This window comes from Oncorhynchus gorbuscha, linkage group LG06 (genome assembly GCF_021184085.1).
Source record: "Oncorhynchus gorbuscha isolate QuinsamMale2020 ecotype Even-year linkage group LG06, OgorEven_v1.0, whole genome shotgun sequence".
NCBI classification, from domain to species: Eukaryota; Metazoa; Chordata; class Actinopteri; order Salmoniformes; family Salmonidae; genus Oncorhynchus; species Oncorhynchus gorbuscha.
In genome coordinates, this window is record NC_060178.1 from 16,329,249 (window position 1) to 16,401,337 (window position 72,089).

General features: G+C 41.9%; 1 protein-coding gene across 1 annotated transcript; it reads right to left on the reverse strand.

The window, feature by feature from the left end:
* Positions 1-997: 997 nt before the first annotated feature.
* On the reverse strand, positions 998-28,653 carry drd4a (dopamine receptor D4a). The gene is made up of 4 exons (XM_046352472.1): positions 27,764-28,653; positions 24,282-24,394; positions 22,953-23,632; positions 998-1,853 (listed from the first exon to the last, which is right to left on the reverse strand). The coding sequence occupies exons 1-4, from the start codon at positions 28,220-28,222 to the stop codon at positions 1,642-1,644; spliced, it is 1,464 nt and encodes a 487-aa protein (XP_046208428.1). The 5' UTR covers positions 28,223-28,653; the 3' UTR covers positions 998-1,641.
* Between the last annotated feature and the right edge of the window lie 43,436 nt (positions 28,654-72,089).

A 72,089-nucleotide genomic window follows, 5' to 3' on the forward strand; every position in this document is an offset into this window, starting at 1 on the left:
CTTTGTGATTGTAATGAGAGATGACACACTCAGGTCTACTTAAAAGCTTGGGAGTGAGACACCCACTTCCTTCTCTGTCCACCCACCTCCACAATTTCCCCTCCATAATCACATTTTACAGCAGTCCTATCCAAAGATTGTTCTTCTCTGCTTTCTCTCCATTCTCCTAGTTGAGATAGACTTAAAATATATATATGCTATTTAGCAGACGCTTTTATCCAAAGCGACTTACAGTCATGTGTGCATACATTCTACGTATGGGTGGTCCCGGGGATCGAACCTACTACCCTGGCGTTACAAGCGCCATGCTCTACCAACTGAGCTACAGAATAAAATACGCATCAGCTGTCTTGGAGGAGAGTGAAGAAGAATGTCATAGTGTAAGCGAGACCTTTTCATGAAGAGTTGTGTGAAAAACAAAGTTTATGGAAGGACTGACATTAAACCTTTCAACTCACAGCTGTTATGTGTTCATAGATATACAGGTCACTCTTCTGGTCACTCTTTTGAATGCCCTCAATTGGAGTTGACTTTTATGTTAGCACATCAACACTAGTTTACCCTACCCTGATTTTGAAATGGAACTAATGTTTTTGGCCCCTGTCTTCACCTGCTGTTGTTGCTAGGCTAACCTCTGTCATCCACCTGTGGCTAATGGACCAATCATCCTGAGGGGGAAGAAGTGTGTGGATTTAAATTACTCTCTCAATACCTGTCACACTGCAAGCAGATGGTGTCTGAAATTGCTCCATCATATTTAATCCTCCCTCCCAAAGCTTTCTCCTTGGGTTGGAACCATGACTCTATTTTTTTGTTATTTTCGTGTCTTGGGTACATGATTTGAGCTGCTAGGCAACACAGAGGAAACTTTCTTTGTTCTTTTGCCCTTTCAGTTGACCGCTTCTCAGTTTGTCAAAGCCTCAATATCCGTACAGGCGTGAGGGATATTTTTTAAAGAGGTTTCCTTTTGTTGTGACGATCTTTATCAGACTAAGTCGGGAGTCATCTCAGGATTTGCAGTATTGTCGTGGTTGTGTGGAGAATTATATATATTCTTTTGATGAGAGGTAGGTGTGACGCAGTGGTGGCGTGGAGTATGTTTTTAACCCTGGTCCTCAATGTTCAGAAGACAGAAGTCCTCATTTTAAGTGAAAAAACATTTAATCTTAAAGATTCATTTTGTACACATTCAGTTACCTCTAATAACCTCAGAAATGGCTTCTATTTCTGAATATCTTTTTTAGTTGAAGGGATTCAATGCTATTCCTCATCACAAAGATTTCCACAATAAACATTGAAACGGCATATGGCCAGCTGACAAACAAACATTTCTGTCACAGTAAGATAAATCACAAGCTTAAATCAACAGAAAACAACATTATGTACAAAAATAAAATCCCAATTGGGAGAAAAATATGTAATGGCAAGATATACTGTACAACAAAGCTCAGATTTGATATTGTCACATCTATACAATGGTATCGTTTGTGCTTTCTTGTCCATTTATTGGCGGTGGTGGCTTACCCTGGCCCCAGATATGTTTGTGCTGTGTTGCCAACTCACATTGCCATAGGAGTTGACCATAAGAGTTTGCGAGACGGCACAAACAGATCTGGAACCAGGCTAGCTGTGCCGTCTTGTCTACCGGTATGTACAGCAGCTGTGGATGAATTTCTTGAAGTAGTTCCTGAACTCTGTGTTGAAGACCGTGTAGATGATGGGGTTGACGGCGCTGTTGACGTAGCCTAGCCAGGTGACAATACTCATCAGGGCGGGGGGGATGAAGCAGGTGGCACACAGGGCCCGCATGGTGTGGACCACAAAGAACGGGGTCCAGCAGAACAGGAAGACACCTGGGATGGAATAGACACACACATACACAGAGGTAGTCAGGCACATACACAAGCGCACAAACGCAGGAAGGTACATGGGAACAAGCATAGGAAAACATGCACACAGGTACGCACAGGCACGCACAGGCAGAACGGCACGAATGGGCACAGACACACACACAAAGAGGGAGGTTTAGATTTCCTAAACCACAGGGATCGCAGTAAAATTACACCTCTAAGACTTCTCTCATTTATGAAAGGATTGTATGTCAGGCTAACATAGGCTTGAAACTGTATTGCTACGCTTGTGTTCCCAATGGCACCCTTTCCCCTTTTAAAGTGCTCTACTTTTTGATCAGGGCCCAAAGAGCTTTGGTCTAAAGTAGTGCACTTTATAGGGAACAGGGTGCCATTTGGAACGCATCCCACATTTAATAAAACTGGAATTGCTCAATATATGATGAGTCTTACTTTGAGGACATGAATGAGCGGCCAATTGGAAAAGATATAGCTAGCAATAATGATCAAGTCAAACACAATCAAAATCAAAGACTGAGCCCAGAACTACTGTAAGCCGCCCCCCTCTTAAAGCCCCATCCAGATGAATGTATTTCAGATTGAAGTAGCCTGAAGAGGCACTGCTGAATAGATTCTACACATCACTGAGAGCTCAATTACATATACATCATGAAGTGTGATCATATCCCCATGGTGTAATATAGATGTAAATTTTTTTAAAGTGCAAAAAAAAAATGTTAAAGTGTAATTTCCTATCAGCGCGACGCGACTATGGTAATAAAACGGAACTGATCTGGATTGTAAGTAGGAAAATTACATTTTCAATCAAACACTGGCCCATACATAAACCAATTGCTCATACAGGAGCAAAGTATATTGGGTGAATACTTCAGATATAAGCAGAACCTTGCCAGATCAAATGATGTTTGTACGTAAAGAAGTATGCCTGCAGAAAAATGAGAAGGGTGTATACAGGTGTAGGGTATATATAAGATAAACTGCTACAAATGCTCCTCCACCACCGTTCGAACTATACCAGTCAGCCAGCTTCCCTGCCTAGCCCCCGCTCGGCTGAATAATTCAGAAATGCTGATGAGATTTCTATTAATAATCTAGAATGGGGGTTAGGATGAGTGATGGATCAGAAACAAACTGTTCCATCCTGCATGGGGAGGTCTGGGTTCCATCCCAAATGGCACCCTATTCCCTATATAGTGCACTACTGATCATAGCCATATGGGCCCTGTTTAAATGTAGTGCACTTTATAGGGAATAGGGTGTCATTTGGGATATATCCCTGCTCTGAGCACCAACTCTCTCTGGAAGCTGGGCTTTCCTTTCTCCGACTCATTCACTTACTGTGGAGGGAGGGCTTTGGTTGAACAACTGAATGTGAGGCAGAAATAGCATTTGATTTTTTTCCATCGGTTCAGCATTCCTCAGAGAAGCTCTGAACTGTGAATAAAGTCTCCTAGTCATCTAATGTAGGTCCCTCAGGAGCATGAATAAGAGTCTTATCCAATGTAATGTAGAGTTCCTTCCCACCAGAAATCTACCTTGGTTTGTGTTTGAACCATTGAATTATATTAGAGATATCCATCACTCCTACCATTCCCCTCTGGCTGGGCCAAGGAGAGACCCTTGTTTTTTTCCACACACAATACCCCATAATGACAAAGTGAAAACATGTTTTTAGACATTTTTGCAAATGTAATGAACATGCAAAAGTTTACATACACTTAGGTTGGAGTCATTACAACTCATTTTTCAACTACTCCACAAATTTCTTGTTAACAAAATATTGTTTTGGCAAATTGGTTAGGACATCTACTTTGTGCACGACACAAGTAATTTTTCCAACAATTGTTTAGAGACAGATTATTTCACTGTATCACAATTCCAGTGGGTCAGAAGTTGACATACAGTAAGTTGACTGTGACTTTAAACAGCTTGGAAAATCCCAGAAAATGATGTCATGGCTTTAGAAGCTTCTGATAGGCTAATTTACATAATTTGTGTCAATTGGAGGCGTAACTGTGGATGTATTTCAAGGCCTAACTCAGCGCCTCTTTGCTTGACATCATGGGAAATCTAAAGAAATCAAGACCTCAGAGAAAAAAAACGCCTGAATGTACCATGTTCATCTGTACAAACAATAGTACAGAAGTATAAACACCATGGGACCACGCAGCCATCATACCGCTCAGGAGGGAGACGCGTTCTGTCTCCTAGAGATTAACGTACTTTGTTGCGAAAAGTGAAAATCAATCCCAGAACAACAGCAAAGGACCGTGTGAAGATGCTGGAGGAAACGGGTAGAAAAGTATCTATATCAACAGTAAAACAAGTCCTATATCGACATAACCTGAAAGGCTGCTCAGCAAGGAAGAAGCCCCTGCTCCAATGAAAGGCTGCTCAGCAAGGAAGAAGCCACTGCTCCAAAACTGCCATAAAAAAGCTACAGTTTGCAACTGCACATGGGAACAAAGATTGTACTTTTTGGAGAAATGTCCTCTGGCCTGATGAAACAAAAACAGAACTGTTTGGCCATAATGACCATCGTTATTATGTTTGAAGGAAAAATGGGGAGGCTTACAAGCCGAAGAACACCATCCCAACTGTGAAGCACGGGGGTGGCATCATCATGTTGTGGGGGTGCTTTGCTGCAGGAGGGACCAGTGTGCTTCACAAAACAGATGGCATCATGAGGTAGGAAAATTATGAGGATATATTGAAGCAACATCTCAAGACATCAGTCAGGAAGTTAAAGCTTGGTCGCAAATGTGTCTTCCAAATGGACAATAATCCCAAGCATACTTCCAAAGTTGTGGCAAAATGGCTTAAGGACAACAAAGTCAAGGTATTGGAGTGGCCATAACAAAGCCCTGACCTCAATCCTATAGAAAATGTGTGGGCAGAACTGAAAAAGCATGTGCGAGCAAGGAGGCCTACAAACCTGACTCAGTTACACCAGCTCTGTCAGGGAGAATGGGTCAAAATTGATCCAACTTATTGTGGGAAGCTTGTGGAAGGCTACCCAAAACTTTTGACACAAGTTAAACATTCTAAAGGCAATGCTACTAAATACTCATTGATTGTATGTAAACTTCTGACCCACTTGGAACGCAATGAAAGAAATGAAAGCTAAATAAATAATTATCTCTCCTATTATTCTGACATTTCACATTCTTAAAATAAAGTGGTGATCCTAACTGACTTTGGACAGGGAATTTTTACGAAGATTAAATGTCAGGAATTGTGGAAAAACTCAATTTAAATGTATTTGGCTAAGGTGTATGTATACTTCCGACTTCAACTGTATATACAGTACCAGTTAAAAGTTTGGACACACCTACTCATTCAAGGATTTTACTTTATTTTTACTAAGTAAAGCTGTTTGAGAGAATGCCAAGAATGTGCAAAGCTGTCATCTCTGCAAAGAGTGGCTACTTTGAAGAATCTCAATTATCAAATATTTGTTTATTTGTTTAACACTTTTTGGGTTACTACCTGGTTCCATATGTGTTATGTTGATGTCTTCACTACTATTCTACAATGTAGAAAATAGTACAAATCAAGAGTAACCTTTTGAATGAGTAGGTGTATCCAAACTTTTGTGTGTGTGTGTGTGTGTGTGTGTGTGTGTGTGTGTGTGTGTGTGTGTGTGTGTGTGTGTGTGTGTGTGTGTGTGTGTGTGTGTGTGTGTGTGTGTGTGTGTGTGTGTGTGTGTGTGTGTTGTAATTCTTTTTTTTTTTTTTTTTGCTCAGATAACTTGGGGGACCAAATAAAACCACTTGTGAAATCCGTCCCGTAGGCTACCAGTTGGGAAACCTGTCATAGGGCGTCTTATTATAAACCCCCAGGGCCAGGATTAGGAAAGCGTTATCTAATGGAATAATGTGTTTCTGGGTTTCTGAGTCAGTTCTGACCAGACCGCTCCAACACTCCTGCTATTTGGAGTTGTTGCAGATCCATTCTCACCTCCTACTATTAAATAAAGAAAAGGATGGAAGGCTTGAGTGAGGCTGGTTGGAATGGTGTCTTCTCTCCAAGAGTCCCCTATTTTCAGACACCACCTGACTTTGAGGCATCTATTAGTCTTTTCCCCACATAACTATTATTAACTAACTATTTATTTACAATGTAGGCTACTACTGCAGTGTAAGTTACTATTTCTGTTAGTATCCTGATTCAGATAAGATCAACCGTTATTTCAAATCTATTTCATTGACTTGTGGGGGCACCGGTTAGTCGAGGTAGTATGTACATGTAGGTAGAGTTATTAAAGTGACTATGCATAGATAACAACAGAGAATAGCAGCGGTATAAAAGAGGGGGTTGGGGGGGGGCACTGCAAATAGTCTGGGTAGCCATTTGACTAGATGTTCAGGAGTCTTATGTCTTGGGGGTAGAAGCTGTTTAGAAGCCTCTTGGACCTAGACTTGGTGCTCCGGTACGGCTTGCCGTGTGGTAGCAGAGAGAACAGTCTATGACTAGGGTGGCTGGAGTCTTTGACAATTTTTAAGGCCTTACTCTGACACCGCCAGGTATAGAGGTCCTGGATGGCAGGAATCTTGACCCCAGTGATCTACTGGGCCGTTCCCATTACCATCTATAGTGCCTTGCGGTCGGAGACCGAGCAGTTGCCATACCAGGCAGTGATGCGACCAGTCATGATGCTCTCTATGGTGCAGCTGTAGAACCTTTTGAGGATCTGAGGACCCATGCCAAATCTTTTCAGTCTCCTGAGGGGGAATATATTTTCTTGTTCCCTCTTCACATTGACTCTTGAACACAGGGTTTGAAATACTCCCTGAATGCTCCCTCAAATTCCATACTATAGGCCACGCTTCAGTTCTGACATGCCTTTTCAATGAATTCACCAACTCCATTAAAACCTCTTGCTTCTACCTGGCACGCAGGCGTCCCATCTAGAGCTCTGGAAATGCAAATGCGCTACGCTAAATGCTAATAGTATTAGTTAAAACTCAGACGTTCATTAAAATACACATGCAGGGTATTAAATTAAAGCTACACTCGTTGTGAATCCAGGCAACAAGTCAGATTTTTAAAATGCTTTTCGGCGAAAGCATGAGAAGCTATTATCTGATAGCATGTAACACCACAAAAGACCCGCAGGGGACGTAAACAAAATAATTAGCATATTCGGCGCTACACAAACCGCACAATAAAATATAAAACATTCATTACCTTTGACCATCTTCTTTGTTGGCACTCCTAGATGTCCCATAATCACTATTGGGTCTTTTTTTCGATTAAATCGGTCCATATATAGCCTAGATATCGTTCTATGTAGACTGTGTGATACATGAAAAAAAAAGACTTTTGTATTTTTGAAATACTTTTGTAATGCAACTTTAGGTATTAGTAAACGTTAATAAGCGATCAAATTAATCACGAGACGAAGTGTTTTCTATAGGGATCCATCTTGAAATACTGTCCATCTATTTCTCAACCAAAATATCCGGTCGGAGACCGGAAGAAATGGGCTGTCTCTTGTTCGTTTGACCAAGAAACAAATCCTAGGCAAATGACAAGACTGTTGACATCGTGTGGAAGCTGTAGGTACTGCAACCTCAGCCATATTTAATGTCTTTCGCCCATAACAATGGGTTGAAGCGGCGGATGGATATATTTTTCCACCTTCAGTGATCAGATTTTCCTGCACTTTTCAATGAAACGCACGTTATGTTAAAGCCACAGCCGTGATTTAACCAGTTTTATAAACGTCTGAGTGTTTTCTATCCAGACATACTAATCATATGCATATACTATATTCCTGGCATGAGTAGCAGGGCGCTGAAATGTTGCGAGATTTTTAACAGAATGTTCGAAAAAGTAGGGGGTAAGCTTAACAGGTTAATCTACATCATCCCTGGATAGATAGACTCACAGATAGCACAAGGACACAAGACTAATTGACGGTGACGGAGTTTCTCTCTTTCTCCCCGCTCCTTCCCCTCTCCCCTTATCTTTCTCCCCCTTTTCTCTCTGTCCTAGTAGACTCATTTAGCTGTGTGTGTGTGTGTGTGTGTGTGTGTGTGTGTGTGTGTGTGTGTGTGTGTGTGTGTGTGTGTGTGTGTGTGTGTGTGTGTGTGTGTGTGTGTGTGTGTGTGTGTGTGTGTGTGTGTGTGTGTGTGTGCTCCTTTAGTGTGTGACTTTCCAGTGTGGATGATTGTGGCCTGGGTATTGAAAGGATCATCCAGAACAATTTCCTGCCATGCCCTCTGCCCGTACCCTCCAATAGGCAGACAACCAGAATATGTGTGTGTGCATCTACTGCGAAAGACTACAGGATTGTCTCTCTGGCTTAAAGCAGGCACAAAACTTCTCAAGGGGGAAAACTGCATTAAAGAATGTGTGCAATGCTAGAAGGGCCCTTGCTCCGGATAATTGTCCTTTACATTTGGTAATACATTTGGTAACACCTTGTCTTTTTGTAGCGTAGAATCTTGTTTGTTTTCTCAGCTTTAGCATTAAATGTTGACACATCCATTAACTGAAATTTATTGAAAAGGAAATACAGAAATATCATAAATATTCACACCCCTGAGTAAATACTTTGTAGATGCACCTACGGCAGCGATTACATCTAACTCTTTCTGAGTCCGTCTCTAAGAACTTTCCTCATCTGGATGGTGCAACATTTACCCATTTATTGTTTTCTAAATTCTTCAAGAACTGTGAAATTGGTTGTTGTTCATTGCTAGACAACCATTTTCAGGTCGTGCCATAGATTTTCAAGTATATTTAAGTCAAAACGGTAACTCGGCCACTCAGGAACATTCACTGTCTTCTTGGTCAGCAACTCCAGTGTAGATTTGGCCTTGTGTTTTAGGTTATTGTCCTGCTGAAAGGTGAATTAATCTCCGTCTGGTGGAAAACATATTGAACCAGGTTTTCCTATAGGATTTTGCCTGTGCTTAACTCCATTCTGTTTATTTTTTATCCTGAAAAACTCCCCAGTCCTTAACGATTACAAGCATACCTATAACATGATGCAGCTACCACTATGGGTGTGAATACTTTCTGAAGGCACTGTGTATTTTAGTGAGCATATTTAGCAGTTTTAACCCCTACAGCGTGAATGATTGTTCTAGGTCTCACAGGAGGTTGGTGGCATCTTAATTGGGGGGGACTGGCTCGTGGTAATAGCTAGAGAGGAATAAGTGGATAAGTATCAAAGACATGGTTTCTATATGTTTGATGCAATTCCTCACCATAACCTTCACTCCAGATCAAAACTCCTGGAACTGAGACAGACCAGATACAACTTCAATTAGTACTGAGGTGTGAAGTGAGAGGTGTCAAAGCCTTGGTAGGCTACACCCCCAAATCCAGAGGCCTTGAAGCCCCCTCCCGCTGTTCACAGACCATCCACTGACATTTTCTACAAGAAATCTGCCTCCAGAAATAAAAGCTTCTCCCAAGTGGGTGTGTCACCTACTCCCGTTGTCTGCTGCACTGCTGCTTGGATTCCACCTGGCGATCTGTTCACCGTCTGCTGTGGCCTGTCTCCCCCTGTCTGGTATAGGTACCCCCACCACACTCCTCCCTCTCTCCCGAGCTTTCGCTCTCCTTCAGCACACAGACACTGTTGGGGCGAGTGACTCTGAACTTACAAATGACTAGTTATATATTTTTTCTTGTGCATTTTGCTATGTGCCTCATGACTCCTGCATGCTTTGTTGACTATGAACCTTCTTGTTTATCCAACCGTGGGACAGACTATGTTTGTTCCCACACTCGGGACTCTGACTCTATTGGTTACACAGACTTTTCTAACCACCTCTTGCCGGCTTTGTATTCATGTTAACTGATGAAATTGCTGTATAATATGATCTTGTTGCCATTTAATGCACATTCAAATGTCATGAATCAACACTGCAGAGCTCCCTGTCCTCTGCCGTGTCTTGATTGTATTACTGTTGATGATATCTAGAAATGTGCATGTACACTCTGGCCCATCTACTGTTGCTATCCCCAATTCTGACGGCTCTGATATCTGTTTCACTGATTTCTGCTCTCGTAAAAGCCTGAGTTGTCTCCACGTTAACACTAGAAACTTATTACCTAAAATGGATCAATTGAAAGTGTGGGTTCACAGCTCCAATCCAGATGTTTTGGTCATTACTGAGACGTGCTTACGGAAGAGTGTTTTGAACACTGCTGTTAACCTTTCTGGTTATAACCTTTTTTGGCAAGACAGATCTTCTAAAGGTGGGGGAGTGACAATCTTTACCAAGGATCACCTTCAGAGCGCGGTTGTCTCCACCAAGTCTGTCCCCAAACAATTTGATTTGCTGGTTTTAAGCATTAAACTCCCTCTTTTTACCCTGCCCTGCTACAAAGTTGGCTGGCGGTCACTGAGTTTTACCCTGCTGGCGGTCACTGAGTCCGAGGTGCAAAAGTAGCACCTTAAACAGATGGTTTAGATCCTTTCGTCTTTAAGGTTGCGGCCCCTATAATCGGCAAGCCTATCTGTGACCTTTTCGACCTGTCTCTCCTCTCTGGGGAGGTTCCCATTGCTTTGAAGGCAGCCACGGTTAATCCTTTATTTAAACGGGGAGATCAATCTGATCCTAAATGCTAATAGGCCTAATTCTATTTTGCCCTATTTATCAAAAGTGTTGGAAAAACATTATTGATGTCTATAGTATTCTTTGGTAAGTAATCTGGGTTCCTCTCAAGGGAAATGTCACCATTGCCCTTGATTCTAAGCAATCTTGCACTGCTATTTTAAAGTTTTGATACGGTAGACCATTTCATTCTTGTAGGCCCCTCCCCGGATTTTGTGTTAAACGCTCTACTACAAAGCGTTCTTAGTGTCCAACAAGCTTTCTCTGCCCTTTACTGACTTGCCTAGTTAAGTAAAGGTTACACACATATACACACACCACACTGACCAAAAAGTCATTTTGTTGCCATTTACGTATGTCCCCATTATCCCCCATTATCAGTAAAACATAATCAAAACCTATTTCTTTCACTTACTTGCTGTGCTGTTTTGTTGTTCATTTGTTCAGTAGTTTCCTTCTCAACCAGGATTTCATCATACATGTCAAGCAGTGAAGTTTCAGCTTTGCACATCGGCGTTATCTTCACCGATAGATTGTGCATCCCTAAGTACTACCGCTGAGGGTTTAGAGCTTGAGGTAGTCACCTCATACAAGTACTTGGGAGTATGGGTAGACGGTACACTGTCCTTCTCTCAGAAGATATCAAAACTGCAGGCTAAAGTTAAATCTAGACTTTGTGTCCTCTATCGTAATCGCTCCTCTTTCACCCCAGCTGCCAAACTAACCCTGATCCAGATGACCATCCTACCCATGCTAGATTAAGGAGACGTAATTTATAGATCGGCAGGTATGGGTTCTCGAGCGGCTAGATGTTCTTTACCATTCAGCCATCAGATTTGCCACCAATGCTCCTTATAGGACACATTACGGCACTCTATACTCTTCTGTAAACGGGTAAACTCTGTATACCTGTCGCAAGACCCACTGGTTGATGCTTATTTATAAAAACGCTCTTATGCCTCACTCCCCCTATCTGAGATACAGTGGGGCAAAAAAGTATTTAGTCAGCCACCAATTGTGCAAGTTCTCCCACTTAAAAAGATGAGAGGCCTGTAATTTTCATCATAGGTACACTTCAACTATGACAGACATGAGGGCAAAAAATCCAGAAAATCACATTGTAGGATTTTTAATGAATTTATTTGCAAATTATAGTGGAAAATAAATATTTGGTCAATAACAAAAGTTTATCTCAATACTTTGTTATATACCCTCTGTTGGCAATGACAGAGGTCAAACGTTTTCTTTAAGTCTTCACAAGGTTTTCACACACTGTTGCTGGTATTTTGGCCCATTCCTCCATGCAGATCTTCTCTAGAGCAGTGATGTTTTGGGGCTGTTGCTGGGCAACACAGACTTTCAACTCCCTCCAAAGATTTTCTATGGAGATGAGATCTGGAGACTGGCTAGGCCACTCCAGGACCTTGAAATGCTTCTTACGAAGCCACTCCTTCGTTTCCCGGGCGGTGTGTTTGGGATCATTGTCATGCTGAAAGACCCAGCCACGTTTCATCTTCAATGCCCTTGCTAATGGAAGGAGGTTTTCACTCAAAATCTCATGATACATTGACCCATTCATTCTTTCCTTTACACGGATCAGTCGTCCTGGTCCCTTTGCAGAAAAACAGCCCCAAAGCATGATGTTTCCACCCCCATGCTTCACAGTAGGTATGGTGTTCTTTGGATGCAACTCAGCATTCTTTGCCCTCCATACACGACGAGCTAAGTTTTTACCGAAAAGTTATATTTTGGTTTCATCTGACCATATGACATTCTCCCAATCTTCTTCTGGATCATCCAAATGCTCTCTCGCAAACTTCAGACGGGCCTGGACATGTACTGGCTTAAGCAGGGGGACACATCTGGCACTGCAGGATTTGAGTTCCTGGCGGCGTAGTGTGTTACTGATGGTAGGCTTTGTTACTTTGGTCCCAGCTCTCTACAGGTCATTCACTAGGTCCCCCCGTGTGGTTCTGGGATTTTTGCTCAACGTTATTGTGATAATTTTGACCCCACGGGGTGAGATCTTGAGTGGAGCCCCAGATCGAGGGAGATTATTAGTGATCTTGTATGACTTCCATTTCCTAATAATTGCTCCCACAGTTGATTTCTTCAAACCAAGCTGCTTACCTATTGCAGATTCAGTCTTCCCAGCCTGGTGCAGGTCTACAATTTTGTTTCTGGTGTCCTTTGACAGCTCTTTGGTTTTGGCCATAGTGGAGTTTGGAGTGTGACTGTTTGAGGTTGTGGACAGGTGTCTTTTATACAGATAACAAGTTCAAACAGGTGCCATTAATACAGGTAATGAGTGGAGGACTGAGGAGCCTCTTAAAGAAGAAGTTACAGGTCTGTGAGTGCCAGAAATCTTGCTTGTTTGTAGATGACCAAATACTTGTTTTCCACCATAATTTGCAAATAAATTCATTAAAAAATCTACAATGTGTGTTTCTGGATTTTTTTTCTCATTTTGTCTGTCATAGTTAAAGTGTACCTATGATGACAATTACAGGCCTCTCTCATCTTTTTTAAGTGGGAGAACTTGCACAATTGGTGGCTGACTAAATACTTTTTTGCCCCACTGTATATACTGCAGCCCTCATCCTCCACATACAACACCTGTTCTGCCAGTCACATTCTGTTAAAGGTCCCAAAGGCACACACATCCCTTGGTCGCTCGTCTTTTCAGTTCACTGCAGCTAACGACTGGAACAAGCTGCAACAAACACTTAAACTGGACAGTTTTATCTCAATCTCTTCAAAGCCTCAATCATGGACACTTACTGACAGTTGTGGCTGCTTTGCGTGATGTTTTGTATTGCCCTTTCTGCTGTTGTCTGTGTCTAATAATGTTTGTACCCTGTTTTGTGCTGCTACCACGTTGTTGTCATGTTGTTGCTACCATGCTGTGTTGTCATGTGTTACTGCCATGCAATGTTGTTGTCTTAGGTCTCTTATGTAGTGTTTTCTCTCTTGTCATCTTGTGTGTGTTGTCCTATATTTTCATTGAATACATTTTTTATTTTTAATCCCCATCCCTGTCCCCGCAGGAGGCCTTTTGCCTTTTGGTAAAATAACTCACTTGCCTAGTTAAATAAAGGTTTAAAAGAAATCCATTCGCTCTGTTTCAGGCATTATTATGAGCCATCCTCCCCTCCGCAGCATCCACTGATAGTTGTAGAATACATGAACATTCCAACATGGCCTACAGTCAGCTTGGATTCTCGTTGACAGTTTTTACACAGGAAGCACAATTCTGATATTTTTTCACCACTAATTGGTATTTTGACCAATTAGATCAGCTCTAAAAAAGATCTGATGTGAAAAGATCTGAGGTGATTGGGACAAAATAAAAATCAGAGTTGTCCACAGTAGTCCACAATGGGGCAAATCTTCCAAGACTCCATACTCCATGATCACTGTCGATGATCATTCATCTGTGTTTACTCAGCTGTGTTTCCAGGTCCATGCAGCCAGTCAGAAGGCTGAGCCCTCTACACAACAATATGCTGAGGCTGTAGGGATAACTCCCTCTCTAGGTCTTAAGACCTCAGGCAAACCTTACATAATGATTGGATTGAGAGTTAAGGTAATTCGCCAATGTTGGCTAGGGTATCATAATGACTCATTAGGCCCAATAATGACCCTGTTTATCCTTTTTCCTTAACAAGGTCTTTACACGTAAGAAAGACAACTGTTTAGAGAGTAAAAACATTGAAAGGACCACACAAGACTTTAGGCCAGAGGTGAGGTTTTAGAAAGCTTTGTATAGCTAGAGTGGTATGTTAGTTCTCGTGTTGATGACTCAGACCACTCAGTGCACAGAAGATGGACCCTCAAAAATATTTACGACGAATTTCTTGCGGTTGTTGTGTGGCTGGGTTGTTGAGAGAAATACCATGTGGAACTCCAGTTCAATGCTGTAAGATCTGTCACTATGTTGTTGATGAAACCTGTTTTTTTGCTATTTCATGCTTGAAGCCAGCGTTCAACTTGTGCTTGTATTCTTTGTATGACACATCGTTTCCTATACGAAAATAATTACATTTAAAATATATATTTTGATACATATTTTAGGATGAATGTGAAATATTTAAAATTGGCAAAATAATGTATTTTTTTAAAACAATTTTTTACATACATTCAAACATATTACGGAATGTACTTTAAATGTATATGCATTGAGTTTACCAAACATTAGGAACACCTTCCTAATATTGAGCCTCAATTCATCAGGGCATGGATTCTACACGGTGTCAGAAGCATTCCCCAGAGATGCTGGCCCATGTTGACTCCAATGCTTCCAATAGTTTTTCAAGTTGGCTGGATGACCTTTTGGTGGTGGACCATTGTTGATACACTGTTGAGCATGAAAACCCCAGCAGTGCTACAGTTCTTGAAACAAACCTGGCACGTACTACCATACCCTGTTCAATGGCACGTAAAATACTTGTTCTTGCCTATTCACCCTCTGATTGGCACACATACACACAGTCCATGTCTCTTTACACGTGAAATGAATAATGGATCAGAAAAGAAAGGGCATATAATCTTAATGTGTTGTAGACTCAATGTATGTTGAATGCATTGGGAATGTATTTTAAAATAGATTTTTACATGTAGAAGCTTAACCTTAAAGCACAGAGCACAACATAACACATTAACTGGCATGACAATCCGGGTCATGGGAGGCCAAAAAGCTCTACAAGAAAGCCACAAACCCTAACAAACAACGCCTCCAAGTCTTCTTAAAAGGCTGCCAGCGCTACAATATATTTTGTCAAGATGCATTTTTATTGTACTTGACACATACCAGAGGATACCAAAAACACTAACATGAATTTAAATGCATCTAAATTACTAAAACAATTGTAGTGACCACATTGAGAATTCAATAAATATGAATTTTCTATATGAATAAAGACTTGCTAAAGTGCCTAAATTCTGCATTTTGACATGTCCCTCCGTGCAGTCTGTGACTTCTTGGAAGGTTTTAACCCACTAACCCCCCAAAATAATCAGTCATTCAGTACATTTACATGCACACAAATAATTCGATATTAAACGGATTATGGCAGTGGGCAGATTATGCAAAAGTCATGTTAACACCTTACTCTGGTCAAAATCGAAGTAAACATACACCGATTAAAACACTTGATTTTTCTGAGCAATCTTTCAAGTTATTACGATATGTAAACACCTTAATCGGCGTTCCAGCGGTGTATTTGATCTGCATGTGCGAGCATCAGCCGAGCGAGCCTCCTGCTTTAGCGCGAGTAAAGTGAGTTCGGAACAACAATGTCTGCATCGTAAAAGTAGTTTTCACATAAAACTTTATATGTCCAAACTCAGAATCAAATATGCTTCCCAAAAATAACATGTTCACTGTGGTAGAACGTTTATTTTCATTGACGATTCTCTGCATGTATCAGAGTGCCATCAGGCAGCCTGATTTCAGATGTGTCCATGTAAACAGGATTATTATGGGATTCGTTCTTATTGCAAAGCATGTAAACGTTTTAATAAAATTATTATAGTAATCAAACTATCCAATCTGACTGTGCAGAACCATACTCATTGTAAAGCCCTAGTTATTAAAGTCAACTGTTACGTGAACTGAACTCTCGTTTTAATATGGTGAATACTAGGCGAAAAGGGTCCATATCAAGGGATATCTATCTTTATCTACTGTATATATTTCCGGATATCTAACATTTGATTAGATATAAGTAGTAGACATGTTCCAGAAACGCATGTCATGAATTTCATATACGGAACTAGGATATTCTCCATAAATGGACAGTTTCTACATGCATCCAATCCGGACCTCAGAACTCTCCCTGCTGTCGTATGAGTCCAGTGAGATATCTGGGGTGTGAGCGTGCCCCCGTTTACATATTTGTAGAACACCTTTTCTGAGTCAAGATCAGTAGCGGTGCGTGGGTAAAATCACCGGGGAAGCCAATACAGGAAACAAAAAGCCATATTACAACCTATGGGTTGTGATAATTCCGTTTGCTCTATAATTAGTTAATATGCCTTGACACGTGATGTATAGTGAACTAACCTTCCACGGAGTATTATTTTCCAGAGAAGGCATAGAGCCACAAGTTGATTATCTCTTTTATACCATGGCTATAATTTAACACATTTGCCGCTAGAAATGTGTTCAACATCCACTGAAGCTGCTAGGAAGTTTACTAGATCGCGACAGAAGTTGCCTTGGTAACCATACAAACTGATTTGCTAGTTTAGCAAACCAAACCTAGCTTGCTATTATGAATATCCAATTCAACCATGCCAATAATGTTTTCAATTTGACTTTTGCTTTCAAAAGCAGCTGCCTCACCTGACTCACCATCCCTCCTCTCTACCTCCACTGAGAAAAGGGGCCAGAAACTCCAGACGCACTGCATTATGTATGCCTCAAGCACCAATTCATGTTGTTACTCCTATGACCAAAGAAAGTGAAATATTCAATAACGCAAGCTTGTCGGACAACTTTGCTATACTCATTCATTACAGCTTTAGTGCTGGTTGTAGTGTGAGTGTTGAACAAAGTGTTGACAGTGCTGAATAACTTAACTTAAACATGAACTTACTCATAAAAACAGCAGCTCTTTGCTATATTTGTTGAGTCTCTCTAGTCATGGTTTTAAATGTTTTTCAATCTCACAGTATCAACTTTACTGTGTATTCAAGGGTATCTTTTTAGAGTCAATGGCTCAAGGAAACTGTGCAGACACAGTGATCTGAGCTATCTGATTGGCCAGCGGTAGGCCTATAGGTGCACTTGATTTGCACTTTGGGCCTGCCGAGTAGGCGGAGTTCTATGTTTGGTGATTGACTAGGAATGCCTTGAAGATCGGCCAGTCGATCAGGATCAACTGGTTGGTAACCACTGTTGTAGAATATTCTAACTCCTCTTTGTTATGTTACAGCCTTATTCTAAAATGGATGAAATAAAAATGATTCCTCATACATTTTTCACATAATGACAATTCGAAAATAGTGATTTCGACATTTTTGGAAATGTATAACATTTTTAAATTAGACATACCTTATTTACATAACTATTCAGACCCTTTGCTATGAGACTCAAAACAGAGCTCAGGTGCATCTTGTATCCATTGATCTTCCTTGAGATGTTTCTACAACTTGATTTCGACTCCACCTGTGGTAAATTCAATTGATTGGACATGATTTGGAAAGGCACACACCTGTCTATATAAGGTCCCACCGTTAACAATGCATGTCACAGCAAAAACCAAAGCATGAGGTCGAAGTAATTGTCTTTAGAGCTCTGAGATGGGATTGTGTCGAGGCACAGATCTGGGGAAGGGTACCAAAGAAATTTTGCAACATTGAAGGTCCCCAAGAAAACAGTGGTCTCCATTCTTAAATGGAAGAAGTTTGGAACTCCCAACTCTCTTCCCAGAGCTGGCTGCCCGGCCAAACTGAGCAATTGGGGTAGGAGGTGACCAGGAACCCGATGGTTACTCTGACAGAGCTCCAGAGTTCCTCTGTGGAGATGGGAGAACCTTCCTGAACGACCATCTCTGCAGCACTCCACCAATCAGGATTTTATAGTAAAGTTGCCAGATGGAAGCCACTCGTCAGTAAAAGGCTCAAGACAGCCCACTTGGAGTTTGCCAAAAGGCACCTAAAGGACTTTCAGACCATTAGAAACAAGATTCTCTAGTCTGTTGAAAACAAGATTGAACTATTTGGCCTGAATGCCAAGTGTCACGTCTGGAAGAAACCTGAGGCCATCCATGCGGTGAAGCATGGTGGTGGCAGCATCATGCTGTGGGGAGGTCTTTCAGCGGCAGGGTCTGGGAAACTGGTCAGGATCGAGGGAATGATGAACGGAGCAAAGTACAGTGAGATCCTTGACAAAAACCTGCTCCAGACACGACAACAACACTAAGCACACAGCCAAGACAATGCAGGAGTGGCTTCGAGACAAGTCTCTGAATGTCCTTGAGTGACCCAGCCAGAGGCCGGACTTGAACCCGATCGAACATCACTGGAGAGACCTGAAAACCTGACAGAGAAGAATGGGAGAAACTCCCCAAATACAGGTGTGCCAAGCTTGTAGCATCATACCCAAGAAGACTCGAGGCTGTAATTGCTGACAAAGTTGCATCAACTAAGTACTGAGTAAAGGGTCTGAATACTTATGTAAATGTGATATTTCAGTTTTTTTTTATACATTTGGGAAAAATAAAATAAAAACAGTTTTTGCTTTGTTATAATGGGGTAATGTTTTTAGATTGATGAGGAAAAACACAATATAATAAGGCTGTAACGTAACAATGTGGAAAAAGTCAAGGAGTCTGAATAGTTTCCGAATGCACTGTATCGAATGCACTGCATCTAAGCCTTTATAGTTAGGCATGAATGAATCCACATATTAAAAAATATATATCATATCCGTTGTCATTACCTGATAATTAATGTATCCGTATTTAAAAAAGAAAAAACAATTTCAGTAGATATCGTTACATGATATGTAATATTCATCCTCTTATGACTGATCGAAAATGGGCTAAATCCGACTCATGAAAGGTCAAGTGGCCAAATTATTTGACCTGTTCAGGCACTGAAAATCATCATGCTTCTTCACTTGAAGGTGACATATCTGAGCATACACTTGCACCATATTCAGTAGTAAGCTATACAAGGCACGGAAAGGAAACATTATCATATTTAAATGGCTATTTCCAAAGAATATCTCTGCTATTTCTTTATTTTTATTTTTATGCAGCATAGCAAATATAGAGCTCCAATCACAACAGCAATCACAACAGGTTTTCTGTGAAAATGCAAACGTAAGCCAATCTTTGCTAAACATTTATTTGATTTAATAGAAAATAAAAGTTGCACACCCTCAACACTCCTGCTTGCCCTGTTTCTTATGGACGATGGATGTGATGGGTGCAAATTGGGTCATCAGTGGCAGTCCCTTGCAGTCCAGACCCAACATGGTGGTAGTGCTGGTCTATGATCCACTCCAAACTGTAAATGCATAAATCATGAATCAAAATTGAGTCAATATTGCAAAAAACATTTTTTTTCACAAAACCATACCACAAGGTAGGTACTCTACCTCCTTCATTCATGATGACAAAACTAACTGGAACAAGCTAGCTAGCTATCTTATATTAATCTGTAATGCAAAATATGCCTAAATGTTTTAAAACATTAGCTATCACCTTGAGTCTTGATAGGGGGTGAAAAGGTTTTCGTTATTTGTTAGCTAACTAGTCTACCAGGTAGCTTGTACCCCCACATCTAGCCTCAAGGTATTTTATTAGGATCCTAATTAGCTGTTGCAAAAGCAGCAACTACTCTTTCTGGGGTCCACACAAAATATGAAACATGACATAATACAGAACATTAATAGACAAGAACAGCTCAAGGACAGAACTACAGTTGCTAAGATAAATAAAACATCTGAAATTAGATACTCACTTTAGCGTTAACTTCTTGGAGGTATTTTCTGAACAACTTCAAATTTCTTTGTTTCTCCAGTTTTCAGTTCGACCACACACCATTGACACACTCATTTGTGCCGCCCAAATAAAAAAAATGATACTTGGAACTGCACAGCAGAAAATACATGATTCTTGTTGCTAGGTTACCAGTTACAGTGCTTTAGCTTGCGGTTTGCTTGTGCCTTTATCTAGAGGGAATAGAAAAAGTATAGTGTCTGAAAGAATGATATGGATTTAATATTTGTCAAATTATTGAGCATGTCCTCAACTCAAATAAGCATCCAAAATTGTCCTTATTTAGCATATCAAGATCCTGATATGGACCTCAGTCAAGAGCATGTGGCTTGTACCGTATGTGCTGAGAACATACACTATGTAGGCCTACTGTCAGTATTTGTCATCAGGACTATATTGACATTTTATTTTCTATCTCAGGATATCTAATGACTCAATATCCAGAGGAAATCCAAAATTCAGAAATGCATCAAACCGTCTTTATTTTCAGCATATCAAAAAAGCATATCAAGATCAGGATATGGACCTCAGCCAAGAGGAGCATATCTGGAAACAATATAGCTTAATATCTTGAATGTGCTGAGAAAACACAGATATGCGATGTGTACAGTCAGTATTTGTCAACATGAAGAGAGAAAAATAGATGTCTCATATCTCAGGATATAGTCCATATCTGGCCATAGAAGTTGTCCATGTGTGATATTCGGGGTAATAGACTCTTTTCTTTCAAAAGAAACATTGGACATATAATAGTCAAATCATAATGTAAAAGCTGGTAAGCTGGTTCTACTCTTTTTGGGCATTTTCTTGTGTTTTGTGGTGAAAAACTGAGTGGGTGGAGCATAACATGTCAACCCTGTTACCCATAGATAGACACGCTACAAATGTTTTAACAGTAAACCATTTTTGTGAAACTTGCATTCAATTGGCCCTCCCTGTTGCACACAACAAGCTTCCATTCCCTGTGTCATGGCTGATTTAACTATACTGAGCAAAAATGTAAACGCAACATGCAACAATTTCAACGCTTTTAACTGAGTTACAGTTCATATAAGAAAATCAAGTCAATTGAAATAAATAAATGAAGCCCTAATCTATGGATTTCCCATGACTGGGAAGGAGTGCAGCCATGGGTGCACCCACTGGGGGTCCAAGCCCAGCCAATCAGAATGAGTTTTCCTCACAAAAGGGCTTTATTACAGACAGAAATCTTCCTAAGTTTCATCAGCTGTCCGGCTGGCTGGTCTCAGACGATCTCGCAGGTGAAGAACCCGGATGTGGAGGTCCTGGGCTGGCGTGGTAACACGTGGTTGTAAGGCCGGTTGGACGTACTACCAAATTCTCTGAAACAACGTTGGAGGCGGCTTATGGTAGAGAAATGAACATTCAATTCTCTGCCAACAGCTCTGGTGGACATTCCTGCAGTCAGCTTGCCAATTGCACCTCAAAACTGTGTCCAGGCACTCTGCATCTCGAACCACCCAGTTTATAATTATATAACTGCCAATGTTTTGGCTTGGTGGCCCTAAAAATATCTCCATTGATCACTACATAAAGAGTAATTTAATAAGCCGAATTTGGAACCACTTTGTCTACCCTGTAGACTAGATGTCATAGCCATGCATTTCTGGAATATTGTCAGGCTTTACCTGCATTTGAGCAACGCAGTTGATGATGGCATGGATTTTGAGAGTGGAAGCACAGCCTATCCATCCATGATGCACAGTGCTCATGGAAGGAGAGATGTGCCTTTTGCTCCGGTGAATCCCGTAAAACAGTGATTTGTTTTTCATTTAAGTTGATTAACAGCCAAAATGATTATGTAGAAAGATTCCCCGGCTATGGGTTTATGGTGAGAACATACTTTTCTCAAATGCAATGGAATTCCGTCCGCTATTTCTGGAGAAGTGCATATTTGATTTGTAAGATGGTACCATGATGTTTATAAAACATTATATTTGTGAGTATAATGGTGAGTGGAAATTCTCCTTTTCTCTTTATATTGGATCTTTATCCAGCTCCTATGAAAAATGTGTACAGTATATGTGTGGAAAACTCTCCATAGTCTTAAATTGCCTTGTCTGTATTATACACCCATGGTGAGCAATTATTGTGCCTGGAACTGTATTTAGACATAGACTATTTAAAACAAGTAGTTTTTTCGTTTTTAGTAGAATTTGATTATAATTATACACTGGTTTCTGAAGGCCTTATCAATAGCCTAGTGAGTTGAATCTTCCTTTTTGACTATGTTTGGCATTTTCATGCCTAGACTGCTATAGCCAATGTTTAACAATTTAGTTCCATATTGAAGCAATGCAATTTGAACAATGTGGACTGAAAACATATTCAACATATTTAGCAAATATGGGACAGGGTATTTAACGAATTGGGCTATAACGGACTAACATTCAAAATGGAGTTGATGACAATGCAATTCATAAAAGACCTCAAATACACAACTTGAAGCAACCACATCTAGCCATGGAGTACGTTCTGATTGGCCAGTGAGGGGCCAAGTCATGACACATCCACTTGTTTATTCATCAAAACCCAGCCCTTTCACACCACCACTAGCTACTGCGACAATAATTACAGTTGTGAAAATAGCTAAAATATTTCTGACACACGCCCGAACCTATAACGCTACGGTCAGTGCCAAGATTTTACATTGCATTAGGTTTATTAGAATAGAACCCTACATTTTGCATTTAAATCAGAAATGTCTATTTAGCTTTTTTAATACGCAGCGTTAATGGAAATTCAAGAGAACTGCCTGACTCTGAACTTGGGTTTGGGTCGAGGGAGTGTTTTCTGTGAGTGCTGGCTTTTTAACAAAGACAGGCACCTTCTTTCTGTAGCATTGACACTGCAACAGTTGCACAGTTACACGAACAGTTGCATCAGTGCCCTGGCCAATACTGTTACCACAATAGAGGCTCCGCAAAGTGCAACCAAACAGATAAGAGAACAAAAAGAATTCCACTCACCCACAACGACAGGAAGCACTTTCATGGCCTTCCTCTCTCGGCAATTAATCTTGGCCCTCTTCTTCTTGTGAGAGTCGGGTGTGGGGTGGAGGTTATGCTTAATGTTACAGTAGGCCACCACAGTGGGCACAGGGCCGTCCTTGTATTCTGGAGTGGTGGAGGAGTTATAGGGAAAGTCTGGAGTGTCTGGTGAAGAGTTGTTATAGGGGCCGTCTGGAGACTCTAGGGGGTAAGGGTCCAGCTCCTCCAGGTTAATATCCTTTAGTTCCCGCTTCATGTCTGTCAGCTCATCCCGCTTGATAACAGGGGGCGGAGGAGGCAGGGAGGCCAGTGGGGGCAAGGAGGCAGCGGCCTCCTGGAACTTCCTACAGGCCTGGATGCTGCTCCTCAGCTTGGCCTTGCGCGCCTCCTCCCACCTCCTCAAGCCCCGGAACATCCCGCAGTAGAGGAGGAGCATGATGGGGCAAGGGATGAAGAAGGAGCAGACAGAGGAATACACCACGTAGTTGTCATCTTCTAGCTTACACTCTGTTGGGTCCCGCTGGGGGACGTTTTGGATGCCGAACATGACGGGCGAGGCCACCGCCAAGGCCAGGATCCACGTGGCGGAGAGCAGGAAGATCTGTCTCTGGTCCACGTGCTTACGGTTGTAGTTAAGTGGGATGGAGACAGCGATGAACCTGAATGAATCACATCAACCAGAGAAGAGATTGAGAGGAGTTGTATCTAAACTCTGTGTAGAAGAGAAATATTTACGAATGAAGTAAATTAATGATTTACTTAGATCTGTCATTCTAGTACATCACATTTGACAGAAATGCAGGAAATGTATGTTGGTGTACGTGTTGGATTCTCATTTATTTCAGATTTCCATTTGTTGGAAAGCTAAAAATGTTTTCTTGGCTATAGGCAACATGGAGGCAACAAATACTTGAACAGGCCCTATACATCTTCATTTCAGTGAGAGACTTTGCAACAGTGAGCAAAGATAAGGATAATCATATCAGGTCAACTAGCTAATGATTCCATGCCAATTCTGGCAGTTGATCAACATGGATACATATTTTATCCTGAGGTTTCTGTTTTTTTCCCTTTTTTTTCTGTCTGCCTAATTTGTGCTTTCTGTTAAGAGTGAGTGCTTTTAGGGAGAAGGGGGACAAGAGATGACAGGTCATTGCTGGATGCATGGTCATTTTTCCTAATAAGATGAATTGACTCATGCTTGTAATGCAATGCTGTTTCTGTCATAAAGTGATACTTGACCTCAGAGCTTCGACCACCACCTGAGAAATCGGACAGAATGTTAACAGAGAGTTAAAGGCTGATCACCTGTCGATGCTGATGGCACAGAGGTTGAATATGGAGGCTGTACACAACATCACGTCCATGGTCATCAGGCTATCGCAGATGTGCATGTTCAGTGACCATAGACCATCCTGGAACTGAAACAGATCAGAGCAACAAAACCCACATGGTCAGAGAGCAGCATCAAAGACATCAGTCTCTTTCTCCATTCTCCATCTTTCCCCGATTCCCCACATCCTCTGTCCTTGCCTCCTTCTCAAAACGCATTGAAGAAGGTCAGAGGGGAGGCACCTTGTACCGTCTCCTTCAATAAAGCTGATAATTAAATTAATTTAGAGAGCCATGGTCTTCTGACAACTCCTTGCCCCTCCCTGGCCTCTAATCACTTCCACAAGGTATTCCGCCAGGCTAGTGTTCTGCACCCACCAGATTGGCTGTGTGAGACATCTTAATTTCCTCATTAGCATTGCTGCAGCTCTGTCATACAGCTGAGCAGAGTAAAACACACCACTCTCCAGCCCGGCCCCTCTGGCTGATTGGGAAATGCAGGTTTGGTGCGCAGTGCCAGGTTATGGCACGTTTTGTTCTCATCAAAATTGAAAGGATTTTAATGGCCTTTTATCACCTGAGGAATAAATGGACAAACCTTTTAATTGGCTTTTTCTTAATGTCTTCTCTCTGTCTGATCAAAATGACCCATATAAGGCTGCCAGGTTGGCGGCATGTGTTCACTGCCAGTCTACCATTTGATGTGATACATGAACCTCGGTTTCAACACTATAGGCTAAACACTTTCCTAATTCCTTCCTTCTCCTCAGCCTTGAAGTAGCCTAATCACTGTTCCAACTTGGCTGGATTCCACCACTTCCACTGAGTCATGTCAGATCAGCGATCACCCCAAGGACGGGAGGGAGATGGGCCACTAAATAATTTCATCGGACTGGCCAGTCGGATGCTATTTCAAGCTGTCTTGTCCCCTCTGAAGGCGCCATAACGGTGTCCAGTGTGGCGCTTGGGACAGTGGCCCTGGGAATGGAATGTTCTGTCAGTGACAAACCATTGTTCCTCTGCTGGGTCTCTGGGCTACTAGTGGCTGTCTGGCTTAGGGGAGGAGGAGAGGGGCATAGGGGAGGTGCTAGTCAGCTTCAGTTTCCCGGCCCAGTGATGACTACCGCTGGGAAAATGTGTGTGTAATGCTGCGGGTGAGGCATGTGCTGTGGCAAAAGGAATGGGGATGCATCTGTGCAGTGACTCGTTTCAGGGGGTTCTGGTACTATTAGTGGCGAGGCAACCCAAGCATCTGCCCGAGGGGTCAAATAGAGTTTATGCCTAGCTAGCGTAGCTATATCTACATGGTTGAAGTTAGATTCCAATCCTCATACAGTGCATGATTTTTTTTAGAGACAGTGGATGTCAGTGTTATCTGATTATTTCTGAAATATTTACACCGAACAAAAATATAGACGTAACAGTTGCAGTTCATATAAGGAAATCAGTCAATTGAAATAAATTCATTAGGCCCTAATCTATTGATTTCACATGACTGGGAATACAGATGTGCATCGGTTGGTCACAGATATATATATTTTTAAGTAGGGGCATGGATCGGAAAAACCAGTCACTATCTGGTGTGACCACCATTTGCCTCATGCAGCACGACACATCTCCTTCGCATAGAGTTGATCAGGCTGTTAATTGTGGCCTGTGGAATGTTGTGCCACTACTCTTCAATGGCTGTGCGAAGTTGCAGGATATTGGCGAGAACTGGTACACGCTGTCGTGCACGTTGATTCAGAGTATCCCAAAAATGCTCAATAGGTGACATGTCTGGTGAGTATGCATGCCAGGAATTGTGTACAGATCCTTGCGACATGGGGCTGTGCATTATCACGCTGAAACTAGAGATGATGGTCGCGGATGAATGGCAAGACAATGGGCCTCAGGACCTCGTCACGGTATCTCTGTGCATTCAAATTGCCATTGATAAAATGCAAGTGTGTTCGTTGTCCGTAGACCCTACCACCAACATGGGGCACACTGTTTACGATGTTGACATCAGTAAACTGCTCGCCCACACAAAGCCATATACGTTATGCTGTTTGCCATCTGCCCGGTACAGTTGAAACAGGGATTCATCTGTGAAGAGCACACTTCTCCAGCGTGCCAGTGGCCATCGAAGGTGAGCATTTGCCCACTGAAGTTGGTAACGATGCCGAACTGCAGTCAGGTCATGACCCTGGTGAGGACAACGAGCACACAGATGAGCTTCCCTGAGATGGTTTCTGACAGTTTGTCCAAAAATGTTTTGGTTGTGCAAGCCCACTTTTTCAGCAGCTCTCCGGGTGGCTGGTCTCAGGCGATCCCGCAGGTGAAGAAGCCAGATGTGGAGGTCCTGGGCTGGCGTGGTTCCACGTAGTCTGCGGTTGTGAGGCCAGTTGAAGTAGAGGCAGCTTATGGTAAACAAATTATCATTCAATTCTCTGGCAAAAGCTCTGGTGGACATTTCCTGTTGCACACTCAAAACATGAGATATCTGTGGCATTGTGTTGTTTTGACCAAACTTCACATTTTAGTGGCCTTTTATTGTCCCCAACACAAAGTGCACCTGTGTAACGATCATGCTGTTTAATCAGCTTCTTGCTATGCCACACCTGTCATTTGGATGAATTATCTTGGCAAAAGAGAAATGCTCACTAACAGTGATGTAAAAAAATGCGTGACAACATTTCAGAGAAATAAACTGTGTGTGCATTCGGAACATTTCTGGTATATTTCACATATTTCAGTTCATGAAACATGGAACCAACACTTTACATGTTGCGTTTATATATTTTTTCAGTGTAGTTACAGTATTCTTTTATCATTATTGGTAAAGTTGAACATTCAGTATTAAAAACCATGCAGCAGGAATAGATCTGGCGAAGCCATTTTGTGTAATGATAATTTAGCTGGCTCAAATACTTAATGTAGTCGACAAACCATATAGAGAAAGTTGGACAACAGCAATCTAGGTTCACATGTCTTTGCAAACCATTGTGTTAATGAGTTAACTGTGTTAATGTGTTAATACAGTATGTCATCTATTCTGTGCAGTGTGCATCCTTGCATCAGCTACAACACATGTAATAAACCTTTCCCCTCAAGACAATAGGTTGTTAGACAATAATCAATTGTGTAAATATTTCATACTGTTAACTATGCATAATATCAATACGAAATTACATTTGATATTATTGATTAGACATGTGGTCTGTTCTGTCATAGTCTATGGTTTGGAGTGACAAATGGCATATTACAATATTACAATGTTACATTATGTGCTCTTATTTGAAATGGCTTCCAAGCATAATTAATTGACCCGTATGAATATCATATTTAGATTATTTTGTTATATCATATTATCATGTGTAATTATTGTAATGATTAATACTATCACTATTAATAATAATCATCATCATCAGGGTATCATAAAGTTAGTCAAATATAGTTAAATAAATTTTACTCACCTCCACATATATAAATAGTGGCAAAACCAAAACTGCCAACATCAAATCAGCCACAGCCAGACTGACTATGAAGTAGTTGGTTGTAGTTTTCAAAGCTTTTTCCCTGTACACGCTAAGGCATACAAGCAAATTTCCACAAATGATGACCACAATTAGCAATATTCCGAGTATCAGAGCAGGGAAGTTATAGTCAGTGTCCCGGGTTTTTGCGGTGTTAATCTCAGCACCCAGAACTAGCACGGTGTTGTTTGAGACAGTGAGGTTGCCTGGCATTTCTGCGGACAGCCGCTCTCGCACGGAAAAGGATACTCTCCCTCTCTTCCAATAGAAAAAGAAGAAGAAGCCGCTCTGTGACGGCCGGTCCGAGCGAAAGCGGCAGTCGTGAAAGGGATTTTCATGTAGGCATCGTTTCAAACAGGTATGCAGGATGGGTTTATTTTGCCATGTTGAAGTTTTCATTCCCGAAAACTGTTGAGACGCCTTGATGTCCTGAATAATGCGCGTCTGTCTTTTCAGTCCTGTGCGCGCTGGACAGAACCACAGAGCGGCATTAGCCTATGCTTTCCAACAAGAAGCTTTCGTGCGCTCTCTTTATGCGGGGTTCCAGTTGATAATAACAGGTAGATATCACCGAAATGAATCAAACTGCTAGTCCACCCAGAAGCGGTAGATTTAATCCCGTTGTGTATGATTTAAAATCGAGTCACTTTGACACCGCACCATCGAAAGGCTATGCATTCTGCTGTGTCTCTCCGCAGCCTAGTTATTTTCAGTTAAACTGATGAGGCTTATCAAGTCCGTCATTCCAAATCCAGGTGCTTAAAGCCGCTTATACCTGTTCTGGCTGTTTTCATGCTCTGTCCTTGAACCCAAGTCCAATACACAATTTAAGAGCTATGTGCATGCATTTGTTAGACTACTTGTCAGTCGCAGTGAGTGTTTTTTTGCAGAGGCATCATGCTCATCTGAACATCTACGTTTGGGCCACATGGGGTTGTAGTACCTTAATTGGTAATGGCTGGAGCAGAATAAATGGAATGGTATCAAATCCATTCCATTCGCTCCATTCCAGCCATTACTAGCTCAATGTATGGTAGTTGCAGTATGGTAGCTCAATGTATGGCAGTTGCGTGGTAAGAAACCTATAGCAGAGGGCTTTCGACACACCCACTCCTTTCCAAACGCCCACTGCTTTACTTTCAACACAACGACTTGACCGTACTCCCGTCGCCATATTGTGATGCAGCTACCCCTTCTCTATATGTGGTCATGATGAGTTTACTTTGAATTAAAACACATTCACTTTACTTTTAATTAAAACACATTCACTTCGGCAGTCACTATTTTTTATGAAAAAAAGGGCAATTTAAGTCATACAATCAAAATGTTGACACACAGGTCCATACAACTATGAATCCATGAAACTATGATTGTGTTTGGAAAAGGTCAGAAATACAGTCTTGCAGCAAAGAAAGATCTCAGCACTTCATAGAGGCACAGCTCTGATTCAAATCATATACTGATTAATAAAGCCATGATTTGATTTTTTTAATGATCATAACCTATTGTCAATTATGATAATGTGTTTGAATAGTCATGATTTTAAATTGATGAGTTAATTCAAATAGATTGCCAATACAGGTAATTACTGGGCTAGTTTCATCTCATATTCCATAAGATATATATCCCATATTGGAAACTCAATGAAAGTTTAACATACTGTTTCAAATATGTTCCATTTTGAAAACACATATATCAGAAAAGGAAAATTGCTGAAAAAGCGTAGATGTTATGGATTTGCATCCTCCTTATTATGGATTGAGAGTTATCTATCTGAACAAAAATCATTTTTGCTATATAAATACCGTAGAACAGTGGAAAGCCTACTTGAAGGCACGCGCACACATTCTTTTTGCTGCGTCAACCTCTCTCAACCTGGGTGACGCGATGGAAGCTAACAAATCATTCCGAATTGATTGACAGCCCAGAAAAGACAGTAAAACATTCCATATGTTCAGCAAGTAAAGCATTGCAACAAAAAATGACCTCTGCAAGCTCCTTGTAGTTTCACTTGTTAGCGGGAACTTTCCCTCTCGTCGTGTCCTCTAAAAGCCAATTCTCGTATTCTCAAAAACGCAGCGGTGTTGATAAGCTGCTTGAGAACATCTCTGTTTCTTCTTATTTTCTAATTGTGTTGCGCAGTTTGAATACACAGACCTTTGTCATGATTGATGCAGCTTCTTCCCAGAAGCTTGAGTCTGATGTGGGCATTTATATGCTCACTGCTTTTGTTTTGCCGTTTAGCTGAACGATCAATGCTCTTCAGGTCATTGTACCTCTCTTTCACCCAAGGCTCAGACTTTCTAAAAAGCAGGGAAGGCCAGCAATTACAGGCAGCTTGATGAAATTCTCCCTGTTAACCAGCTATACTTTTGATACCAATTGGTATTGAACCCCCTCACCTTTTCATCCTTCTTCCTGAAACTGATCTCAGGCAGAGGTCGACCCTCAGTTTTAATTCGCACATTTTTAGTGTACCCTGGAAAATGAAAGGGGTTCTCATAATACTGTTATTGCATCAAATGGTTGTTTTATGCAATAGAATAGGGTTCTATTAGTACTCACGTATCTGTGTCTGTGTGAACTGAGAGTGGGCCTCTGGGGCTTAATGCTGACAGTGGATTTACGATGCCTTGGTGATAAAACCTAAAGACTGCATTCCATAGCATGAGTTGGTGTTTGTGTATTATGAGGTACCGGGGAGGGGAACCTTGTTTTGGGGGCCAGAACCTGGCTTCTATATAATGAGGACAGTCCTCACAGCAGATCCTAACCTTTTGACACATTCCACACATCTGCTGTTTGTCATGTATTCAGAAGGATATGTTTATTTTTTTATTTCACCTTTATTTAACCAGGTAGGCTAGTTGAGAACAAGTTCTCATTTGCAACTGCGACCTGGCCAAAATAAAGCATAGCAGTGTGAACAGACAACACAGAGTTACACATGGAGTAAACAATTAACAAGTCAATAACACAGTAGAAAAAAATGGGCAGTCTATATACAATGTGTGCAAAAGGCATGAGGAGGTAGGCGAATAATACAATTTTGCAGATTAACACTGGAGTGATAAATGATCAGATGGTCATGTACAGGTAGAGATATTGGTGTGCAAAAGAGCAGAAAAGTAAATAAATAAAAAACAGTATAAAAACAGTATGGGAATGAGGTAGGTGAAAATGGGTGGGCTATTTACCAATAGACTATGTACAGCTGCAGCGATCGGTTAGCTGCTCGGATAGCTGATGTTTGAAGTTGGTGAGGTAGATAAAAGTCTCCAACTTCAGCGATTTTTGCAGTTCGTTCCAGTCACAGGCAGCAGAGTACTGGAACGAAAGGCGGCCAAATGAGGTGTTGGCTTTAGGGATGATTAGTGAGATACACCTGCTGGAGCGCGTGCTACGGATGGGTGTTGCCATCGTGACCAGTGAACTGAGATAAGGCGGAGCTTTACCTAGCATGGACTTGTAGATGACCTGGAGCCAGTGGGTCTGGCGACGAATATGTAGTGAGGGCCAGCCGACTAGAGCATACAAGTCGCAGTGGTGGGTGGTATAAGGTGCTTTAGTGACAAAACGGATGGCACTGTGATAGACTTAGATGTCAAAGACTTAGATAGATGTCTTTGCTATAAAGCTGTAACTCAGTTCTGCTCTTCTGAGTTCTCAGTGACCACCTCCAGGGTGGTTACTACCAACTCCAGGGTGGTTACTACCTCCAGGGTGGTTACTACCAACTCCAGGGTGGTTACTACCTCCAGGTTGGTTACTACCACCTCCAGGGTGGTTACTACCAACTCCAGGGTGGTTAATACCTCCAGGGTGGTTACTACCACCTCCAGGGTGGTTACTACCACCTCCAGGGTGGTTACTACCAACTCCAGGGTGGTTACTACCACCTCCAGTGTGGTTACTACCACCTCCAGGGTGGTTACTACCTCCAGGGTGGTTACTACCTCCAGGGTGGTTACTACCACCTCCAGGGTGGTTACTACCACCTCCGGGGTGGTTACTACCACCTCCGGGGTGGTTACTACCACCTCCAGGGTGGTTACTACCACCTCCAGGGTGGTTACTAAATATTGATTCTTCATCTACTATAGTCCCACAACATTTCTATATACTATATTTAAATTGTTTTAAAATAATGTTTAACTTATATGTTGAAAGGTTTCTAGTTTGCTCAGTTAATTTATTCCATTTCTTTATTGATCTAAATCGAAATGTTCTTTTGCCCATTTCTTTTTTCTGTCTGGATAACGCATAGATGGTGGACAATCTATTCCTAGTATTTACGGAATGTCTGTCTCTTACCAACTGAATACCGTTGTGAATAGAACTTGGCCGTTTTAAATGATGTATATTATAAAATAAAATAAGCATGTTTTTTTCAATTATCTTGTCGATTGATGACCAACCAAGAACACGACTTGGCTGCATGACTGCAACAGAAGAACCATATCTCCGCCTTAAAACAATCCTTGCTGCTTTATTCTGTGCATTCTACAGCCTCCTAAATTCACTAGATGATGCATTTCCCCAGACCACCGAACAATAGTTCACTTGACTCTCAACCAATGCCTGTGTTATTTGCTGAAGGATTTTCCCTGGTAAATATTTAGCTATCCTTCTGATTATGCATGCTGTTTTAATATTATTTTTTTTACATTTACATTTTTTTTACATTAGTTATTTGAGACGACCATGATAAGCAGTTGTCTAGCTGCACTCCCAGTAGTTTGGTTTCTGCCACTTCTTCAATTTGTACTCCTCCCATACTTAATTGTATCCCATGCTGTTTTGGCCTTTTCCTAGTTGAACAGACCAACATAACTTTGGTTTTCTTGGTGTTTAAAGCAAGTTTGTTTTGGCAAACCCATTTCCTGATATTCTCCAAATCTCCTTGCAAAGCTTGCTGTACCTGTTGAACCGATTGTCTTGCTGCATAAATTGTAGTATCATCTGCAAATATAGTAGCTTGAGTTTCAACCAAGGCATAGGGAAGGTCATTGGTGTATATTAAGTAGAGAAGTGGCCCAAGGCAGCTGCCCTGCGGTATTCCACAGTTTAACACATTAGGGGAAGAAAATTAACCATTGATATAGGTGGACTGTTTCCTGTCAGTTAGATACGACTGTACCCAATTCAATGCTACCTCCTTAAAACCATAATGCATTAATTTTGTCAAAATAATTTCATGATCCACTAAATCAAATGCTGCACTGAAATCTAAAAATAGTACACCTACAAACCTGCCATTATCCATAGCATTGAGCCACTGGTCAGTCATGTCAACCAATGCAGTGGTAGTGGAATGGTTTTTGCGATAAGCATGCTGATTGGCTGTAATCAGATCATTCTTTTCCATATACTCCCACATTTGTCTACTCACAATACCCTCCAATATCTTACTGAGTGTAGGGAGTAGACTAATTGGTCGACTATTGGCAGAAGTAATGGGTTCTTTGCAGTCTTTCGGAATAGGACACAGTTTCGCATGCTTCCATACATTTGCAAACAACCCCTTTTCCAGTGACCAATTAAATGTGTATCTCAGTGGAACTGCAATCTGGGGAGCAGCACAGCGAAGCAAAAAATTGTCCATCAGACCATAACCTGTAGATTTACCATCAGGTAATGACTTCAATAGGTTTAACACCTCCTCCACTGACACCGTTTGTAGACTAAAAGAGCAGATCTTATTGCTCATAATATGATCATCAATCCATTGGACAATAGCTTGTTTGGAAGAATGTATGTCGACATTGTTGCTTAGTCATTTAATTTTCTGTGTAAAAAAATCTGCAAAATGATTGGCAATATCAACTGGTTTTGTTATTATTCTTCCGTCAACTTCCACACTAGATGGGCATGATGAGATAGATGTACCAAGTAAGCCCTTAACTGTGTTCCATATCTTTTTAGAATAATTTTTACAATCAGTAAAAGCATTGTGGTAAAATATATATTTTTTCCTTCGATTCAATTTAACTGCATAATTACGTAATGTTCTATAATTCTGTTCATCAATTTCTAATTTTGACTTAGCTGCTAAGACTTTTGCCATATTTCTTTGAGAAAAAGCTTCACCCAGTTCATCATCAATCCATGGAGATGGACGGGCACCAACTGTTCTCTTTCTTATAGGGGCATGATGGTCCATTACCTCCATGAGCAAATCAATAAAACATTCTGTAGTGGTTTAAATCATCCTCTAGATAAATCAGCTCCCAGGGTACAGCAGCCAAATCATTTAGAAATAACTCATGATTAAATGTTTTAACATTTATCTTGACCACAATCCTAGGGGGTTTCTTTGGAACCTTGGTGTTTGTGGTTATGGTCACAATATTATGGTCTGTCCAGCCCACTGGCATTGATCTGGCTTTTAAGCATTGCAATGGTATATTACAGAAAATCAGATCAATGCATGTGTCTGAACGATGACCCAACTTAATTGAAGATCTAGTCGTATCATTAACCATGACTGTAAGTCACTTTGGATAAAAGCGTCTGCTAAATGGCATATATTATTATTATTATTATTTGTTTCAAACCACAGTTCTTAGCATATCTCATCAATTTAGTTCTATTTAAATTATTGTGATCCTTCCAATTTATATTAAAATCCCCCAAGATAAATACATCTCTCTTGGTATCTGTGGCCTGGTCAAACCCAGTACATAAGTCATCCAGATAGGACACCTTAGAGCTAGGAGGTCTATACACACATCCTACCAATATGGGTGCCTGGTGAGGTAGATGTACTTGAGCCCATAGTGCCTCTATTTGACCTACATTAAGGTCATTCCTCCTCTTAAAAGGTATATGATTCTGAATATACAGTGAAACACCCCCACCATTCCTGTTCCTGTCCCTTCTCAGTAGACCATATCTTTGAATGTTCATTTGCCCATCATTATGGTCCTTCTGTAGCTCAGTTGGTAGAGCATGGTGCTTGTAACGCCAGTGTAGTGGGTTCGATTCCCGGGACCACCAATACGTAGAATGTATGCACACATGACTGTAAGTCGCTTTGGATAAAAGCGTCTGCTAAATGGCATATATTATTATTATTATTATATTATTTACAGATGCATCTAAATGCGTTTCGGTCAAAGCCAAAATATGAATATTATTTATGTTGACCAAGTTAAAAACCTCGTTTGTTTTGTTAGGAAGGCTACATACATTAACCTGAGCTATATGCAACCCTTTCCTTATCAAGTGGAGATCAATATAGCATGTATTTCTTATAGTTGAAGTTGTCATGATACACTACAACACACAAACTCCGTTTTAAACATTAAATTAAAATAACCAGGGAGTTACTTTAGAGTCCTGATACAGTTGCCCGTTGATATAAAGTTTATCCATCACCATGGAGACTCGTTGATTCAGGCAACGCTTTTCCTTCATGATGGGATATAGTTTTTTTCTCCTTTCATTGATCTCGGTGGGGAAGTGATCATTCATTCCAAAATCAGTGTTTCTGAGTTCTCTCCCCATGTTCTTCGTCATTTCCTTTTGCTTAAATTTATCAAAACATGCAATAATAGCCCGTGGCCTATTTCCAGAGGCCTTGCCTATTCTATGGGCTCTGGAGAAAGTGGCATTGCGCGCAACATCGGTGGGCAGTTTTAGTTGAGTTGACATAAAGTCTCGTGTCATTCTCCGGTATCCCTGAAAATATTACATTGTCCCGCATTGATCGACATTGTACATCAAGCAATGTTTCTTTAAGTTGTTTGTTCTCCCTTTGCACCACCTCCACCTTGCTATGAAGAGTCTACAGTACCTTTGCACCACCTCCACCTTGCTATGAAGAGTCTACAGTACCTTTCACCTCCACCTTGCTATGAAGAGAGTCTACAGTACCTTTGCACCACCTCCACCTTGCTATGAAGAGTCTACAGTACCTTTCACCTCCATCTTGCTATGAAGAGAGTCTACAGTACCTTTCACCTCCACCTTGCTATGAAGAGAGTCTACAGTACCTTTCACCTCCACCTTGCTATGAAGAGAGTCTACAGTACCTTTCACCTCCACCTTGCTATGAAGAGAGTCTACAGTACCTTTCACCTCCACCTTGCTATGAAGAGAGTCTACAGTACCTTTCAGCGCCGTGTTCTCTTTCCTTACATCATCAATCTACATGTTTCTTTGAGTTCGTAAGTATCTCTCGTCAATGAATCGTTCAAGCTCTTCAATGGATTCTAAATCACCCAGCGTGTTTACAGAGTTAACTCCACAACAACACCCTGGCCCATCTACTGTTGCTAGCCCCAATTCTGACTTGTGCTCTGATATCTGCTTCACTGATTTCTGCTCTCGTAAAAGCCTGGGTTTTCTGCACGTTAACACTAGAAGCTTATTACCTGAAATGGATCAATTGAAAGTGTGGGTACACAGCTCCAATACAGATGTGTTGGTCATTACTGAGACGTGGTTAAGGAAGAGTGTTTTGAATACTGATGTTAACCTTTCTGGTTATAACCTTTTTTGGCAAGACAGATCTTCTAAAGGTGGGGGAGTGACAATCTTCACCAAGGATCACCTTCAGTGCTCGGTTGTCTCCAAGTCTGTCTCCAAACAATTTGATTTGCAGGTTTTAAGTATTAAACTTTCAAAAAGCTCTTTGTTGACTGTTGCTGGGTGTTATCATCCACCATCAGCATGGGCCTGTACCTTAACTGCCCTAAGCGCTCTCCTGGCCCCTTACACTAAGTCTGAATTTGTCCTGCTTGGTGACCTAAACTGGGACATGCTTAAAAACCACCTGACCAAGTCCTAAAGCAATGGGACTCCCTAAATCTTTGTCAGATTATTTCTAATCCCACAAAGTATGACTCTAAACACCCACAAAATGCTACTCCCCTTGATGTTATCCTCACAAATAATCCTGATAGGTATCAGTCTGGTGTTTTCTGTAATGACCTTAGTGATCACTGTTTTACAGCCTGTGTTCGTAATGGCTCAGTGAAACGACCTGTCCTGATTTGTCATAGAAGCTTGCTAAAAAACGTTAATGAGCAAGCCTTCCTTCATGAACTGTCCTCTGTAAAATGGTATAGAATCAGCTTGATCCCCTCTGTTGAACACGCTTTGACCTTCTTTTTTAATATTTTCAGTGATATTGTTAACAAACACGCTCCCATAAAGAAAATGGAATTAAAAACGGGTTCAGCCCCGGTGTCACAAGCGTAGAGAGGAGTAGGCAGGAGGCAGTCGCCGGTTCAGAAATACTGAATTTATTAAAGCACCATAATAAAAGCGAGACGAAACCCAAAGTGCAAAATAATAAAGTACTCAGGAAAGAGTAGGAGAGATTCCTCTCAGGAAAACAAGCAACATTTACAATGACCGACAAAGACAAATGACAGAGGGAGTAGATATACCGTGAAAAAGTGGGGATTGGAACCAGGTGTGTGTAATGATGACGAGACAAGTCCGGGGTTGATGAGCGAAGGGCGTTTTCCAGCAGCGGGTTTGGCAGCAGCTAGAAGGTCGGCAACGCCAAACACCTGAGCTGAACAAGAGGCTTGATGAAAGTCAATATTTAAATCACCCAGAAAATATACCTCTCTGTTGATATCACATACATTATCAAGTATTTCACACATGTTATCCAGATACTTACTGTTAGCACTTGGTGGTCTATAGCAGCTTCCCAGAATAATGGACTTTAGTTGAGACAGATTAAACTGTAGCCATATTTCTTCAACAGTATTTAACTTGAGATCCTCTCTAATCTTTACAGGAATGTGGTTTTGAATATAAACAGCAAAACCTCCACCACTGGCATTTCGGTCTTTTCTGTAAATGTTATAACCTTGTATTGCTATCACTGTATCATGAAAGGTATTGTCCAAGTGAGTTTGAGGTAGTCATAATATGAACGCCGTCCAGCCACCAGTGTAGAAAATATTAACATTCCACTCTGCGTTTTCCCCAGTTTCGTACATAGGCTGGCGACCTGTGTGATCAACGAAGCCACCTCAAGCCAATAATCCTCGCCAAGCAAACAATTGCCGCATCGGAACTCCGAGTGATCCAGTTTGTCCCGAAACAAAGCGTAGTAGATTCAGCTCCTACAGAGCTGGAACCGTTCATTTTCTTTCAAGCAGACTTTAACCTGTCAGTTAAGATTCCAGGACAAGAAATAGCCATCCTCGCTGTTAAAAGCTAACCGTGTCACAGAATCTGAGGGAAATAAGATATTTGTGCATATGGAACATTTCTGGGATCTTTTATTTCAGCTCATGAAACATGGAACCAGAGCTTTACATGTTGCGTTTTGTTCAGTGTAATAGAACACAGAGGCTTTTCGTTAATGGAAGCCTCTCTCATTCAAATTCAGTTGAGTGTGGTGTACCGCAGGGCAGCCCGGCTAGGGACATTTTTGTTTTCTGTTTTTACAAATGACTTTCCACTGACCTTGAATAAAGCCTGTGTGTCTATGTACACTGACGAAATAACTGAGGCACTTAACTTAGATCTCCAGTCAGTTTTAGAATGGGTAACTATAGCAACAGTCCGGTGCGAAATATCTCAAAAACTAAAAGCATCATCACGCGCTCAACGCAAACCTAATTATATCTATTAATTAACAATGTTGCTATTGAGCAAACTGCTTGTAACCCTATATAGCAAGCTGTCATAGTCAAAACATATCGACTCAATGGTTTCTAAAATGGGAAGAGGTCTGTCCATGATAGGGCGTTGCTCTGCCTTCTTGACATCTCAGTCAACCAGACAGGTTCTACAGGCCCTAGTTTTGTCACATGTGGACTACTGCCCAGCTGTCTGGTCATGTGTGGCAAAGAAGGACATAGGTCAATTGCAGTTGGTTCAGAACAAAGCAGCACGTATCGCACTTATATGTGCACAGGGGGAAGTGTCAGTAACATGCATGTCAGTCTCTCCTGGCTCAAAGTTGAGGAGAAATTGTCTGCATCACTATTGGTCTTTATGCGAGGCATTGATGTGTTGAAGGTACCTCTGTTCAAGCAGTTAGCGCACAGTTCGGAAACTCATCGGTACAACACAAGACATGCAACCAGAGGTCTCTTCACAGTGTCCAGGTCCAGAACAAATTCTGATCGCAAATTTGCTGTGTGAGTGAGAAATGTCATGCGCTGGTTGCAGTGCATTCGTGCAATTAAAACTACTATCTATGACATACTTCAATGATATTATACATAATCCATAAACTATGACCAAGAAATTGCTTATTAAAGCATTGCCTATTGTTCATTTTAGCTCTCATTTAGCACTGGAGCCGGAGCTGGAATTGAATTAGGCCTACATAAGAATATCTGTAATAATATGGCAACTACTCCTTTCAACAACAGCAGCAATCAGAAATTCAATGGGTACATCATGAGGTTGGAGTAAGATCTTTAAGATACAAAGACCTGACTGGAATCATTTACCTATAGAAATCAGGGCATTAAATACACACAGTGAATTTAAGAAAGCACTTTTTCAAATGTTAAGAACAAACTGTTTGTGTTTTTAGAAACATCACCATGTGAAGATATTTGTAAGTACTATATGTAAGTATGTATATATTATAGGTACTTCGATTTATTAGTCGTTTTAATAGTTGTAGTAGTTTTTATTAATTGTACAAAACTTCATGCTGTATGTTTTGTATTTGTATTGTTAATGTTATTATTTCATTGTTGTTATTATCGTTATTAGGCAGTAGTTGCCATAATATGATTGTTATTAAGTATTGTTTGTTTGTTTTGTTTGTCTCATTTGGACACTCTTGAAAACGAGATTGTGCATTTCAAGAGATCCTGCAAAATGTCAAAAATAGAAATCTGTCTGGATAATAGCTGACCAATGTGCATGATGTCCCTGCTGCATGCTTTCACTTGGTTAGTTAGTATAACCACAGAGACTGTCTGGTCCATGAGCGCAATGGCCTGCTGGTCATATTGACCAAGAGCATGACACGCAATGCACTGGCATCTTAGACATTACAGTAGGGTACCACTTACCTATTACAATTCAGGTGCCAAGCTCCTGGATTATGAGGGATTGAAGTGACAAAAAATGATCAAATAAATATTATGAATATGGGATTAGATGTATTGTAGCAACTGACTGTGATGTTGCTGACATGATTCAGTACAGTACCCTAATCACACCCTGCTCTCCTGGTGAATTAGCATGAACAGAAAACTGTCAAGGAATTCAAAGTTTGACCGAACCTAAAACACAGATCTGAAAGGGATCATGCAACCATCACATTAATGTGAATACCTTATGACCTCAAATTATATTTTTCAAGAACCTTGATTAATGATATCGACTCGACCATAGCCTAATATGCAACATTATTGATTAAAATCAATAGCAAGGGCACTATGATATTCATGATCTATAGTCTACTGATCAAATAGGTTTCAATTTCCACAAGAGAGTTGATTTGACATTAGGAATTACATCAATACTAATCCATTTTAATCTCATTAAATACCCTTTAAATGGGTAGCAATTTTTTATTTTACTAGGCAAGTCAGTTAAGAAGAAATTCTTATTTTCAATGACGGCCTAGGAACAGTGGGTTATCTGCCTGTTCACATATTATGGATAGATTCTTTGATAAGCAACAATATTGTAGTTAATTTATTTTTATGAAATTATATACTATATTCATAAATATTCCAGCTAAAAAATGTTCTGAATCAGATTGAAGGCGGTTATTACTTCAGTCATATAGTAATCTTTCATTTATTAACGCATGATCTTGATGGATACTGTTTGACCACCTCACAGTTCTACAGTGTAACACCTGAGCTTACTCTTTGGTCTTTAAAAATGACAGAGGTCAACCTTGCTCTGCGGATCAGTGCTCTTAGCCTCAAACTTGATATTGATCCCAATATTGATCTCCATGGGATTTAGGAGTTATATTTTGCCCATGTCAGTTTCCATTTTCCTTCTGCCAAAAATACTTTAAAAGTGTCCATATACTGAGCCACATTTCTGTTTCAAGTGGTTTGTGTTTTGGGAATTTGTATTCCACATGTCTAGTAAAAATGAAAAGGTGGCAGTTCAAGATATTTTCTACTTCATACCGTTTAGGTTTTTATTTATCACTGCACTCATTACGTTTATATCGGCCACTGCACTCATGCCCTGCCAGAGCTGCCCTGGTCAACTGTAAGTGCTGTTATTGTGAAGTGGAAACGTCTAGGAGCAACAAAGTGCTTAGCGCATAAAAATCATCTGTCCTTGGTTGCAAAACTCACTACTGATTTCCAAAATGTTCGTCGGGCGCTTAATGAAATGACAGAAGAATCTGGTTTTGGTGGATGCCAGGAGAACGCTACCTGCCCCAATGCATAGTGCCAACCATAAAGTTTGGTGGAGGAGGAATAATGGCCTGGGGCGGTTTTTCACGGTACGGACTAGGCCCCTTAGTTCCAGTGGAATCAAGTGAAATCTTAACGCTACAACATACAATGACATGCTAGACAATTCTGTGCTTCCAACTTTGTGGCAACAGTTTTGGGAAGGCCCTTTTCTGTTTCAGCATGACAATGCCCCCGTGCACAAAGCAAGTGTCCACATACTTTTGGTCATGTGGTGTATTTCTCTGACAAATCAGTTATGGCAAGATAGCATGAGCCAGTGTCTGAAATGTGCTTTTGTATAACACTTGTTCCACAACGCGTTGCTGCAAAAGTAGCTTGCAACTTAGTTTCAATGTTTCATCACATCATGGATATACAGTGTACACGTTACTGTGGAAACAATATCAACTATTGCACGTTGAATGCCCGCAGGCCTTCAATCAATCAAATGTATTTATAAAGCCCTTCTTACATCAGCTGATGTCACAAAGTGCTGTACAGAAACCCAGCCTAAAACCCCAAACAGCAAGCAATGGAGTTGTAGAAGCACGGTGGCTGGGAAAAACATCCTAGAAAGGCCAGAACCTAGGAAGAAACCTAGAGAGGAACCAGGCTATGAGGGGTGGCCAGTCCTCTTCTGGCTGTGCAGAGATTATAACAGAAAATGGCCAAGATGTTCAAATGTTCATAGATGACCAGCAAGGTCCAATAATAATAATCACATTGGTTGTCGAGGGTGCAACAGGTCAGCTCCTCAGTAGTAAATGTCAGTTGGATTTTAATAGCCGCTCATTCAGAGTATCTCTACCACTCCTGCGGTCTCTAGAGAGTTGAAAACAGCAAGTCTGGGACAGGTAGCACGTCAGGGTGAACAGGTCAGGGTTCCATAGCCACAGGCAGAACAGTTGAAACTGGAGCACTAGCACGACCAGGTGGACTGGGGACAGCAAGGAGTTATCAGGCCAGGTAGTCCTGCGGCATGGTCTTTGGGATCAGGTCCCCCGGGAGAAAGAAAGAAAGAAAGTGAGAGAGAATTAGAGAGAGCTTACTTAAATTCACACAGGACAAGACAGGAAAAATACTCCAGCTATAACAGACTGACCCTAGCCCCCTGACACATAAACTATTACAGCATAAATACTGGAGGCTGAGACAGGTGTCTGGAAACACTGTGGCCCTGACTGACGACATCCCCCGACAGGGCCAAACAGACAGGATATAACCCCACCCACTTTTCCAAAGCACAGCCCCCACACCACTAGAGGGATATCTTCAATCGCCAATTTATCATCCTGAGACAAGGCCGAGTATAGCCTATGAAGATCTCTCCCATGGCACAAACCCAAAAGGAGGAAGATCACCTCAGTGACTCAACCCACTCAAGTGACGCACCCCTCTTAGGAACGGCATGGAGGAGCGCCAGTGACTCAGCACCTGTAATAGGGTTTGAGGCAGAGAATCCCAGTGGAGAGAGGGGAACCGGCCAGGCAGAGACAACAAGGGCAGTTCGTTGCTCCAGTACATTTCCGTTCACCTTCACACTCCTGGGCCAGACTACACTCAATCTTAGGACCTACTGAAGAGATGAGTCTTCAATAAAGACTTAAAAGTTGTGACCGGGTCTGCGTCTCTCACATGGGTAGGCAGACCATTCCATAAAATTTGAGCTCTATAGGAGAAAGCCCTGCCTCCAGCTGTTTGCTTAGAAATTCTAGGGACAGTAAGGAGGCCTGCGTCTTGTGACGTAGTGTACGTGTAGGTATGTACAGCAGGACCAAATTGGAAAGATAGGTAGGAGCAAGCCCATGTAATGCTTTGTAGGTTGGCAGTAAAACTTTAAAATCAGCCCTTGCCTTAACAGGAAGCCAGTGTAGAGAGGCTAGCACTGGAGTAATATGATCAAATGTTTTGGTTCTAGTCACGATTCTAGCAGCCGTGTTTAGCACTAACTGAAGCTTATTTAGTGCTTTATCCAGGTAGCCGGAAAGTGGAGCATTGCAGTAGTCTAACCTAGAAGTGACAAAAAGATTAATGCATTTTTCTGCATCATTTTTGGACAGAAAGTTTCTGATTTTTGCAATGTTACATAGATGGAAAAAGCTGTCCTTGAAACAGTCTTGATATGTTCGTCAAAAGAGAGATCAGGGTCCAGAGTAATGCTGAGGTCCTTCACAGTTTTATTTGACGACTGTACAACCATCAAGATTCATTGTCAGATTCAACAGAAGATCTCTTTGTTTCTTGGGACCTAGAACTAGCATCTCTGTTCTGTCCGAGTTTAAAAGTAGACAATTTTCCGCCATCCACTTAATTATGTCAGTCAGATCAGCTGTCCTACAACACAATATTCTGTCACGCCCTAATCTGTTTCACCTGTCTTTGTGCTTGTCTCCACCCTTCTCTAGGTGTCACCCATCTTCCCCATTATCCCGTCTTTTCCCTGCCTCTCTTTTTCTCATCCTCCTGGTTTTTGACCCTTGCCTGTCCTGACCCTGTACCCGCCCGTCTGACCACTCTGCCTGACCCTGAGCCTGCCTACCATCCTGCACCTTTGCTCCACCTCTGGCTTACTGAACTCTGCCTGTCCCTGACCCTGAACCTGCCTGCCTTGACCTGTCGTTTGCCTGCCCCTGGTGTTACAATAAACATTGTTACTTCACACAGTTTACACTTGGGTCTTACCTTGATATCCTGATACATTTTGAAGTTGGGAAGTTTACATACACTTAGGTTGGAGTCATTAAAACTTGTTTTTCAACCACTCCACACATTTCTTGTTAACAAACTATAGTTTTGGCAAGTCGGTTAGGACATCTACTTTGTGCATGACACAAGTATTTTTTCCAACAACTGTTTACAGACAGATTATTTCACTTATAATTCACTGTATCACAATTCCAGTGGGTCAGAGATCCTTTCAATACACGAATCATGAGGCTAATGCACTTTACTCTTTGACCAACTCATGGTTTTAGCTGCTAAAAAAGAGGATGTTTGGACTATAAAGGATTTTGACATACTGTAGCTATATTGTAATCAAGGTTCTGTCATCAGTAGCAGTCTGATACTATTCAGAAAACGAAGTAACATTGTCAATCTGTTATTACCTGAGAGTATAGACTGAGTATATCAAACATTAGGGCCACCTCCCTAATATTGAGTTGCACCCTCCCCCTTTTGCCCTCAGAACAGCCTCAATTCATCGGGGCATGGACTCTACAAGATGTCGACTCCAATGCTTCACACAGTTGTGTCAAGTTGGCTGGATGTCCTTTGGGTGTTGGATCATTCTTGATTCACACGGAAAACTGTTGAGCGTGAAAAATCCAGCAGTCTTGCAGTTCTTGACACAAACCGGTAAACCTGGCACCTACTACCATACCCTGTTCAAAGGCACTTCAATCTTTTGTCTTGCCCATTCACGCTCTGAATGGCACACATACACAATCCATGTCTCAAGGCTTACAAATCGTTCTTTAACCTGTCTCTTCCTCTTCATCAACACTGACTGAAGTGGATTTAACAAGTGACATAAATAAGGGATCATAGTTTTCACCTGGATTCACCTGGTCAGTGTATGACATGGAAAGATCAAGTGTTCTTAATGTTTACTATACTTGGTTTATATTTTGGGATGGTGCGTTACGGATGTCTCTTGAGGTTGATAGTATTTTCCTCAGTCAATTTGTGGGTCAAACGGTCTCTTTTCCTGTGGAAACATTGCATTTGGGTCTGAATTGAATTTTTGAATTAACATGATAAGTAAAGTGTCTCCAAACATTGCTTGTGCCTTATTTAAATCGATGATTTGTTGCCGACAGATTGGAGAACGGTTGACGGCAGACACATGACTCATGAATGACCCGGGAATTGTATTTATTTTCCAATAACAGCATTGAAACATTGCAGCGAGAAAGCATTACTATTTTGCTAATTTCATGCATGCTTTTGATTGGACCAAATTAATAACAATGAAAAGCTCTCAATTTCTCCAAAAACTCTTGCACAGTCCACAGTTTCTGCACTATTTTTGTTTATGAAATTAACACTTTGTTGATGGAGCTGTCTGTGTCATCAGGGCAGTAACTCAGGTCACTATGAGGCCTCATGATGGTGTGTCCTTTTCATAGGATTCGAGGGAGACTCTCGTATTGCCTGACAAGCTGTAAAATAGCAAGTGTACAGTGAAATACATTATTTTTGGAGGTTGCTAAACCATTGCAATCACATTGCTGGACATGTTATGATACCCACCTTTGCTCCTTCTGGAAGGTCCCGGCATCCGTTCACGACCAGGAATCAGTGTTATCGTGTTTCCAAGCCAAATATGAGTTGTATTGAGGTAGGCTAACATTAGCCAGGTAGCTAGCTAGTTAGGTAGCTAGCTAGCTAACGTCAGCTATGCTAGCGATGATAGTGATAATGATTATCAAAATATACTGTACATAATCAGATACAAAGCCAGCAGTATATGGTTTAGCTACCAGTATACATACTACCATTGGGAACCAACTCCAACCACCTATTCCGCATGGTAGGGTCATTCAGCAGGACATGCAAACCATAGCTGGTTGTTCATCCTACTGGAAGTATGCATTGTTGAACCGGAGACAGAGACATTGTCAATCTGTATAAGCCTTTTCAGTCTCAAACAAACGGTCTGATCCTTTGAACGTGATAAAACAATGGAACCCCATTCAAATCAAATCAAATCAAATCAAATTTAATTTGTCACATACACATGGTTAGCAGATGTTAATGCGAGTGTAGCGAAATGCTTGTGCTTCTAGTTCCGACAATGCAGTGATAACCAACAAGTAATCTAACTAACAATTCCAAAACTACTGTCTTATACACAGTGTAAGGGGATAAGGAACATGTACATAAGGATATATGAATGAGTGATGGTACAGAGCAGCATACAGTAGATGGTATCGAGTACAGTATATACATATGAGATGAGTGTGTAGACAAAGTAAACAAAGTGGCATAGTTAAAGTGGCTAGTGATACATGTGTTACATAAGGATGCAGTCGATGATGTAGAGTACAGTATATACATATGCATATGAGATGAATAATGTAGGGTAAGTAACATTATATAAGGTAGCATTGTTTAAAGTGGCTAGTGATATATTTACATCATTTCCCATCAATCCCATTATTAAAATGGCTGGAGTTGGGTCAGTGTCAATGACAGTGTGTTGGCAGCAGCCACTCAATGTTAGTGGTGGCTGTTTAACAGTCTGATGGCCTTGAGATAGAAGCTGTTTTTCAGTCTCTCGGTCCCAGCTTTGATGCACCTGTACTGACCTCGCCTTCTGGATGATAGCGGGGTGAACAGGCAGTGGTTCGGGTGGTTGATGTCCTTGATGATCTTTATGGCCTTCCTGTAACAACGGGTGGTGTAGGTGTCCTGGAGGGCAGGTAGTTTGCCCCCGGTGATGCGTTGTGCAGTCCTCACTACCCTCTGGAGAGCCTTACGGTTGAGGGCCGAGCAGTTGCCGTACCAGGCGGTGATACAGCCCGCCAGGATGCTCTCGATTGTGCATCTGTAGAAGTTTGTGAGTGCTTTTGGTGACAAGCCGAATTTCTTCAGCCTCCTGAGGTTGAATAGGCGCTGCTGCGCCTTCTTCACGACGCTGTCAGTGTGTGTGGACCAATTCAGTTTGTCTGTGATGTGTATGCCGAGGAACTTAAAACTAGCTACCCTCTCCACTACTGTTCCATCGATGTGGATAGGGGGGTGTTCCCTCTGCTGTTTCCTGAAGTCCACAATCATCTCCTTAGTTTTGTTGACGTTGAGTGTGAGGTTATTTTCCTGACACCACACTCCGAGGGCCCTCACCTCCTCCCTGTAGGCCGTCTCGTCGTTGTTGGTAATCAAGCCTACCACTGTTGTGTCGTCCGCAAACTTGATGATTGAGCTGGAGGCGTGCGTGGCCACGCAGTCGTGGGTGAACAGGGAGTACAGGAGAGGGCTCAGAACGCACCCTTGTGGGGCCCCCGTGTTGAGGATCAGCGGGGAGGAGATGTTGTTGCCTACCCTCACCACCTGGGGGCGGCCCGTCAGGAAGTCCAGTACCCAGTTGCACAGGGCGGGGTCGAGACCCAGGGTCTCGAGCTTGATGACGAGCTTGGAGGGTACTATGGTGTTGAATGCCGAGCTGTAGTCGATGAACAGCATTCTCACATAGGTATTCCTCTTGTCCAGGTGGGTTAGGGCAGTGTGCAGTGTGGTTGAGATTGCATCGTCTGTGGACCTATTTGGGCGGTAAGCAAATTGGAGTGGGTCTAGGGTGTCAGGTAGGGTGGAGGTGATATGGTCCTTGACTAGTCTCTCAAAGCACTTCATGATGACGGAAGTGAGTGCTACGGGGCGGTAGTCGTTTAGCTCAGTTACCTTAGCTTTCTTGGGAACAGGAACAATGGTGGCCCTCTTGAAGCATGTGGGAACAGCAGACTGGTATAGGGATTGATTGAATATGTCCGTAAACACACCGGCCAGCTGGTCTGCGCATGCTCTGAGGGCGCGGCTGGGGATGCCGTCTGGGCCTGCAGCCTTGCGAGGGTTAACACGTTTAAATGTCTTACTCACCTCGGCTGCAGTGAAGGAGAGACTGCATGTTTCCGTTGCAGGCCGTGTCAGTGGCACTGTATTGTCCTCAAAGCGGGCAAAAAGTTATTTAGTCTGCCTGGGAGCAAGACATCCTGGTCCGTGACTGGGCTGGATTTCATCTTGTAGTCCGTGATTGACTGTAGACCCTGCCACATACCTCTTGTGTCTGAGCCATTGAATTGAGATTCCACTTTGTCTCTGTACTGACGCTTAGCTTGTTTGATAGCCTTACGGAGGGAATAGCTGCACTGTTTGTATTCAGTCATGTTGCCAGACACCTTGCCCTGATTAAAAGCAGTGGTTCACGCTTTCAGTTTCACGCGAATGCTGCCATCAATCCACGGTTTCTGGTTAGGGAATGTTTTTATCGTTGCTATGGGAACGACATCTTCGACGCACGTTCTAATGAACTCGCACACCGAATCAGCGTTTTCGTCAATATTCCCATCTGACGCAATACGAAACATGTCCCAGTCCACGTGATGGAAGCAGTCTTGGAGTGTAGAGTCAGCTTGGTCTGACCAGCGTTGGACAGACCTCAGCGTGGGAGCCTCTTGTTTTAATTTCTGTCTGTAGGCAGGGATCAGCAAAATGGAGTCGTGGTCAGCTTTTCCGAAAGGGGGGCGGGGCAGGGCCTTATATGCGTCGCGGAAGTTAGAGTAACAATGATCCAAGGTTTTACCACCCCTGGTTGCGCAATCGATATGCTGATAAAATTTAGGGAGTCTTGTTTTCAGATTGGCTTTGTTAAAATCCCCAGCTACAATGAATGCAGCCTCCGGATAAATGTTTTCCAGTTTGCAAAGAGCTAAATAAAGTTCGTTCAGAGCCATCGATGTGTCTGCTTGGGGGGGGGATATATACGGCTGTGATTATAATCGAAGAGAATTCTCTTGGAAGATAATGCGGTCTACATTTGATTGTGAGGAATTCTAAATCAGATGAACAGAAGGATTTGAGTTCCTGTATGTTTCCTTCATCACACCATGTCCCGTTAGTCATGAGGCATACGCCCCCGCCACTCTTCTTACCAGATAGATGTAAAATAGCAAGTGTACAGTGAAATACAATGAAGAGAACCAAAGTGAGTGGGGGGGGTGATTTTCATGTGGAGCTATGCAAAAGGGGAAATGAATTGTAGACATAATTGTCATCCAAACCTAACCTTAATTTACTCGTGACGCACTCAAGTTCCAAACTCCGTTTAAGACGAGACTGACGTTATGAACAAAATGATCTTATTAAGAATAAATGTCTCTGACTCGTATCGAAGCCACATAGGCCGTTTTCAAAGAGATGATTTATTATTCTTTTAACAATGGATACATCTGAAATGGCAAACGATACACTATATAGTGCACTACTGTTGTCCAGGGTCCATAGGGAGAATAGCTTGCCATTTTGGCCGCACACAATATGTGACCGCTCCATTGCCCAGGACCAGGATGTGAACAATGGAGTGTAGTGGTATTCTGGCAGCATTCGAGCATCAGACTTGTGGCCAGTGAAACGCTCAGTCAAAACAAATCATGGCTCCACTCACTCTGCTGGTCAAAGCCAGTAGAGCTCAAGCCACTTGCATTCCATCGGCAGTGGGTCATCAGAGAAAGATCATCCCGTTTACAAGAGTCCTCAGCGGTTCTAGTGCCCTCTCCATCAACCGGCCTGGTACAGCACATTCAATAAGGATAATCCTAATCTGCCTAGATAATTACCTCTACAGCATACAGTAAATTGTATCATTTACCTGACTGATTGACATGCTTTAGAAGGGCTATTTTGGGGGCTCGGTCGACTGGAATATCTGTCATACAGGGTAGCTGGTACGGGGATAGACATTTATATTACTGTGGCTGTTGTTCTGTCATTTTGTCTGTTCCGCTGTCCCCGCCGCCCCAACCCCATGCCCACCCAACACCCGGCCCCCTCTGCCTGTGGCGTGGAACAAAAGTGTGAGGCAGAAAAATAGCATAATTGGTGCTAATTTAATTGTAATCATATGCATGCTCTTGTTACATTCACATACTCTACAGTATGTTCCTGGTGACAGCTTGGCTAAATTCAGCGTTCTGATCAGATTTATTTTGTGTCTCTGTCAACTCAGCTCTCGCCGTGCATGCTGTGGGTCAGAATAACTTCTGCTGCTCTGCTGTAAGTCTGTCAGACAGACTCTCATGTCTACAGGGGCGTAGGAGAGATTGATATTGTCACATTGGGGTGGGGACACATTAGGGTGAGTATTTTTGCGGGGCAAAACAGGTTTTAAATGCAAATTTCCAGTGACTTTTGGTCACTAGAAATACAGACAAATCTTAACTTACAAATTGGCAAAACAAGGCCTTGTAGAGGGGCACTTACACTGGTACAGTGTAATCAGTCTTAGGGCCATGGCCATTCATACCGTACTGAATACCAGTCTAACTGTTAATGTGAATATATTCAAATAAACAAACCATTTTGTATTCTTTCTCTGCTTCTGTATGATACATTTTCTAGTATTTTTCTCACTTCCCCTGTCAGGTTGTTAGTACTGCTGCTCTACATACTGTATGGTTTGAAACTTAACTTAATATTTTCAACTTATAATACCGTTTTTATACTGTAATAACCAGCAACATACACAGTTAAAAACTGTTAAAATATTTTTTTTTAAAGATAGGTATGAATGGTCAAACTGTAATGAATCAATATCCACTCTACACAATTATACACACAAATCAAATATAATCATGGCTGCCTCTCTCCTTGCCAACATAATATCACGGGAAAATTTCATCCTGGCACGTTTTTGCAAAAAGCTTTTCTTAATACATTGTAGTTAATGGGAAAAGATGAGTGTCACAGGGTTGATGTTCTTCTCGGTACATTGCAGTCAATGGGAAGTTAACACATGTAATATACCCTCTAGACTCAAGATGCTATAATTTCATCAGAGATCATATATGATCATTCAGATTGATCACACAATGACAGATAATCAGTCTATGAACTCTGTGGGCTTACCTGTTGGTTTGTGGCCTCTCTCTCTCTCTCTCTGCCTGTCTGTCTGTTCATGGCTTTCACTATCCTGCCATGATCATGATACCACCAAACAAAGTCTTAACACATGGAACACACCATCATGACCCATAATCACCGTGATGAAGTTAAAGACATCTAAACTGAAAGCACTCACATTTGCCAGCTTGTTTGCCAGGTGTGGTGTGCAGGCAGTTGCCAATAACATACCTCACAGTCCTTACACTCCAGTGAGAACGTATTTTTTTCTCTTCTTAAGTGGTGACACATCCATTGCTAACTCACTGATCCTATGATGAAGACTTAGACAGTGATTGTGCAAGTAATTATGTAGCTAGCAAGTATTCGTGACTTCAAAGAAACATTCCCTATCAGTTTTTCACACAGCCAGAACTACTGCTTTTTCTCTCTCTCACTCACACACTACCACACTGCTTGTTACAACCGAGAGTCAGTGGGGACAGGGGGAAGTGACTCATGTTCCAGCAGCAGAGGCCTTCAAATAAAAGTCCCTAAACAAATCTGCATTTAAAAAAAATATATATATTTTTATCATATAAAAAAATGTCTAATGGACCATTTTACCAACTTTTAACATTGGTGGTGGGGGGGTTTTATGGTGGTTCTTGCATAAAACTGCCAGAAGAACTCATAGGCACCAAATGTTAAGTTTGACGTTGCATTAGCGAATGTGCATTATTTCCACTCTCTCAGCAAGAGATGCACATGGGAAAGATCATTTTGGTCACCTCTGTTGCTCTACAGCTGCCCCTGAAGACTGTCATATTAATAATGTACCACGTCACTCAGGTTTGTTCACGGTCTCTGATTGTGGTAGGGACATGAGGGTCTGCTGTTTTTCAGCAGGGTGAAGTGTTACAGCAGTGGGCCTCTTTCTTGTATCAGGGTTGCAGGAGAGTTAACAAGGTCATCAGGCTCAGCCATTTCAAATATGAACTTTTACTGATTAGAAATATTTACAGAGAATTTCACTTGAAGGCACAAAGGACATTTGAATCTCATTTCAATAATTGTAGGGGTTGACATAATCAAAGAGGAAGAGGCGAAGCAAGAGGCTTTACTCCGCCCGAAATCACGTTAAGCAGATTTGTCTAATTTAGTCAAGATAAAAATGTATTTTGATTTTGATACGTGAGGCTTATTTGATTTAATATAAGTTTTGCAATGCTTAGGTTGTTACGAGTGTACTGATATGTGTGATGCATGTAATATTCTGGCCACTTTAAGAAAAAACACTTAATATCGGCGGTGTCCCTGTTGAAATCCGAGACCATCTAAGCATATACTGTACATGAGGCTTGTAGCATAGCATCTCTCTCCATTGAATACAAGCGGTTGACGTCAATATTTCTCATCAAATATTCAAAAAAAAGTATAAAAATAACTAGATGTATCCACCGATCCAAAGAGAGGAATAAGCCGGAGCTTGACAGTCCTCCATTCCGCTCTGTGGACAACAAATCCCATTGTTAGGGCGGAGACACAAACACCTCGTCATTATATCCACTATCTCTGAGGTTTTTCACAGACTTAATGGGAAGTGCACTGCTAAGCAGTACTTTCCTTCCTTTAAGTCTGACTTTTTTTGACGAAGATCGTCCGGGGAAGAACGATCTCCTCAGAACTTTCAGGAAACATTTAAATAATTGTTATTCCCTTATCTGAAGTGCACAGGAGCAGGAAGCTCCTGGAAAGCATCCAGGTTCAACTTGTTTTTTGGATGGAAGCCACTGGGTTGTGTGATGTGATATGGGTCAGTAAACAAACCCATCGATTTTGTTATTCCTTCAATTTAGTGACTGAGACTGAGAGTAAATACACTATGATGTTGTCACTTCCTTATTTTAATCAAATCAATACTTTGAGGTGAGAGATCTAAAACTTAGTACTCCTATTATATTTACAACACTCTTAGAATTAGTGGTGACGAGAGGAACCCTGAAGATCCTCAAGGAACCATTGCTAGTCGATGGTTTATATCTGCACCTTCGATTAGTTGAGGGGTTCTTGGAGGAACTTTTAATGGTTCAATGTAGCAAGGAGTTCCTGGAGGTATCCTTTAGTAGAGGTGTGGCTTAATAGCAGTGGTGGAAAAAGTGCCCAATTGTCATATTTGAGTAAAGTAAAGATACCTTAAAAGAAAATTACACAAGTAAAAGTGAGTCACCCAGTAAAATACTACTTGAGTAAGTCTAAAAGTATTTGATTTAAATATACTTAAGTATCAAAAGTAGATGTAATCGCTAAAATATACTTAAGTATCAAAGTAAAAGGAAAAGTATAAACCATTGAAAATTCCTTATAAAAAGAAACCCAGACGGCACATTTTGATTGTTTTTTAAATTTACGTATAGCCAGGGGCACACTTCAACAGTCAGACATCATTTACAAATAAAGCATTTGTGTTTAGTGAGTCTGCCATATCAGAGGCAGTAAGCATGACCATGGATGTTCTTTTGATAAGTGTGTGAATTAGACAATATTCCTGTCCTGCTAAGCATTCAAAATGTAACAAGTATTTTTGTGTGTCAGGGAAAATGTAAGGAGTAAAATGTACATTATTTTCTTTAGGAATGTAGTGGAATAAAAGTAAAAGTTGTCAAAAATATCAATAGTAAAGTACAGATACCCCAAAAATATACTTAAGTAGTACTTTAAAGTATTTTTACTTAATTACTTTACACCACTGCTTAGTAGGGGTGTGGCTTTAGGATATATTGTTTTTTGGCCACCTGTTAGAGTAAAGGTTGAACACTGACTGTTTTGAGGCTAACAGAAGTGTATGAGTTCCTCAAGGGCCAAAAGAAACCCCTCCCATCACAAAAAGGTTCCTCAAAGACCCTTTTCAGAGTGGTTCCTCTAGGAACCCTTTTCAACTGGAAAGGTTCCGCTTGTGTGGCAACACAAAAAGCTCTTCCAGTGTGTACTGCATCTATAACTTTGACCATTAGTCCAACAGCCTGTTAGTCAAACAATTTATTGGTCATCTAGCATGAGCTATAATATGCAATATGATTCTTTCTGATTCTCTATAAGGTGTTCTTAGTGTATTTATAGTCTAATGTTTCAAAACAGTGGTTAAGTTAATTATTCCCTAAGGGTGAATAGAGGTGTGTGGTTGTCTTTTAGAATCCAGCCCAGTAACAGCTGCTGAAGAATCTCCTAGCAGAGCCCATTACAATGAAGCGGAATCTTATGCTTGCATCCCAAATGGCACCCTTTTCCCTATATAGTGCACTACTTTTGATAAATGCACTACTGTATTCAGGGAATAGGCTGCCATTTGGGACAAAACCTGTTTATGGTAATTATATTCCCAAGGGGGGATTTACCAGCCTTCTATGTACTCCTTCTCACAACTGTCTCCAAGGAGTGTTTTAAAATATATAGACCCTGGCCCCGCTCCTCCTCATAGCCAGACTACATTACGGTTACCCTTGGGGGAGGTTATGAATCTCATTTACTGAGACAAAGACCCAGCTACTGCATACGTGCACTATGATAACTGTTTGTTAAGTTGATGTGTTGGCTCAGGGATTTAATATCGGCAATGATGTTACAATGTGTTATTTATAGTCCACCGGCTGTGCTGGATGTCAGAGCAGATGAATTTGTAGGAACTTAGTCTCCTGGTCAAACTGTTAATGCGGACGAGACTCATTATATTAAGAAGTCTGGGGTGTCTCAGGGACAATTTTTCTTTTAAGGAAGCTAATGTTAGATTGTTTGACAGTGACCTCAGTCATGTGTATTGTCCAGGGGGTATTACATGTGTATGTTTTTCCAGTGGTTGCTGGGATTGTTGATCCTGACCTGGCCTCAATTTGGTAATACCAGAAGATGTAATGCTGTCTATAACAGATTGTTTTTGCTATGGCCGAGGATGCAGGCTGACTGGCTGAGGCGCTGAAGGTCTACAGGCCGCTGTCCATGAAGGTGAGGCCAGGTCACAGTGTATAGTACAACACCGCTACAGCATTGGAAAGGTGTTATCAGTTCAATGAAGTCTCCCCTGGAGCACATATTATGCATTGTCAGAGTGGTGCGTGGGTAGGTAATTAAATAATTTAGGCCATGGTGTTCAATGACCTGAGGCATTACACGTGACATCCTGCATTGACGACAATACAGGGTACGCAGGTCCGGGTGCCTTGTGAGAATTTATCGATGAGTGGTCAACCCGCCTCTAAAATCCGTCCTATTGGACAACATGCAATCATTGGAGAATAAACTGGATGAGCTCCATTCAAGACTTTCCTACCAACGGGACATTAAAAACTATAATATCTTATGTTTCACCAAGTCGTGGCTGAACGACGACATGGATAATATACAGTTGGCTGGGTTTTCTGTTCATCGGCAAGTCAGAACAGCTGCCTCTGGTAAGAGAAATAGTGGCGGTCTGTGTTTACAAAATCTAATATTAAGGAAGTCTCTAGGTTTTGCTCGCCTGAGGTAAAGTATCTCATGATGAGCTGTAGACCACACTATTTACCAAGAGCGTTTTCATCTATCTTTTTCATAGCTGTTTATTTACCACCACAAAACGATGCTGACACTAAGACCCCACTCAACGAGCTGTGTAAGGTCCTAAGCAAACGAGAAAATGCTCATCCAGAGGCGGTGCTCCTAGTGGCCAGAGAGTTTAATGCAGGGAAATGTAAATCTGTTTTACCTCATTTCTGCCAGCTTGTTACATGTGCAGACACAGGAAAAAATCTCAAGACCACCTTTACCCCACACAGAGACGCATACAAAGCTCCCTCTCATCCTCTATTTGGCAAATCTGACCATAATTCTATCCTACTGATTCCTGCATACAAGCAAAAACTAAATCAGGAAGTACCAGTGACTCGCTCAATACTGAAGTGGTCAGATGACACAGATGCTAAGCTACAGGACTGTCTTGCTAGCACAGTCTGGAATGTGAAATATGTTCATATGGCATTGCGGAGTATACCACATCAGTCACTGGCTTCATCAAAAGTGCATTGACGACGTCCCCCCCACAGTGACTGTACGTACATACCCCAACCAGAATACATGGATGACAGGCAACATCCGCACTGAGCTAAAGGGTAGAGCTGCCGCTTTCAAAGAGTGGGACTCTAAGCCAGACACTTATAAGAAATCCCGCTATGCCCTCTGACAAACCATCAAACAGGCAAAGTGTCAATACAGGACTAAGATTGAATTCTAATACACCAGCTCCAACACTTGTTGGATGTGGCAGGGTTTGCAAACTATTATGGACTACAAAGGGATGCCTAGCTGCGAGCTACCCAGTGACACGAGCTTACCAGACAAGCTAAATTACTTCTATGCACACTTCAAGGCAAGCAACACTGAAGCATGCATGAGAGCACTAGCTGTTCCTGACGACTGTGTGACCACGCTCACCGGAGCCGATGTGAGCAAGAACTTTAAACAGGTCAACATTCACAAGGCTGCAGGGCCAGACGGATTACCAGGATGTGTACTGTGAGCACGCGCTGACCAACTGACAAGTGTCTTCACTGACATTTTTAGCCTGTCCCTGGCCAAGTCTGTAATGCCTACATGTTTCAAGCAGACCACCATAGTCCCTGTGCCCAAGAACACCAAGGTAACCTGCCAAAATGACTACCCGTAGCAGTCATGTCTGTAGCCATGAAGTGCTTTGAAAGGCTGGTCTTGGCGAACATTAACACCATCATCCCAGAAACCCTAGACCCACTCCAATTTGCATACCACCCCAACAAATCCACAGATGACGCAATCTCTATTCCACCCCACACTGCACTTTCCCACCTGGACAAAAAGGAACACCTATATGAGAATGCTGTTCATTGACTACAGCTCAACGTTCAATACCATAGTGTCCTCAAAGCTCATCGCTAAGCTAATGACCCTGGGACTAAACACCTCCCTCTGCAACTGGATCCTGGACTTCCTGACGTGCCGCCCCAAGGTGGTAAGGGTAGGCCACAACACGTCTGCCACACTGATTGTCAACACAGGGGCCCCTCAGGGGTGTGTGCTTAGTCCCCTCCTGTACTCCCTGTTCACCCATGACTGCGTGGCCAAGCACGACTCCAACACCATCATTAAGTTTGCTAATAACACAACGGTGGTTGGCCTGATCACTGACAATGATGACACAGCCTACAGGGAGGAGGTCAGAGACCTGGCAGAGGGGTGCCAGGACAACAACCTCTCCCTCAATGTGATCAAGACAAAGGAGCTGATGGTGGACTACAGGAAAAGGAGGGCTGATCATGCACCCATTCTCATCGATGGGACTGTAGTGGAGCAGGTTGATAGCTTCAAGTTCCTTGGTGTCCTCATCACCAACGAACTATCATGGTGCAAACACGCCAAGATAGTCGTGAAGAGTGCATGACAACGCCTATCCCCCCTCAGGAGATTTGGAATTGATTCTCAGAAAGTTCTACAGCTGATCCATCAACAGTTGCATCTGGTTGCGTCTGCGCCTTGTATGGCAACTGCTCGCTCTCTGACCACAAGGCACTACAAAGGGTAGTGCGTACCGCCCAGTACATCACTGTGGCTAAGCTTCCTGCCATCCAGGACCTCTATACCAGACGGTGTCAGAGGAAGGCCCAAAAAATTGCCAAAGACTCCAGCCACCCAAGTCATAGACTGCTCTCTCTGCTACCGCACAATAAGAAGTATGTGTGGGGTACAGAAATTAGGTCGTCATTAAAAAATCATGTTAAACACTATTATTGCATATAGAGTCAATGCAACTTATTTTGTGACTTGTTAAGCAGATGTTTACTCCTGAACTTATTTAGGCTTGCCGTAACAAAGGGGTTGAATACTTATTGACTCAAGACATTTCAGCTTTTCATTTTGAATTAATTTGTAAAAATGGCGAAAAACATAATTCCACTTTGACATTATGAGCTATTGTGTGTAGGCCAGTGACACAAATAGCAATTTAAAATAGCAATTTATTCAGGCTGTAACACAACAAAATGTAGAGAAAGTCAGGGGGTGTGAATACTTTCTGAAGGCATTGTATATGTAAACACATTTTCATTATTTCTGTCAATGGTGAAATTGGTTAATTTGTCATGGCACTGTATATTCTATTTTTATCTCTTATGTAAATATATTGGGACAAAGTCAAATATGACTGGATTGCTGTGTGAATAGAGAAACAAAGAGGCCAGACCATATCCAATCTTCTCCCTAGTATGAATACATTTGTTTATTGTAATAATAGTAGCTACTCTAGACAAGCCAACCTCGCTGGCAACTGATTATTAGGACATTGGCTCAATGTTATTACCAGTATAATCATTGTTTTGTCTTTTACATTATACATTGTTTTCTCTGCCAATGAAAAGGAGCAATGTGAGCAATGCAAGCATATCTTTTTAATTAGTTCACTAGACATGACATTACATTTTGTAAATAGATCTTGCATAATGCACAGCACAAAGATAAATGGTACGGATGTATAATTACTTAGCGGAACAAATAAATATATATATTTTTAAATAAGACAAAGGGAGACAATTATGTTGTAAACTCGTGACAGGTTTCCACTTTTCTTGGAACAATTGACAAGTACAGTTAACCAGTGTATTTGTTATGTCATTATCCAGCACCTGCAAAGCTTCCTTTGGCACTAATAACCCTGGTTGCACCTCAAATTGCACCCTATTCCCTGTAGTGCACTAATTTTGCCCAGGGCCCATCCCAGCAAACAGGTAATGTCATGAGGATGTTTGGTTATGTTCCCATTAGGACCCTTAAGGGTTTTGGTGTGATGTTATTCCACTGACATTCTGAGAACGTTTGAAGAACGTCCCCGAGTCAAACCGGGAACTATAAAATGGTCCCCAAGGGAACGTTTTCTTTGGGACCTCTGTATAGTTCCTTGTAAGTTACCAGGACGTCACTGAGGACCATGTCTGGACCATGTCAGGTCCTTTTAAGGACATTCTCAGGTCTTATTTTACTAGTCCTTAGGACATTGCGTGATGGTCCCAAGGGAATGTTCTCTGGGAGACCTTTGTGTAGTTCCCTGTAAGTTCTCAGTACTTCACTGAGGACCATGTCTGGACCATATCAGGTCCTTTTTAGGACATTCACAGGAATTTCATTTTAATTGTCCTTTGGACATCGCGTGATGGTCCCAAGGGAACATTCTTTCGGGGACCATTTTATAGTTCCCGGTTTGTCCCGGGGAAGTTTTTAGTACATTGTTTCATGGTCCCCTGAAGGTCCCCTGAACGTTCTTGGGATGCTGTGTCATGGTCCCCTGGAGGTTTTGTGTAGTTCCCAGTTTGTCCCAGGGACATTTTTACGATGTTGTGTCATGGTCCCCTGAACGTTCTTGAGACGTACACTGGAGGTTTTTGTCATGTGATTGATTGTCCAAGGTGTCCCAAACAATTATATGTAAAGTTATTACATTGTATGGGGGTTTTAAGGTAAGTGGAACGTTCAGCTAAAATGGTGTAAAAATCTTGAATCAATGACCTTACATAACTTAGTTCTGACTGTTCAATATGACCCCACCTGTGATTTTTAGTTTACTAGGAAAGTCAGTTAATAACAAATTCTGCCTTGTTCAGGGGCAGAATGACAATTTATTTTACCTTGTCAGCGCCGGTATTTGAGGCTACTAGGCTACCCTGCCACCCCGCAACCTTTTGGATTTGAACTCACAACCTCTGGATTTGAACTCACAACCTCTGTGCTGCGCCACAAACTCTGTAGTATTTCATAAGTCCCCTACACATTCATTACCTAAAATACATCTCTGCACTTAGCAAAATAGTGCCTGCGTGCTTAATTATCAGTTTATTTGACTATTCTCTCATTGATTTTATTTATTTATTTCATCAATCTGAGTTTGGGTTTTCAATATAGTTGTCTAATTTTGGTGGGGCATATTATTCTGTTTTAATGTTACTGAATCACTATAAAAATATAATAGTTTTTTATTCCGTGTATTTTTAACAGAGCTGAGATTTACTTTGAAGTGAAAAGTGCAGGAATAGGCCTATAGGTGAACTCAGTCGTTAATACAGACATGATGGCGTAGCAGGAAGTTCAGAATGCTGTGAACCAGGAGGTTGTGCGTTTCAATCCCAGGAAATTATCATTACTGTATGAATAGACATACATAATGTAATCATATATGTCAAATACGTCAATTGAAAACACTATGTTTAAAGAACTGTTTGTGTGGTTGTCCCTAGTGTTGCCAAAAGTGCTGCGACTTAACCAATCAGGGCCTTGATGGGCTAGGCAACAGTAAACAGGGTGATGTGTAATGAATCTAGGGTGGTGTGCCCTGGGTATAATTTTTTTTAGAGGAAGAACATTTTCTTTGCAACCATCAGGTGAACGAGACAAAACCTCCAGGGGACCATGACACAACGCCCTGACGACTTTAGGCGACAATTTCGTATTGTCCGATGGACGTCCTAACAACGACAAATGATTGTTTGCAAGGATAGAGCTCTGGTCAAAATTAGTGCACTATAAAGTGAATAGGGTGCCATTTGGGACGTAGCCCCTGTCTGATTAATTTGGTCAGTCAGTCATAGTTCATCCCCAGTGGAACTAACAGTTCTTTAATTGACCAGTCCACAACAGAGGAGGATTCCGCCTGTCACAAGCAGTTCAGGGCCATTAAGGAGATGCCTCCGTTGTGTCTGTACTCCGCACAGTAAGCTTTACTGTTCTCCTTATATGGTCATCACGCATCACTTCAATGCAGACACTTTCGTATCTGGTATAGTTAATCAAAAAGTTTGTTGCCAAGGGGTAGTGGGGACCGGGGAGGGGGAATGGGGTTTCCAGGCACTTTTGGCAGTTGAACTCTTTTTCAGTGCTGGGAGGGCAGACCTCTTCTAATGTGTGCGGCTGACCATTTTCCTGCATGGCTCCAGTCAGGCCTCCATGGGCTAGATTGCTTGTTAAATACTGTAGAGAGTGAAACAGTAGACATGCCTCTATGGTTCTGGTCATGCAGAAAGAATAGCGTGTGTGTGTGTGTATCTTGTTTGCAATTGTTTCAATACAGCAGGGCATCCCTGGCTTTACAGTAATGCTATTGCTATTCTTGCTGCATGGAAAGTATGATAATGGTGCCTTTTATCCTTTTATTCCAAAACATTCATCATGCTTTATTTTCTCTGATATTCATTGTGTTATTGTCTTTGTTGACACTGGTCCTTTTGTTAATGTGTGATGTTGGGTTTGGTTAATGTCTGTTGATGATGACAATGAGTCTGTTTTGAAATACTGGCAGTTGAGTGTGTTTGGTATGAATTCATTTCGAAAGAATAGAAGGTATTTATGGGTAGCAGCCAGGGTTGGGGAGTAACGATTACATGTAATAGATTACAAAAAAACTATTGCTGTAATCTGTTAAATTAACAGCAAAAATATTGTAATGAGATTACAGATATTTTGGGAAAAATATCTATGATTACTTTTAAATTTAGAAAGAATGTTTGAGCAAAAACTGTGACACTTTTCTGATTTCAATGACATTCAAATCAGCAAGTTTAAGTTTGTTCTGTCTGAGCGAGTCTGAACACAATAGGGAGGAACTAAAACGCGACACCAAATGCGTTTGACGGATCACAGGAAAAGAGCAGGAAAAGGCTGTTGTAGGCTACAGTCCAAGCTTTGTCTTCTAATGGAGTGGTACATAGCCTTAGAGATGAGCGATACTGATATCTTGGCTACATAGCGCACTGATGTGAATCACACTGCTGCTCTCATTTATTTTCCCTCTGCGGATTGTGGTTGTGGATTGCTGTTCACAAATGCATACGTATATTTTAACCCAATAATGGCTGAATTGAAATAGTTTAAGCAACCCATCAATAATTGTTTTTACGACCAGTGGTGTATTCATTACGGAAACCATTTACCGTTTAAGAACCAAATGGAAGCAAACAGAGCAAAACGAGATTTTTTGTTCGACAAATTCAAATCCCTCCCCGTTTCGTTCCATTCCAACAGAATCGGAGGCAATGGACAGCCAGTAAAAAATGTTCTCTTGCAACAACAGCTCGCAAAGGCCTGGTGCAGATCTCAGCCAAAATAATACAAGTTTTAGTTCCTCCCTTCTAAACTTCCCTGTGGTATTGTGCTCCATACTATCAAAATAAGATTTTATTTTAAGACCTTGAGAGTGGTTTTTATTTTCTTAATTGAAAATGTACCATCTAGTTTTTAACATGCAATTAGCACTTTCTTGTTACTGCTCAAACCATGCCATTCCGAGTGCAGCATTTATTTTTCAACTGAATCACGGCTTTTGTCATAATGAGGATCGGACCAAAGCGCACCGTGGTAAGTGTTCATGATTTTATTTGATCACAAAATAAACAAGAGTGGAAACCCAAAACAGTTCTGTAATGTGCATACACTATACAGAAAACAACTACCCACAAAACACAGGTGGGAAAAAGGCTGCCTAAGTATGATTCCCAATCAGAGACAACGATAGACAGCTGTCTCTGATTGAGAACCATACCCGGCCAAAACATAGAAATAAAGAAACTAGAATGCCCAGCCTCGTCACACCCTGGCCTAACCAAAATAGAGAATTAAAGCCTCTCTGTGGCCAGGGCGTGACAGGCCCAATCAGTCTTCCATGACAACAAAATAATTAAAAACAACAGATTAGGCTAATTAGTCCTTAGTTTTTGGCTTATGCTGAGGTAGGCCTAAAACAATTAGGCTAATCCATATTTCCATTTAAGAAATGAATTGGAAGGACTGGAAATCTGACAGACTGTTTTTTAAGTAAAGATATAGTCTAATAGTATTATTATCTGTAGTAGAAAGCAAGGGGTCGTTAGAAGAAGCCTACACAACCAATCCATAAAGTAAAATGCAACGTCCATTTATGCCCAGCTATGTAAACTCTAACATTGATTTATCCTGCAATAGATGTAGTTCAGTTGGTAATATACATTTTTGTCTTCTTCTAATGCCTCTCAAGCAGGTTGGCGTTTATTTGGAGGAGTCTTGTCCTTGGAGCAGAACTGAGAGATTTCCTCTAGATGGGCCATCTGCAAAGTCATAATTGGCTATTGTAAAAATTGAGGAAAACAAAAATGTGCTTTTTGGTCTTAATTTAAGGTTAGGTTTAGGAATTAGGATTATAAGTGTGTTAACTCAGTGTCTGCGCTAAGGTTGGAAAGTTGTGATATGGATTTCACATGATTGGGAATACAGATATGCATCTGTTGGTCACAGATAACTTAAATACCATGGATCAGAAAACCAGTCAGTATCTTGTGATCACCATTTGCCTCATGAATCGCGACATCTCCTTCATCTAGAGTTTATCAGGCTTTTGATTGTGGCCTGTGCGAAGTTGCTGGACGGAACTGGAACATCTGTCGATCCAGAGCATCCCAAACATGCTCAATGGGTGACATGTCTGGTGAGTATGCAGGCAATGGAAGGGCAATGGGCCATTTTCAACTTCCAGGAATTGTGTAGAGATCTTTGCGAAATCGGGCCGTGCATTATTATGCTGAAACATGAGGTGATGGCAGCAGATGAATGGTACGACAATGGTCCTCAGCATCTCGCCAAGGTATCTCTGTGCATTCAAATTGCCATCGATAAAATGCAATTGTGTTCGTTGCTTATGCCTGCCCATACCATAACCCCACTGCCACCATGGGGCACTCTGTTCACAATGCTGACATCAGCAAACCGCTCACCCACACAACGCCATACACGCTGTCTGCCATCTGCCCGATAGAGATGAAACCGGGATTCATCTGTGAAAAGCACACTTCTGCAGCATGCCAGTGGCCATCGAAGGTGAGCATTTGCCTACTGAAGTCAGTTACAACGCCGAACTGCAGTCAGGTCAAGACCCTGGGTAGGATGACGAGCATGCAGATGTTTCCGTTTCTGACAGTTTGTGCAGAAATTCTTTGGTTGTGCAAACCCATAGTTTCATCAGCTTTTCGGATGGCTGGTGTCAGACGGCTGGAAGTACTGCCAAATTCTCTAAAACGACATTGGATGTGGCTTATGGCAGAGAAATTAACATTAAATTGTCTGGAGACAGCTCTGGGGGACATTCCCGCAGTCAGTATGCCAATTTTATCCTCCCTCAAAAGTTGAGACATCTGTGACAAAACTGCACATTTTAGAGTGGCCTTTTATTGTCCCCAGCACAAGTTGCACCTATGTAATGATCGGGCTGTTTAATCAGCTTCTTGATATGCCACACCGGTCAGGTGGATGAATTATCTTGGTAAAGGAGAAATGCTCACTAACAGATAACGTGTGACCATGGTGCATGAGCTGATAATTTGGGGTTGTTCAACAGTTGTTTGACAGCATCGTGGGAGTCAATCCCAACCATCCCCCTTTCTCTCCAGCTCATCAGATGTTATCCATCATCTCCGTCTCTCCAGAGTAGGGTGTCCGTAGACATGGCTCATTGCTACTCGCTCGTTGACATAATTTGGGGATGCGGAGACAGATGGCTGCAGTTAGGAAGGCGGTAGAGCGAGACCGTGATTCAAAAAACAGGACAGATTTGGGAGTCACCTCATGGTACAGAATCAAGGGGACCAGCTCACCTTGGCCTCCTGCTCCACCTCCTCCTCCCAGTCCTCATCCTCCTTCTCCCCTTCCTCCTGCTGCTTCTTCTCCTCCCCTTCCTCCTTTTGTTCCTCCTCCTTCCCTTTCCTCCTACTCCACCTGTTCCTTCTGCTCCTCCACCTCAATTTGGCCTGGGCTGCAATGCCTTCTATTTACTGAGATTGGTTCTGCCTGCTGAGGTCATATCAATGTAGCCTGGTCCCAGATCTGTTTGTACCCTTGCCAACTCCAAGAGAGCAGAAACAGACTGGCACCCAGACTAACATCCGTGCAGCCATCACCTCCTTCCAATGTAATTTAGTTTCTGCATATGGGTGCCAGTAGGATTTGGGAAATGCCACAGCCTGCTGTGATGGGTCAACTTGTCACATCGATGGCACTGGTCTGGTGCCACCCTGCTAGCTAGGAACTCAAATCAAATCAAATTGTATTTGTCACATGCTTCGTAAACAACAGGTGTAGACTAACAGTGAGATGCTTAATCACTGGCCCTTCACAACAATGCAGAGAGAGAAAAAATAGAAAAATAATAGAAAAATGAGGAATAAATACACAATGAGTAACGAGAACTTGGCTTTATACAAGGGGTACAAGAACCAAGTCGATGTGCGGGGGTATGAGGTAATTGAGATAAATATGTACATATAGGTAGGGGTAAATTGACTAGGCAACAGGATAGGTAATAAACAGTAGCAGCAGCATATGTGATGAGGCAAAAAGGGTCAATGCAGATCGTCTGTGTAGCTATTTGATTAACTATTTAGCAATCTTGTGGGGGTAGAAGCTGAGTCCTGTTGGTTCCAGACTTGGTGCATCGGTACCGCTTGCCATGCAGTAGCAGAGAGAACAGTCTATGACTTGGGTGGCGGGAGGCCTTCCTCTGACACCGTCTGGTATTGAAGTCCTGGATGGCAGGGAGCTCGGCCCCAGTGATGTACCGTACCCTCTGTAGAGCCTTGTGGTCGGATGCAGCCAATCAAGATGCGCTCAATGGTGCAGCTGTAAAACTTTTTGTGGATCTGAGGGCCCATGCCAAATATTTTCAGTCTCCCGAGGGGGAAGAGGCATTATCCTGCCTATTTCATGACTGTAATGGTATGTGCAGACCATGTTAATTTCGTAAGGATGTGGAAAACAAGGAACTTAAAGCACTCGACTCGCTCCACTACAGCCCTGTCGATGTGAATGGGGGCGTGCTCAGCCCTCCGTTTCCGCCCCATGGCCTTCTAAATGTTAACCTGTTTAAAGGCCTTACTCACATCGGCTAAGAAGAGTGAGATTACATAATCGTCCGGAACAGCTAGTACTCATGCATGGTTCAGTGTTGCTTGCCTCAAAGCGAGCATAGAAGGCATTTAGGTCGTCTGGTAGGCTCTCGTCACTGGGCAGCTCGCGGCTGGATTTCCCTTTGTAATAAATGATAATTGGCAAGCCCTGCCACATCCAATGAGCATCAGAGCTGGCATAGTAGGATTCGATCTTAGTCCTGTACTGACACTTTGTCTGTTTAATGGCTCGTCGGAGGTCGGAGCGGGATTTCTTATAAACGACTGGATTAGTGTCTCGCTCCCTGAAAGTGGCAGCTCTAGCCTTTAGCTCAGTGTGGATGTTGCTTGTAATCCATGTTTTCTGGTTGGGATATGCACGCACGGCTACTATTAGGACGACGTCGTCCATGCACTTATTAATGAAGCTGGTAGCTGATGTGGTAAACTCCTCAATGAATCCCGGAACATATTCCAGTCTGTGCTAGCGAAACAGTACTGTAGTTTAGAATCCTCTTCATCGGACCACTTCCGTGTTACTGGTACTTCCTGTTTGAGGTTTTGCTTATATAATGAATTTTAATGTTTGTGCTTTTCTTATAACTAATTTCTGTGTTTTATTCATGTGCTGTTCTAATAACCAATTTCTGTGTTCAAACAAGTGGCTGACTGAACAAATCCTTACTATCAGTAGCTGCAATTTGGCAGTATGCCCAGACCTTGTTTTGAGAAACAAAAGATATCTCAGTTTCAAGGTCGAGGCTTAGAGAGAAGAAGCCGCATGAGGTACTGGTCTGTCACATGTTATGAGCCAGTATTGGTCAGCCTCATGGATGAAAGAAAACAGTAATGATGAATTAATTATGCTAAATCATGCAAATATTACTTGTCTCTGTATAGTCGTATATAAGACAACTGCTGGGACTACCCAAGAAGAGCTTCTGATTGACATGTACTATGGTGCATTGAGTTGGTTGGAACCCCTCCAGCGCGCTGACAAATAAACAATGCTTTATTTAAGTGTGGAAGGACCACCAGGGGGCAGGCTGGTTCCACGGATAGTAGCACTACATGTGAGTCATGGTGATCAGAGGCAACGGTACTAATCACCTATTTTCTTCCCCATACAAGAGAGAGGAGGGAACTGGCAGGGGGAGACTGGCTGGAAAAAAGAGTGATTGATTCTCCAAAGGGGAGGATTTACCTGATGATTTGGGGAGGATTTACCTGACGATTTGGAGAGGAAGAGGACAAACTACCTCTTGGGAATGGCAACCATGGATCCGCACCACCACCTGAAAGGAGCTCTCATCTAACAGATAGTTAAGGCGCTGACACACCTGTGATTTATGTTTATAGTTAAAAGTTACTCACCTTGTGTTACTTATTCCTGCAAAGAAGATGATTTGTGTTATCCTTGTGAGATCATCCTTGATTGTGTGGGAGTGTTTGTTTTAAGAGAAAATACCTCAAAAGATAACTTTGTTCAATGTAAGAACCTGCTCTCAACTCATTTATTCCACCTTTCCGTTTTGGAGCAACCTAAAAAGACTTGGTCTGCTCACATAAGATTGACTTCGAGTGTCCCTGTGTAAGAATTTCCACGACACTTATAAGCAGGAATCAGGAGGATAGAGTTATGGTCAGATTTTCCAAAGCGAGGGCGAGGGACAGCCTTAGTGCTGTTAACTGGTCTGGTGCCACCCTACTAGCTATGAACTGTTCGTGCTGTCTGGTGCCAACCTACTAGCTATGAACTGTTCGTGCTGTCTGGTGCCAACCTACTAGCTATGAACTGTTCGTGCTGTCTGGTGCCAACCTACTAGCTATGAACTGTTCGTGCTGTCTGGTGCCAACCTACTAGCTATGAACTGTTCGTGCTGTCTGGTGCCAACCTACTAGCTATGAACTGTTTGTGCTGTCTGGTGCCAACCTACTAGCTATAAACTGTTCGTGCTGTCTGGTGCCAACCTACTAGCTATGAACTGTTCGTGCTGTCTGGTGCCAACCTACTAGCTATGAACTGTTCGTGCTGTCTGGTGCCAACCTACTAGCTATGAACTGTCCGTGCTGTCTGGTGCCAACCTGCTAGCTATGAACTGTTCGTGCTGTCTGGTGCCAACCTACTAGCTATGAACTGTTCGTGCTGTCTGGTGCCAACCTGCTAGCTATGAACTGTTCGTGCTGTCTGGTGCCAACCTACTAGCTATGAACTGTTCGTGCTGTCTGGTGCCAACCTACTAGCTATGAACTGTTCGTGCTGTCTGGTGCCAACCTACTAGCTATGAACTGTTCGTGCTGTCTGGTGCCAACCTACTAGCTATGAACTGTTCGTGCTGTCTGGTGCCAACCTACTAGCTATGAACTGTTCGTGCTGTCTGGTGCCAACCTACTAGCTATGAACTGTTCGTGCTGTCTGGTGCCAACCTGCTAGCTGGGAACTGTCAGTGCTGTCTGGTGCCAACCTGCTAGCTGGGAACTGTCAGTGCTGTCTGGTGCCAACCTGCTAGCTGGGAACTGTCAGTGCTGTCTGGTTCCAACCTGCTAGCTGGGAACTGTCAGTGCTGTCTGGTGCCAACCTGCTAGCTGGGAACTGTCAGTGCTGTCTGGTGCCAACCTGCTAGCTGGGAACTGTCAGTGCTGTCTGGTGCCAACCTGCTAGCTGGGAACTGTCAGTGCTGTTTGAGGTGGGGCCGTTAAATACAGTGGGTCATACATCCTCTTTGGGTTCTGATGCCATTCCTCTCCATGTTTAGAAGATGTATCTCTTTGTGAAAACAGTCATATTTCATAGTTTACAGATTGTTTTTGAGTGGATTTTTCCTTTTATATAGAGCAACCACTATAAAAAAATCTTATGTTATTTTTTTCAGGAGACCAAAGTGTCACTTGCCACATCATAATGATGCGTTTTGCTTCATATGATGTGTTTTGCTTCATCATGACGATGTGGCAAGTGACACTTTGCTTCTTGAAAGTCCAATCTCTTGACAACCTGACTGCTATCATGCAAAACATTGTGGGACTGTATTAACAGTAATGAAAGAAATACCAAAAATATAGTTTGAGTGGAGTTTTCCTTTAGTATTGTTTAGTTCATTTTTTGGGCCATATTCAGGAGCTCTTGAGTCAAAAGACAATCTAGAGTACCTTTTGCAAGTACACAATACCCCATAATGTCAAAGTGAAAACATATTTTTTTAATTTTTTGCAACTGTATTGGAAATGAAATAAAGAAATATCTCATTTACATAAGTATTCACACCCTGGAGTCAATACATTGTAGAAGCACCTTTGGTATTGATTACAGCTGTGAGTCTTTCTGGGTATGTCTCTCAGAGCTTTCCTGCTCAACTGAGGGACCTTACAGATACAATAATTGTAGTCATTCAAAACGATGAGGTAGTTACTGAAAAATCATGTTAACTATTATTGCACAGAGAGTGAGTCCATCCAATTTATTATGTAACTTGTTAAGCAAATGTTGACTCCTGAATTTATTTACGCTTGTCATAACAAAGGGGTTGAATACTTGTCTCGACATTAAGCTTTTTTTTTCATTTCTAAAAAATGAACTTTCTCATTATGGGTTATTGTGTTTAGGAAAGTGACAAAACATCTCATCAAATCCATTTTAAATTCAAGCTGTAACTCCACAAATTGTTGATGTTTTTCCACATTTTGTTACGTTGCAGCCTTCTAAAATGTATTTTAAAAATCCTCATTAATCTACACACAATACTCCATAATGACAAAGTGAAAGCAGGTTTTCAGAAATGTTTGCTAATTTATTCAATATAAAAAACATAAATACTTTATTTACATAAGTATTCAGACCCTTTGCTATGACACTCGAAATTGAACTCGGGTCCATCCTTTTTTCATTGACCCTCCTTGAGATGTTTCTACAACTTGATTGGAATCCACCTGTGGTAAATTCAATTGATTGGACATAATTTGGAAAGGCACACACATGTCTATATAAGGTCCATCAGTTTACAGTGCATGTCAAAGCAAAAACCAAGCCATGAGGTCGAAGGAATTGTCCGTAGACAGAATTGTGTCGAGGCACAGAGAAGAGCACCAAAACATTTCTGCAGCATTGAAGGTCCCCATTCTTAAATGGAAGAAGTTTGGAAACACCAAGACTCTTCCTAGAGCTGGTCGCCCGGCCAAACTGAGCAATTGGGGGAAAAGGGCCTTAGTCAGGGAGGTGGCCAAGAACCCATTGGTCACTCTGACAGAGCTCCAGAGTTCCTCTGTGGAGATCAGAAAAACTTCCAGAAGAACAACCATCTCTGTAGCTCTCCACCAATCAGGGCTTTATGGTAGAGTGGCCTGACAAAAGCCACTCTTCAGTAAAAGGCACATTACAGCCCGCTGGAGTTTACCAAAAGGCACCTAAAGACTCTCAGACCATGAGAAACAATATTCTCTGGTTAGTATATAATGGCGCCTGCTAGCAACACTGAAGCATGCATAAGAGCACCAGCTGTTCTGGACAACTGTGTGATCATGCTCTCCGTAGCCGAAGTGAGCAAGACCTTTAAACAGGCCAACATTCACAAATCCGTGGGGTCAGATGGATTACAAGGACGTGTACTCGAGGCATGCGCGGACCAACTGGCAAGTGTCTTCATTGACATTTTCAACCTCTCCTTTACCGAGTCCGTAATACCTATGTGTTTCAAACAGATCACCATAGTCTTTGTGCCCAAGAAAGTGAAGGTAACCTGCCTAAATGATTACCGCCCCATATCACTCATGTCGGTAGCCATGAAGTGATTTGAAAGGCTGGTCATGGCTCACATCAACACCATCATGCCGGAAACCCTAGACCCACTCCAATTCGCATACGCCCCAACAGATCCACAGATGAAGCAATCTCAATCACACTCCACACTGCCCTTTCTCACCTGGACAAAAGGAACACCTATGGGAGAATTCTGTTCATAGACTACAGCTCAGCATTCAACACCATAGTGCCCACGGAGCTCATCAGTAAGCTAATGACCCTGGGACTAAACACCTCCCTCTGCAACTGGATCCAGGACTTCCCTACGGGCCACACCAAGGTGGTAAGGGTAGGCAACAACACATCTGCCCCACTGATTCTCAACACTGGGCACCTCACGGGTGTGTGCTTAGTCCCCTCCTGTACACCCTGTTCACCCATGACTGCTTGGACAAGCACGACTCCCACACTATCATTACGTTTGCTGACAACACAACAGTGGTAGATCCGATCACCGACAACGATGAGACATCCTATAGGGAGGAGGTCAGAGACCTGACAGAGTGGTGCCAAGACAACAACATGTCCCGCAATGTGAGCAAGACATACAGCGGGGCAAAAATGATGAGAGAGGCCTGTCATTTTCATCATAGGTACACTTCAACTATGACAGACAAAATGAGAAAAAAAATCCAGAAAATCACATTGTAGGATTTTTAATGAATTTATTTGCAAATTATGGTGGAAAATAAGTATTTGGTCAATAACAAACAAGCAAGATTTCTGGCTCTTACAGACCTGTAACTTCTTCTTTAAGAGGCTCCTCTGTCCTCCACTCATTACCTGTATTAATGGCACCTATTTGAACATGTTATCAGTATAAAAGACCACAACCTGTCCACAACCTCAAACAGTCACACTCCAAACTCCACTATGGCCAAGACCAAAGAGCTGTCAAAGGACACCAGAAACAATTTTGTAGACCTGCACCAGGCTGGGAAGACTGAATCTGCAACAGGTAAGCAGCTTGGTTTGAAGAAATCAACTGTGGGTGCAATTATTAGGAAATGGAAGACATACAAGACCACTGATAATCTCCCTTGATCTGGGGCTCCACGCAAGATCTCACCCCGTGGGGTCAAAATGATCACAAGAACGGTGAGCAAAAATCCCAGAACCACACGGGGGGACCTAGTGAATGACCTGCAGAGCTGGGACCAAAGTAACAAAGCCTACCATCAGTAACACACTACGCTGCTAGGGACTCAAATCCTGCAGTGCCAGACATGTCCCCCTGCTTAAGCCAGTACATGTCCAGGCCCGTCTGAAGTTTGCTAGAGAGCATTTGGATGATCCAGAATAAGATTGGGAGAATGTCAAATGGTCAGATGAAACCAAAATATAACTTTTTGGTAAAAACTCAACTTGTCCTGTTTGGAGGACAAAGAATGCTGAGTTGCATCCAAAGAACACAATACCTACTGTGAAGCATGGGGGTGGAAACATCATGCTTTGGGGCTGTTTTTCTGCAAAGGGACCAGGATGACTTATCCATGTAAGGGAAAGAATGAATGGGGGGCCATGTAATGTGAGATTTTGAGTGAAAACCTCCTTCC

What these genes read in the sequence shown, in the direction of transcription:
- drd4a (XM_046352472.1), bottom strand. Translation starts at nt 28,222, where the DNA reads ATGAAAACTTCAACATGGCAAAATAAACCCATCCTGCATACCTGTTTG. An exon ending in TGTGCCATCAGCATCGACAG is followed by an intron (nt 23,633 to 24,281) that starts GTGATCAGCCTT and finishes TGATTCATTCAG; the next exon opens with GTTCATCGCTGTCTCCATCC. An exon ending in AGTGCTTCCTGTCGTTGTGG is followed by an intron (nt 1,854 to 22,952) that starts GTGAGTGGAATT and finishes ATTCCATCCCAG; the next exon opens with GTGTCTTCCTGTTCTGCTGG.